We start from the raw sequence: 70,352 nt of genomic DNA, 5'->3' as shown, positions 1-70,352 counted from the left end.
GAAGCCATGCTGGGCACCGCGCACCTGCTGCTCCCCCTCGGCCGTACTCCCCGTGACCGCTCGCCCAGCACCCTCCCCTGCGAGCCGGGTCCAGGCCTCCCACAGCAGGACAGCGGAGGGTTGCAGCGCCATGTCCTTCGAGTACACCCCGTGTCCTGGTTACCAGGAGCTGCTCAATTACAGGACCACTTCAGCGATTCAGGAGACCCTTTACCCAATGAAACAGCTGCAGTGGTCAAGGAGAGCTGGAAGATTCTTCATAAATCCGTGAATAACTCCTCAATTGCTTAATACCATAAAAACTATTATTTGGATTCATAATGGTGACCACTATTGAATGATAAATGGCTCAAAGACACAAGGACAGAGGCCAAGCACTTGATTGACACTTGCCACGGCCAGACCCTCTCCAGGCCCTTCCCACCTGGGAAGTCTTGGTTCCTCACAGTGACATTATCACCCCCCACACACGAGGAGACGGAGGGACAGAAGGCGCAGGTGTGTTCTCAGGGACCCACAGCTCACGAGCTCTGCCGGGGACACGGCCTGGGCTGTCCCGTCACCCCACCTGCCATCATGGCCCACACTATGCAGCAGGGGCCGCCCACACGTTCCCACCCCAGGGGGTGCTGGCCAGTCCCTAACCCACACGCCGAGGGCTGCCTGGCCCCAGCTCACTCCACACTCGGCCAGCTGGAAGCATCAGGAAATCCACGCCTGGGAGTGGCCTGGCCCACCGTGGCCCTGGATGGAGGAGGCAAGTGGCTATCTCGGCCCATGGCCGGTGGGCTGGCACCTCACTCCCCAGGGTCCCCAGCAGGATCCTCTTCAGCAGCCACATAGCCTGTCCCCTCCCATAGTCTCCTGAGGGCACCTCCCACCCTGACTGTCCGCACTGGGGTTCTGGGGTCCCTCTGACTCTGCTTCCTGGGGACTCAAACGAGAACAGCCCCACTGTGACCTGCTGTCGCCAAGCACGGTGCTAACTGCCTGGAGGCACCACCTCGACCTCACGACACGCCTTCGGGGGAACCGAGGTGCCACGTGGGTGGAGCAGGACACTGGCCCAGGCATGCCACACCCTCAGCCCGCTCTCACCGAGAACCTGGGGAGCTAGGGCACTGGGGACGGGGACACACGGCCAGCTGTGCCCCAGGAACGATGGGCTGAGGGAGGAAAGGGAACTGACAACCCCCTGCAGGGCTCCGCCAAGGCTGCCCAGTGACCCAAGGCCTTGGCCCCAGGCACAGGTACTTCCAAGGCAGAGGCCCCACCCGGCTCTGGCCCTCAGCCCTCTGCGGAAGAGGCTGCCTCTGCAGAGGCGAGAGCCCCCGGCACACCCAAGGGTGCAGAGGAGACCTGGAGCGAGGACCGACGCAGGCTTGGAAAGGACCCGGGAGGCCAGGGAGAGGCTGGGAGCCACGGAGGAGAGGCCCCCTGGACCCTGGACAGACAGACGGCCCAGGCACCACCTGCAAGGAAGCCCGGCTCTGTCCTAGCCACGGGCCCCTCCACTCCCAGGACCCACGAGGCCCTCTGCTGCTGGGTCCTCCCCGCCAAACCCAGCAGAGCAGAGCAGAGCAGAGCAAGCCGAGGCCACGGCGTCTCCCAGCTCTGACCTGCAAAATCCAGGTTGGGTTCTTAGGCCACATGCTTGTGGGCAGTTTGTCACACAAAAAGAGGTGACTAGAGCCATCCCCACCCCTGGCAGACCTGTCCACGCTGAAAGGCAGCCCAGAGGGAACAGGAAAGATGATGCTCACATTGCCCCGGACTCCTGAGATGCCCAAGTTGGACTGGAGAAGCCTGACCCGGGGCCACACTGTCCCTGCACCCCCAGGCACAGCAGCAGACCAGGTGCATTGGAGAGTGACCTCAAGCACCGGGCCACCTGACAGTGTGCCATCCAAGAGAACCGCCGAGCTCACCTGCACCCCACAGGCAGTCAGATCTCCCACCGAGACCTGGCCTCACCCCTCAGCCCACTGAGCTGTTACAACTCCAGCCACTGAGTATGGATCATGCTTTAGGATGAACTTCTAAACACGTCTGAGCAATGTGATGGCAAAACTTTCTCTTCTGCAAAGTCTGGCTGGCTGCCTGCGCTGCCTCTCCACGCAGAGGGAGTTTCCTGTGCGAGCAGCAGGCTCCTGCCAACCCCTGCCCAAGGTCTTGCCAGGATTCCCAGGGCCTGCTGGTCCTGTGGATGGTCATCCCAGGTCTGTCGCCTTCAGCCACCTGGGCATTGCAAGGGGAAACAGAAGTTCTGCACCCAGGTGGCCCCTGCAGGGGGAACCAAGGAGCAGCCACACAGGCTGGCGACCTGTGTGCTCCCATGGGGCCCAGCAGAGGGTTCACAGCTGGAACCCCAACACCATTCCCCAGCACCCCAGTTCTTGTCAAAGCATCTTACGAAGAAGAGCATGCCCAGCCCCTCCCTCCAAGACGGCTGTGTGGAATCAAGGCATGGGGAGCGAGGACCACACCAGCCGTCCCCCCCCCTTGGCCCTGAACCCACAGGACAGGCAGCTTGCTCAGCCTGCCCCACCCCCAGCCCTGAACCCACAGGACAGTTTGCTGGGACCAAACTCCTGGGTCCCTGTGCAGGAAAGAACGTGACTCATTGAAAAGATGCCCAAGAAGGCTGGTGGTGGCCAGCTGCCATCCTCCTGGGTGTTAGTGACCCTCAGCTCAGGGGTTACAGCAAGGTCTTGCCATGGAGCCTCCCCCACTGGGCTGTCCTCCAGGACACAAGTGGTCAGGGCCAGCCAAGACCTGGGCCTCAGTTTCCTCATCTGTAAGCTGAGGACGATAGGCCCAGTCTGACGGGACCCATATGAGAGCAGAGAGAATCCATGTCCCCTGCAGCAGGACACCCCACCAGGGCCGGCCGGCACCTGGGCCCATCTCCAGGGGTGAGTTTGATGCCAGGTGGCTCAATGGGAATGACCAGAATCCATCTCCATGGTGGCCAGCCTGGGTCCTTCATGTCCCACTGTACCCCAGGGCCCAGCAGTGACCACGGTGGCCAACCCAACGAGGAGAGCCCTCTGGCAAATCATTTCCTTAAATCAAGATCTAGTATTGTTTTAAGATTCCCCCTTTAAAGAGCCCAAAAACTGGTGAAAACCATTAAATATTTGATAACAAAAGGAAAGGACACATCAGCTTTCTAAAAGAGCCTTTATTTGAACAGTTAGATCCATACAGTTTTTAAATGGATACAAAAATAAATATTCACTCGGCACGTTCAGGACAGGGGCTCCCAGTCCCTGAGCTGCAGGTCAGAGTCCCTGGTGACCTTACAACACCTAAGCAAACGGGCCCAGTGGCCTTAAGACTGCAGTGCTCCCTGTGTTGCCCAAATGAAAAGGCCACCGCCACGGGCACTTTCCAATGTCCCCATGTGTATTCACATGCCACCCACCAAAGGCCCTGTGGCCGCTGGGGCTTGCCCCTACATCCCCACTGCACCAGTGGCCATGAGAAGCACCTGGTACTCCTGGCCCCTTGGATGCCAGAGGCCTCCAGGTGGGCTGCGCCCAGCTCCCAAGGACTGACAGGTCAGGCCATCTCTGAGGTCCTGGGCACACCTGCTGGGGAGCCAGGTGGGGTGTCAGGAGAGGGACGAGGTCAGCATGCAGTCAGCCCCTGCCTGTGCTGGCTCACTCCAGCAGGACGCAGGCCCTGGCAGGGTCCCCAATCTCCTGGACTCACCTTGGCCAGCGCAGGTGTAATACAGGGGACAGATGGGCAAGAGGAACCCCGATTTAACAAAACAGCAAAATTTTAGGAAACACAGTCAAGTACTTTTTAATCAAGCAGATTTCAAAAGCAATTTCAAAGTGGTTTGGAAAGACGTCAGATCTCAAAAGATGACAAGGCCGAGCCCCAGCCTCTAAGCCAGCGCTAAGGCTCCTGCGGCTGGCTTCTGAGCGGCGTCTCGATTCTGACCAACTTGGCATAGGAAATGCATCCTATCTGCTAGTAAGTAGGGTCCATTCTCCTAGCACCAGCACAAGGCCATCTGTTGGCCACTGCCGCACAGCTCTGCTGGAGGGGGCGCTGGGGTGCAGGCTGGGGCCATCTGGAGCCCGGGCAGTGGGCAGCAGGGGTGGGGAGCGAACCCTGCCAGTCCAGCTCTGACCCTATCCCCACGCGGCCTTTAAACCATGGCTTACAGCTGCCCGCTGCAAAGAAAAAGACTTAAGAGCCGCTCACATCTTTTCATTGTCAGATTTCAATTTTTTTTAAAGGTCAAGACCATTTAGAAAGAACAAATGACAGAGGTACATGGGATGATTTAATTACAGAGACAAAAAATAAATCTAGTTGTCAGCCTCCTGGCAATAAATTCCTAAAGGACACATTTGAAACTGGCCCACCTGCGCACCTGCACTCCCAGGTGCACCCCACCCCCTCTCACGGCCACAGCGGCCCCCTCCCCAGAGGGAAGATGGCTCTAAATATCGTGAAATCTTACTAAAGAGCTCAGAAGTAAAATGCCACTGTGCGTGGAATCAGGCATCTGAAGTCACAACTCTGCATCCTCACGGGACAGAAAGAGCCTCCTCCTCGCCAGCCGACCCTCAGCTCAGGCATGTCACGCAGAACAGCGCGTGCACAGGGCTGGTGAGTCTTTGCAGACATCCATTAACCCAAAACGTAAAAGAATCGTAGCGATTACTGAGTATTAAAGAAAAATGCAGAAAATTACATTTTTTAATCAAAGGCCACGTTACAGCAGCCACACCTTCCTGGGTTCCTGTCACTTGCACCTTGGCCCAACTCTGTCCCAACGTGCACACCTCGGAGGCACCCACACAGGTCCAGGACACCGACGGCACCCGAAGGCCCACAGCCCTTGTCCCAGAGGCACCAGCGCAAGCAGTGTGAAGGCCCAGGAGGACGCTGCTTAGACGGTGATCTGCTGGTTTTCTCGGAAAAAGGGTCTCTGGTGTGAGGCACAGACATCAGGAAACATCCGGAAGGCCTGGTCGGGCGGGGGCTCCTCAGGGGCCTGCAGCAGGGAGCCCGCACCGCAGCTCTTCCCCACCTCCTCCATCAGCTGCCGCACGTACAGCTGCTCAATCTAGAGGGTCAGAGACGGGTGGGAAGAGCGGGGCCTGCACCTACCCGAGTCCCAACCCATCACTGCAGAACCCCACCTGAGGCCCACAGGCGTGGACCGAGCAGGTGGCGCTCAGCAGCCTGGTGCCCGCTGCCCACAAGGGCCCGAGCCAGTGCCCAGCACTCCACTCCAGCTCCACCCCTTTGACCAAGCCGGATGAGACCTACAAAGTCCTGACCCGCCACTCAGACCACCAGGAAACCAACAGGTGCAATCTTTCTGAACAGGCTTTGGTTTTTACAAAACCAACCAAATAGAACAGAAGGAAACACACACTCCCAGACCTGGGAAGAGGCTCAGAGGTGGCAAGACTCCCACACGGGCCTGCCTCTGCACCAGGAGGCCTGGGCACGAGGCCAGGGGTGACCCTCTTACCTGCACAAGAATGAGCTTAGAGCGCAGGGGAGCCATGTCTGGAAACTCCTCCCCGAAGCACAGCACCACCCTGCTCTCAGGGAGGCGGCTCTGGCTGCTGTAGAACTGCTGCAGCTCTGAGGGGGGAGGGGCTGGTGAGGCGGGCCATACGCTCCTCCTGCCTCCCCGCCCCCGCCCCCCCCCCCCCCCCCCCGCAAGAGGGACCCAGAGTCTGGCCACTCCCCATGCCGATGGTCTCCAACACCTGAGCTCCAATGCCCAGTGCAGAGAGAGCTCACTGCACTCCGCGCCCTCCCTCTCTAGACACCCGGAGGGTTCCCATTCCTCCCTAGCCCTGTGGGGCCTAAGTGGACAACCTCCACCTGAGGACACCCAGGGGCTATGTAGTCGCCTGGTGGCCCTCAGTCAGCCCAAAGGCCCTGAAGGCACAGGTGTCACCCAAGTGCTTAGCACACAATCCAGCACATCTATAAACAGCACACGCCTCCCCAGGGACCGCGCCAGGATGCAGGCGCTGAGCCTGGCCTGGTGGCTGCGCTGGGCTGGGGGACGGTCTGTGGGCAACCACAAAATGGAGTGTCCAAGAGGAGGGTGCTGACCCACCCCTGCTCTGCCCCGGGGACACTGGGGCACAGACAGGTCCCAGATGCTTAGGGGAAGGCACACAGATGGTGCACCACCTGCCCGGTGACCCTCCCCCCTGCAGTGGGCCCATGGGAGGGAGGCAGGTCCCCCAGGTGGGGTGGCAGAGGGACTGCGGCACAGACCTCGGAAGAACTGGCTGGTGTCGAAGACCTGGACCACGGCCTCGCGCTCCAGCTTGTTGGGCCGGCCCTTGCTCACCACGGCGTTGCCGCTGCAGAACACGCGGCCCTGGCACAGCCGCCTGGCGAACACGCCCTGCCGGCTGCTGTGCAGCAGCACGCCTCGCTCCAGGTGCCCAAACAGCTTGCGCGTCACCTGCCTCTGCCGCTCGCTGGGGATGGTGTCGGCGGGCGGGAAGCACACCAGCTGCAGGCCCTCGGGGCTGAAGGCCTTGGGGCCCGGCTGGCTCAGGGCCAGGCGGCAGCCCTCGGGGCAGGTGGTGGTGGTCTGGCCCACCAGCTTGCCGCCATAGTAGAAGCTGATCACCATCTGGGAGAAGGCTGTGGAGACGGACCATCAGGGCTGGTGTGCGAGACCTCCGACCTGGGAAGGTCCCACACCCCTCCACAAGTGACATTTTCATGAGCATAAGCGAATGCGTGGGACACCAAGGAGCAACAACCGCCACCAGCAAGACCTCCCAGCGTGGCCAGAGCGGCATGTGGGGCGGGGCATGGCATGGTGCCTGGTGCGGGGCCTGCCCGCTGGCACCTGTCAGCTCCGGGGGGCAGTGCCGTCTCTGGAGCTGCTGCCTCAGCAGACATGAAGTCAGGACTCGGGGACGTCACCCGTGTCCCACAGGTCACAGCCCCCGGAAGATCTCTGGACTCACACTGAGAGCCCCTGCAGAACCCCTCACCAGGCCTGTCCTCAGGAGGACCTGGAACCTGAGGTGGCCGACCTCAGTGGGGCTCTGGAATCCGCAGCCTGAGGCCAGGAGCTGCTCTGCTCCCACTCATCTACCTGACGTTTGGGGAACTGAGGCCCGGATGGGCTCGCCCAGCAGGTGGCGGCAGTACCAGCCCCTGTACCCCTCCAGCCTCCCCCTGGCCAGGCGTCCGGCGCCTTTGCCACCGACAGCTCAGTGCACTCCACCCCCTTCACCCTGGAACAATTTCTGAACATGGCTCCAAATGAAAGAGTGCCAAAGCAACTGTCACCACGGTGGCACTTTGCCCTGTCATCTCCGGGGCCTCATCTCAGGGTCAGAGCCTCAGCTGTGTGAATGGGCAGCTGCACTAGGATCAGCACCCAGGCGGGATGGCTCTGTCAAACAGGAGGCCCACAGGGACCCGCAGAGGAGCCAGCTAAGGCACCGCCCACCACCAAGCACCCCCAGGGCCTGGGCTCCCCTCGCCCAGTCTCTCCCTCGCCAATGTCCTTCCCAGTCCCACAGGTGGGAACCGGGCACCCCTCAGCTGAGCTGCAGAGAGGAGTCCCTTCACGCACGGCCAGCCGTGTGTCGTCCCCCTGCTGGGAGCCAGCAGCCTCGCCCCTCATTCAGAGGCTACAGCTCTGACCCTGCTGTCCAGAGGCACGGGTCGGCAGCCCCCCAGACCACGGCCCAGTGCCAGGCAGGACACAGGCTCAGCCTGGTGAGCTGGGACCTCTCGTGAGCACAGCACTGCCCAGTGCAGGAGGCCTCCAGCCAGGCCGAAGCCAGACGCTGCGTGAGCCTGAGGCCAGCGTACCTCTGTGAAGCCAGGTCAGAAGCCCCCGTGCCCACGGGCAGCACAGGCACAAGCTCGGCGCACAGCGGTGCCACTTCCTGGCAATTCCAGCTGAGCGCCCCTCTGCCACCAGAAAGGCCTGGGCACACCCCTCTTCAGTCCCCAGCCTGGTGCTCTGTGCCCCCTGAAGGCCAGGCATTGGCTTCCCACAGAGCTGTCCTCTGCTGCCCAGGAGATGTAGTCTGCTGAGCCTCAGTTCCCAGGGCCGCTGGCAGCAGCGCAGCCAGAGTCCTCCAGGTACCGGACAGAGAGGGGGCCGCCAGGGACGGGACAGCCGGGCACACCCCTGATCTACCGGGGAACGAGCCTGGGCCCTGAGCCTGGGAGATGCAAAATAACTGCGCCCACCCAGCGGCGGTGGGAGAAGGAAGGCAGGGGACCGGAGCCTCGGGCTGACCCCACTGCCTGGCAGTGGTCAGTGAACATGCCACCAGGGTCACTGCGTCACCGTGGTCACCACCGTAACCGTTTCTCCTCTAGCTATGAACGTGAGTGTGGGGAAAGCAAAAGGCGGCGGAAGTGATGGCGGCACCACCACCAGGCAGGCTCCACCAGAGTCCCAGAAACAAGAGTGGCAGGCGGCACCACAGCACCACGGGGCAGGGTCCCAGGCCCATCTCACAGACCAGCCCCAGCCCCCAGGGTCACAAAGCCTGTGTCCCAGCAGTGCCCATGCCCCGCCCCCAGAACACCCCCTACCTGAGTGGTGCGCTTCATAGGCGGCGTACCCGGGCACCAGCGGCAAGCCTGCAGGACACAGGGGCGTCAGGCGGGAGGCCACGTGCAGCAGCCCAGGGGCCCTGCCCAGGCTCCTGCGGCACGTGGTTCCCCTCCAGAGCAGGAGTCCCTGCCTCCAAAGTGCGGAACCAGACCTCGGCCAAGCCAGAGCGCGGGGACTTCCTCTGCCCACGTCAGTGCCCGGCGGGGCCACGTTGCCTTCCCACCTGGGGGGCTGGGCCCGGCGAGTCACTGGACTGCGTGACACCCCCAACGCCTCTCAAAGGCGTCCCTGCCACACAGGGGTCTTTCCCAGCCCCAGGCCTGCCAGGCCACCACCCCCTCTGGTCTACTGCTGGTCACGGCAGGGAAGAGGGAGGAAGGAGGCAAGGTGCTCAGGGCGAGAGGCCAGAGCCCAGAGCCGAGCAGCACCCGGCACTTTGCATGTCGCCAGAGCCAGCGGGGGCCAGAGGCCTCCTGACCCCGGGAGCCCAGGGCGGGTCCTGCCGTCTCACTGTACATCCAGGCTCCCACTGGGGGGCTCCCACTGGGGGCTCCCCGAGTGGCCCTCCCTGCCATCCTGGCTGTCTTCAGTTCTGCAGGGACCCTTCCTGTCCCCCGGAGCAGCACAGCCAGGAGAGCCCAGGAGGGGCCCGGTGGGCCGAGAACCTGGTCCTCCGTCCAGCGTCAGGACATTCCCAGACCCCGTCCTGCTGCCTCCTGGAAGCGTGGAGGACAGCAGCCATGGACATGGGACATGGAATGGGAAGGCTGGGAGGCTGAGAGCACGGCTGGGCTCTGCCCTGGTGGCTGGAGCCAAGCAATGCTCTCCACCTCTCAGCTCAGCCACCATGACGGGTCACAGCGGTGCCAAGCGCCCAGCTCCTTGACCAGCTGGTGTGATGCTGACCACAAGAACGCGGTCACTTGGGTGGCCAGCAGTGCCCGCTCCGTCCTCACCTGTGCTGGGCTGCTGCACCCACCAGTCCGGGAGGAGCTGGCTCCGGCAGGCCTCCGGCGGGGAGGGGCTCCGCTTGATCATCCCCAGGTAATCGTCCACGGGCGGCTGCGGTCAGGTGAGAGGGGACAGCGGCTCACTCACTGAGCCTCCCGCACGGGGCTCCACTGCTCTGAAATGAACAGCTGAAGCACCACAAAAGCCACGCTATCACCTTTACCTCGTGAGCTAGGACTTAACCTTACTTGGCAGCTGGAAGACCTGGCCTGTGACCCACCAAGCTGGCAGCTAAACCAGGGGCCAAGTCCCAGCCTCCCTGGGCAGGTGACTGTGACACCCCAGATGCACGCCAAGAAATGGTGACCCTGAGCAATCCTGCCAAGAACCCCGCTCCACGGATCTCCTGAAGGCCCTGGGGAGTCCCATCACGGGTCATCACGGAACCTGGATTCGTTGGGACTCTGGCAACCTGCCACCCCCTCCCTCCGACCAGCTGCAGAGAAGCCTGCACTGAAAACAGCACAGTGCTGAAGGACACAGCTGAGAAGTCCCTCGGTCCACTGCCACAGACCACCCAGAAAGGTAACGGTGACGGCTACCTCCCGCAGAGGAGCCGGCAGCCCCAGGCCGTCACACACTGTCATTTCATTCCCTGGGGACGCTGCGCCTGCTGGCATAAGGCTCCTCCCACACCCACACCACTGTGGCAGGACGCGTGGACCACTAGTTATTATCCAAGGTCCGCCTCGTCACAGCCACAGACAGCCAAGAGGCCAAAGGTGGGAGAGAAGGGCCCAGACAGCGCACACAGCCAGCCGCCCTCAGGAGACCCGAGCTCTTCCCCGCGGGCTTGCTACGATCCTAACGGGCTCGGCTGCTGCCTCTCCAGGACATTAAGGAGCGAAACATGCAGGTTGAGACCTCAGCTGTCCATGAGCGGAACAGAGCAGCTGGCACAGCAGCCCACTCCCGCAGGAAAGCCTGCCTACTGTCCCCGCAGCCTGCCCAAGAGGGGGACGAGAACAGACGGCTGTTAGGACGGTCCAAACACGGACAGGTCAGGGCCCCAGAAAACTCCACCCTCACAGAGTAGGCAGCCTGGGCCCAGCTCAGGAGCGAGGGGACAGGACGCGAGGGGCTGGCCAGTGTAAGAAGGCCGCCGCAGCAGGGCCAGTGAGCCTGCTTCGCCTCCACGGGTGGAGCTGCTGCTGAGGACCAGCCCGAGCCCCTGGCCTACGGGGAAGATGGACGTGTTCCCCTGCCTGCCAGGCTGCAGGCCGCCCCTGCGCCCAGGCCTCCACCTACCTCCTTGATCACCTCCTCCATCTCCAAGCGGCCACACTCCAGGTCCACAGCGTCGCTCACACAGCCGGGAGCTGCCACGCCCAGCTTGCCTGCGGGACACCAGACACCAGACCCCGTGAGGTGCCACGCGGCAGTGCCAGCCTTTCACCGTCACTTTTCCAGTGGAGCCTAAGGAAGTCAGACCCCGGTCCCCACTGGCTTCCAGGTCTGGGAAAGGTGCAGGCTCAGCATGTCCACAGGGAGAAGCTGGCAGTGGGGCCATGGACGGACATGGCCCTTTGCCCTCCTCCTTCCACTGCTGGATCCAAAATGAGCCTCCAGACACACTACATCAGGGCCGGACCTCCCGGCCGCGGGCTTCACTGACCAGCTGGGGCATGTGGAAAGACTCGATTTCCTGGCAAAACGTGCAGATGGCAGGAAATCTCCTCAGGCCTTTCCACCACACAGGCCACCGCACACACCCACCCCAAGACCCAGCGGCACCGCTGGACCAGCCTCACTCCTCAGAGCCTGCAGTGCCCAGCGTTTCCAGCGAGTGCCAGAGACCAGCCTCGGGGCCTCCATCTCAGGCCTCCTCCCCAGTCAGAATCCACAGGTGAGGGACAACCACAGCCAGCACTGCCGGCTGGCCGCACCCCCACCGTCGCTTCCTCCCGACTCAACAGACTCGAGAACTCACTCAGGAGCTGCTGGTGGGAGGGGCGGGGGGCCCAGTGCAGCCTGCAAATCCCTGAGGCGCAGCAGTGGGCCCCTCCACCTATGCCATCGCAGCGACTCTGTCCCCGGTTCTCCTCCAACATCCACACTTGCAAGCAACCCACCCCCCCACCCCGACCCTGTGCTGTGAACAGGCCAGGCACCTGCCTGCTCATGCGTGGCCTGGGGAGAGGCAAGAGAAACTTCTCTCTTGCTTCAAATCCCAGGAGATTCTACAGTGATGAAAAATTATCCAAAACAGGGAAATAAGGCAGAACCAAGACCTGGTGGCCCTTCAAGTCCCCAGCCCCAGCTAGCCCTGGGGGGTCCTCAGATGCTCCAGGGAGGCCACGGCATTGGATCTGCCACCCTCAGGGATCAGAGCTGGGCTCAGGAGACGGGTGCTCAGCTGCAGGAGATCAGGCACAGGGGACCTGAAGGAAAGATGACCCAGGCCGCAGAGTCCGACTCTCAGGCCTCCACACAGGCTCGGCTCCCCAGCCGCCTCTGAGCCAGCACCCAGAACAAACCGCAGCTCCAGCTCCAGTGACATCCCAACGCAGCGCCCTCCCTCCTTAATGAGTTAAGACCGAGTTTCTATCAAGTCACGATTTCAACTCTTTCTTAAAATCATCCCACAGTGGGATAAAACTGATGCTTTCCAGGGCTCCAGGCATTACTGGGCCGCCAAAAAACCTTGAAGGACATCGCGACTGGAGTGCTACCTGGAGTGGCCAAGAAAAACTGAGGTGGTAAAAGAAGGCTTTCGACCAGTGATGGTGACTGGATGGACCCACGGGGCACAGCGCTGCTGCGGAGGCCCTGCAGGCTGGGGAGCGGCTGGGGAGCAGCCCACAGAGCTCAGGAGGAGGCGCAGGGACTGGGGCAGTGTCCTCGCTGCGCTTTAGCCCTTAGAAAATGCTCTCGGGATTCTGTAGCTGGAAGAGACCTCAGGCATTATTCCATCCCTGAGTTCCCAAACTGCAGCCTCTTGCCAGTGAGGAAGCCAGCAGGCCACACTCTGAAACTTCCAGAACCTTCCTCCCAACCCTCACGACCCATCCCTTCCTGTCCACCAGATCTGCCCCTTTCCCTTCCTCAAGTTGCTAGAAAATAAAAGGAGCCCCCCATAGGGACCACTGCAGGGCCAGGTTCCGCCAGGGGCTCCCGGGCCATGGTCGAGGCCACAAGCCCATCTCCTCTGCCACCCTACCCCAACGCTCCTCCGCTGGAAGCTGCCACTTGACAGCAATGACGCATGACGTCAGCAGGGAGTTCAGCATCTACTTGTACAAAGGAGGGAACTACTTCATTTCACTAAAACCATGCGCCCAGCCCCCTGGGCAGGGACAGCCAAGTAGACCCAAGCCCCAGGCCACGCTGCAGACGGGCACCAGATAGGCAGGGCCAGGAGGCTTGGGACCCACAGCTGATAGTTACATTTTTGCTCTTCCTCTGGGACAATTCGGTAGACTTTGTATGGCTCAGAAATGTCCAGCTGGGAGCGGTCTGTCACTTCCTCAAAATCTGGGCTCTTGTTCAAAGCACAGCGTAACCTTGTCTTCCAAGTGGCTGGTTCAGCTTTGTCCCCTTCCTTAAACTTCCCTTTAAAAACCGCCCAGGCCTGAAGAAAGAAACAGAGACACGTTGAACACAGGGGGGTCCACCAACCGCAACCTCCCTCACCATGCTGGGGTCAGAACACCCCCAGGGAGTTCTTGCTAGATCAGTGCTCATCCAACGTCAGTACCCAGAGACTACAGCAGCCACTGGCTCACTCGCCCGGATGTGAAGAGACCCAGGCGAGGGATCCCCTGGATCACCAGGCTGAGCCAGAACTCGAACCCAGGTGCAGGCTCATCACGCACACCCGGGACAAGCCTTTGGCAAAGTCCCTTCCCTGGACTAAAGGGCCTGGCCAGTGGCTCAAAGAGGAAGTTGCACATGGTTTCATGAGAATGTTAAAAACAAAGACTTTTTTTGTATTTTCAAATGAACCCCTATCTAAAACTTAGCAGAAAAGGGAACATTTGCAAAGTCTAAATGTGGCCACCACTGCCCTGTTCCTTTTAATAGAAACTTTGTTTTGCATTTTTACATGATTCTGCGCCACCCCCCACTGTTGAAATGCAATGAAATGTTTTCCTCCTGTCGACTGGTTGCCTTTTCTCTCTCTTTCTTATTCCTGTTTTCTGACCTTTCCAAACTCAGGATCTAAACCAGGATGAGAAATTCAAAGCTGGATACTGCAAGTCAAAGCACAGAGTGGAGCGGCATTTAAAAATAAGACTCGCCCAGCGCAGTGGCGCATGCTGTGACCCTAGAGACACAGGAGGCGGAGGCCCTGTCCCAGAGTTACAAAGGAAAAGAGCCAGGCTGCAGCACAGTGGTGGAGCCTCCCGGGGTGCAATCCCCAGCTCGGCAAAAATAACAAACACAGCATGTGCATGAGCGTAGGTCCTCATTCTGAGTGAGAAGACAGGCCACTGGTCAGAGGGAGCCACTGCTGTGAAGTGACCTCGGGCTCTAACAAAGTCGGTGTGCTCTGACCTTAAGTAAGAAACATGGGAGAAGCCGTCCCTCCCATTTGGGAAAATGCAATTCCAAGAGGAAAGTCACCTCCCCAGGGTACCCCAGTCTAGGACTGGGTGACGGGTCTACTGACACGGACACAGGGCTCTCCCTGGATGTCTGGGAAATGCAGGTTCCTCGGCCCTGCCCCTCAAGAGTCACCTGCAGCACGTGCCAGTTAGGTCTGGGCTCTGCATCCTCAGCCACCACCTAGGTGGAGGGCACACTTCCAGAGTCCCAGGGAGCCCACGAGTCACAGCTCCTTCAAAAGAGCCCAGCCCTCTCGAAAGAGAAGAGGGTTTACAATCCAAGGTCAATGCTCAACTCTGTTAATGCCAAAAGAAACTGGAAGAACATTCCTGCGAGTGAGCACAAGTGGCTGCTTCCTCTCTGGCAGACACACACTCCCCTTCGAAATCGTTGCAAAAGTCAGCAGCCTCGGCTCCCGCCTTCCCTCACTGCACTGCTGACCACGCACTGACTCCCTGTGGTGGCTCCAAGACATGGAAGGGCAGACCAGGTGCTAGTTTTGCTCTTGACATTGGGGTGTGCCTGCCTGGCACCACGGGCGTTGGTCATGCTCTGGGGGCCGCCCGAGCACTGCCGGACACAGTAGCACCCCTCCCCTGTCGGCAGGCATGGCCAAATGTCCCTTGGGGACTGGCCCCCACTCTGAGAACCACCAGTCAACCCACATTCCAGCTGGCCTTGGATGAGACACGTGGACTCCCTGGTGATGGGCAGCCACCAGCAGGCACTGGAGCACAGCACCCCCAGGCAGTGTCTTGCTCAGTCCCCATCTGGGCTTGCCCTGTGACCAAGGCCAGGGTATGCCATCCATCAACACAGGCCCATGGTCAGCCCACGGTCAGGAAGTGTCCTGGGCTGCAGCCAGCCCTGGGCCTGTCCCACAGCAGGCAGCTGGCCTCTTGGGACCCCTCTGGCCAGCTCTAAAATACCAACTTTGCTGGGTACTCTCAAGACCTCCCAGAGCTAAGGCCAGGCAAAAGGCTAAGGCCAGGCCCAAACCCAGGAGCCCCTCAGCCTGCCCCCATGGTACACGGCTGTGACTCTGGCACCACTACTGCCTCCTGGTTTTAGCAACAAACTCCTGTATTTCCTTGAAGGCCTCCAGAACCTGAAGCACCTGCAGCATGGTGCATGGTGATTGATGAGGCGGTGACAACACCTACTCCTTGTCACCTGCTCGCGGGAGCCCCGTGGGCCACGCCCTCACCTGACTAGATGGCCATGAGAATGTAAACACCTTTAGAATGAACTGACTCGATGGGATCCTGGTGTACGCGGGTTGGCACAGCACCTGCTGAGTGTCTGGCGGCCACCTAGGCCCCACCTGAGGCGGGCACAGGAAGCCAGTGTCAGCTGAGCCCTCCGGGACTTCTCACAGTCCTCTCACCGAGCCAGGAGAGCAAACAAACATTTTTTCCTTAACTCCTAAGTTTTGGGAAGGTTTTCTTGAAATGAGAGAAACAGGTTCCCTACTGAACCAAAAAGCCCTGACAGCTCTGCACAGCGGGTCTCTCTGCTGACCTCTCCCATCAGTAAGCTCCCTGTGGTCACTGCTGCAGGAGACTGGCTCCCAGGGGACATTGGACAGCAAGCACCTCCACAAAGCCCAGCTCATCGAAGTACCAGATGGGGCTCTGGGCTCTGAGGGTCCCCTCCCACAGCCTCCGTGCTCCGGTGGGCACCCGAGTCCCAGCCTGCCTCATTCCTGCTGAGATTGTAGACTCATTTCAGATTGCCACATCAAGCAACTGCGTAACCAACGGAAACCCTGGGAATCTTGCACACTCTTAACGCTGTTGAAACGGCCGTGGAGAACATTGCATAAGTATAAATCTGGGCTTTATTCATCACTCGTGGGGCACAGGCGGCAGAGGGAGCAGGCTGAGGAGAAGCCTGCATCCCGTCAGCAAGCCCCAGCACCCTGCTCTGCAGCCTCTGCCTTGCCCCCCACATGCCCCTGGTCTCAGGTCTGCTTCCATCCTCTGCCACTCAGCCTTCCCAGCCCTCGCCCCCACCTCCAGCTAAATATTGATCCTGACCATGGTGGGCCGAAAACAGGGTTCTTGGTGAGCAGGGGGAGACTGCGGCCTCTGGATGTTGGGGCTGCAACAGGCACCTAGCAGGGACAGGCAGGAATGTCACAAGTGTACTGCAAGGAGCAGGGCAGCCCCCACCACAAGGTGTCAGGTCAAGTGCGCTGGGGACTGTGGCTGCCAGGCCCCTGAACTCCCAACCCGCCCACTGGCACTCGGGTCCTGTTCAGAGTGGGCACAGTCATTCCAAAGCGAACTTCACCATGATGCCAAAGGCAAAAAGCACCTACGATCAAAGGGGAGAGAAACCTCCCCGCACGGAGGGGAAAGAAATCAGGGCTGGCCCTGCAAACCCCAGGGTGTCCAGACTTCCTGACCACGTCCTAGACCGGAAGGGATCGAGGGACACGTGGGCAACAGGAGACTCCTGAGGGCAAGCAGAAAATGTTCCCAGGGGCTCGCTTCCCCTGAAGTGTCAGTAACTGGCATCCCCAAGACACCCACCACCTCTGCCGACACAGCCAGGCGACACCTGTGGGGCTGAAATGCACCTTCGGCCAGCACCGACCTCGGCACACCCCACTCTGGGTCAAGTGGAGCCTGGGTCATTTTTATTAATTAATGTGTGTCAGAAAAGAGTCACCTCTGGCTGAGAGTCCAGCAATACGATGGGTCCTGTAGGCCTTACCCCGACATGCCCCTGGTCTCGGGTCTGCTTCCGTCCTCTGCCACTCAGCCTTCCCAGCTCCCTCCCACCTCCTATGCCATCGGGAGGCCAACAGCAGTGGCCTGCAACCTGGGCTCGGAGCAGGCCCCTGTGGTACACTGTGCACAAGGCAGCAGTCGGGGCTGACCCTGGCCTCGGGCCCCAGACCTCCCGGGGTGGAACCTGGACACCTGGAGCCTTAGAGTGCCCACAGGTGACTGTGACAACCCTAAGGGAACTCCGATGACCTCGGTGGCCTGCCGGTCCCTTCCTCTGTCTGAATCGAAGTGTAATGGCAAGAAACTGCTCCTCTTCTCAGTGGGGTGAGAGGGGTCCGAGACTCCACCGTGCAGGAGCTGTGAGAATGCCAAGCCGCTCTCAGTGAAGCTGCAGAGCGAGGGTGGACAGGACAGCAGCCTCACACGTGGGCCAGGCCGGAGCAGAAGGGCTCTCCATGGACGCCGGCCGGCGTGCTACCAGTAGCAGGGCTAGAGGGCATGGGGCTGCTCATGCTCCAGGGAGAGACTGCGTCCAGACATCTGCTGCAAGTTCAGGACACCTCTCACACCCCGCCCGAAGTCAGGACGGATGGTGTCTCCCCCTTCCAGCTGGCCCTACAGCACCAAGCAGAAGACCGGCTTCGAAAAAACCAAGACTGAAACCTCCCCGTCCACCACGCCATCCTGGTGGCAGCACAGGGGAAAATATCTTGGTGGGAGAGAAGAGAGGGACAGAAAGCACCCATGCCCTCATGGGAAAAGTGTCAGCAACACACTGACCCCAGATGACTTAACAGGTGTAAAGTCACCTGACGTACATGCCCCAACCAACGTCTGTTTTTAAAGCACTGGATTAGATTTTTAGCAAACCAGAAAGGCATCCCTGGACATCTCCACACTGACAGGGAAGATGCTCCCCGCTCCCTGCGTGGGGTTTTTACCTTGAAGATGGAGGCATCCACCTCCTGGTTATAATCCTGCTTGCCGGCATGCTTCCATGGGATCCGGAACATGTTCTTCTCGTCATTTTCCCAAATCAGTCCTGGATACATGCTGCTGTCGATCTGCTCGATCAGCCACTGTCGCAGTCGCCGGCCACCATTCCTGTCACACATCCTTGGAAATGAAAAAATAAAACATCCTATATCTAATGTCACTCCATTAGTCAGAGCAACTGCAACAAAAGGCTCAGGACAAAGGTGCCACCCGCCAGGAGAAGACAATGCAGGCCCCAGGGGAATCCAGAGGAAAGCTGAAGGCCCCAAGGCAGCAGCTGCCAGATGTGGGCCCCACCTGCACCTCTCCCGACCTCAGACCAATGCCGCCACAGGGAACAGGAGCACTTCAGCCCCCAGCTGGGAAGTCCACTGGCCCAGGTGCAGCACCCTCCACGAGCCCCCATCACTCTAAGACCCAGCCACTGCCTGATGCCCAGGGGACAGGTGTTCCCCAGAGGACAGCCCAGCACTCCTGCTGCCGGGAAAAGAGGAAACCCTCCAGGCTCAGCCCTCCGGTGTCCTTGGCCTCCCCCGAGTTTGAGATAAGACAGAGCTGGGGTCCGATTCCCTCTGAGTGACCAAAGCATCACTCAACCTGGAGTCTTGGGGGTAGGGGTTCTTGGCACTGCAGTGACACATATGAAGCCCCTGGGGCAGGGCCCCCCTCAGAGAGCCTCCCAATAACAGATGGGCGACCTTCCTCGCCCAGGTGCCTCGCCTAAAGGCACTGTGACCTGGGGAGCTAATTGCAGGACACCAGAGGCATCCTTAGACACTCCTGCCAGAGGTATGAGATGGCTTCCCCAGCGGGACAGGAAAGAGAACACCATGCCCATAGCAACTCATGCAACATTTACCAGAAAGGTGCTGGAAATCCCCTAGGCAGCTGGACAGGCGCCCACCCCTCCAAAAAAAAACCCCAGCATTTCTATTCTTCCGATTAAAATGTGACCTCTGTGGGCAACAAGCTTGAAGCAATGAGCAGTGAAAAGACATGACATCCCCAGGAACACGGTCATACCCAGAACTGTGCTGGTCCATAAAGCAAAACCAAGGCCAACCACCTTTGCAAGAAGTATGCATTTTGGAAACCCCAGCACCCTGCAGGTGGCTCTGGGGCAGGAAGAGGGGGCAGGTCCCAGGGGGAGGGAGGTGAGATCTCTCAAATGCCAATTTTAGCTTTTCCATCCAATAACCCCAGCCACCCACTTGTGGGGAGAAGATATGAATCAGAAACTGGACTCTGATTTGGAAACCTGACCTAGAAAGCTCTTTTCCAATCACCTGCATCTCCAGGAGACCCCTTCACCTGAAAAGTGAGGGACTGACCCCAGGCACAGTGGCAGAATCCGAAGGCCACTGTGCTGATAAATAAGAAGGAGTACCTAGGGTACCTAGGGAGAGAAATGAAACCACCCTGAAAACCACGTAGGCTGCTCATTCTGGGAGCAGGGAAGAGGCCCCCCAGCTGGAGGAACGGACTGCGTGGAGGAACATGGGGGTCAGGACATAAGGGAGGAGTGGGCTCTGAGAATATGTCAATTAAAGGAGACATTTCCGCTTGCACCCTCTGAGTAGCCTGAAATCGGGAAGCAAATTCTGTTGGTATGGGCCTTTTTCTAGAAAGAGGGTCAATACTTTTTCATCAGGATTTCTAAGGGATGCACTCCCCACCCCCCAACAAAAAAAAAGTGTTAGAGGACAACTGTCTAGGTGATCATAGAAAACAAGAGAGAAGTGGTATGGAGAGGAAAAGTGAATCACAGGTCATGAAAGCTGGGGAATACTTCAGAAACCTTCCGATCCAGCCCCTTCTTCACTCAGGAGGAAAGACAGAGGCTGAGAGGGAAGCAGTCACCCAGCACCCAGCAGACAGACAGGCGCCCAGCACACGGCCAGCACTGGCCTCAGCCCCCAAAGCGGCTCTGCTCACTCTGCGGAGAAAAGCCAGTCAAGCTAGACACCCCCGCAGGCGGACAGTCCCTTCTAGAAAATCAGGCGATTTCCCTGCAACCGCCTGAGACTCTGGCGGCATTAAGGACCTAGGAGGCTATTGCAATTGCCACCGGAATGATTTCGTGAACACCAGCAAGTGAATTCCAGCAAACACCCAGGCAGGAAAAATAATAAGCCAGTCACATGCTTATAACTTCCTCCTCCCGGCGGCGAGGTAACAATTCCCCACGGCAGGTCCCACCGGGAGCCACCCGCATCCCTGCGCAGCGCGCTGGGCCAGGCTTCCAGGCCCACCCGCTGGACGCCGGGGCAGGACCAGGTCCCCTCTAGGGACCCCAGGCGCCACTCTGGCCGCCGAATACCCTCGTCCGGGAGAAGAAACCGCACCAGGCCACTTCTCTCTCTGGCCCCAAGCTTTCTCAAGTGACCACTCAATCACTCCCGACCTGGTCACGAAGGCACCTGCCGTGCCCCAAACGACAAAAGTGGGACCCATTTTACTAGCTCTTACCTTTGATTTAAAAAAAAAAAAAAAAGTAGGGGCCAGAGGTTCAGAGGTTTGGGGACAACTTAGAACTCGCCTGCCAAGCCCGTCCTGCGCCCTGGGCCTCATCCGCACGGAAACGTCCGTGCGACGCGGACGCGGGCGGCGGGCACGGGCGGCGGGCACCGCGCGCACGGAGCCCGCACTCAACGCAGCCCGCCCGCAGGGCCGCACGGGACCCCGCCGCCTGCCCCGGTGGCCCCGCGCGCCGACCCCGGGGAGGGCGAGGTCCGCGCCAGCGCCCGCGTCCCGGGCAGCACGCGCGCCAGCGGCCGAGGGACGGCGCCTACCTGCCGCGCCGCGCCGCGCGTTCCCACGCTCCCGCGCTCGACCTGCCGCGGCTCCGGGCGCCGCGCGGCGGCTTTAAGGGCGGGGCGGGCTCGGGGCGCGCCACGACGCCCGCGGCGGCCAATGGCGGGCGGCAGGGGCGTGGCGCCGCCCCGTCGGCGCGGCCCGCCCGGCCCGCCTTCTTCGAAGCGCTCGGCTTTCCGAGAAATCACTTCGCGGCGGGCTCGGCCTCGTCGCGCGGGGTCCCGGCCCTTTCCGCGGCCGCGCCGAGCCCCTCTCCTCGCAGGCCGGGGGCGGCGCGGGAGGGGGCTTCCCGCCGGAATCCCCGAGCGGAGGCGGCCGGCCGGCCAAGGTCACGGGGCCCAGCGCGGAGGTCCGGCCGCCCCGCGCGTCCCGGCCGTGGGCACCGCCACCCGCCAGGCTCGGCCGCACGGGGAGCCCTCCGCAGGCCGCCGGGCCCACGAGGGTCGCGCCGCCGAAGCGCCTCGGGCACCGCGGTGCAGTCGGCGGCCCGCCCGGGAGCTTCCGGGGACCGCCGCCCCCCGGAGCCACGGGCTGGGCGAAGCGCAGGCCCCGGCCTGGCCTCGGCGCCCAGCGCCCTGGGTGTGAGCTGGCATTTACTGTAAACGCGGGGTGGAGGGAGCAGCACCCAAGGACAGGGGAAAGGAGCGTTTTCCGTGTTCCCTTCTGGAACGGCTTTAAATGAGGGTCGTAATCGCCTTTTATTGCCGGTTGGCCAAACACCAGCAGCAACGTGTACAGGGTCATCTCATGCATCTGGCTTCTCAGTGACCTGAAAAAAAAAAAAAAAAAACAATGGCCCCACAGTATAAAAACTACACTGCGAATTTCAAATAAAGGTTCCCAAAACATAACATGCCAACTTCATAATTGTCACTTGTGGCTTGAATAACCTTTCATTAGATTTGAAAACTTTTCGTAAATGAGACATTGCTTGGTATGCATTTCCTAATGCCCTGATTCTCAGGAAGCCGTATAAAGTAAATGAGTTCCCTGACACCAAATAAAACTTCAAGTGAGAACTTTTCTAAGCTCAAATTCTTGAAGAGTATGCAGATGCCAGGAAACGTTTTACCACGCTTGCCACAGAAGGGAAGGAGCTTCCAGAGTCAGGCCCCAGGATCAGAAGTCCTTAAGCAGAGGACACCCAGCTCTCTTCACGGGCGTGCTCTTAGGTAAGCCTTGGTGGGGTTTCTTAGTATAAATGCTGTCCTCACACAGAGGGATGTGCTGCATTTCCATCCGCGCTGCCCGTGGCTAAAGGTGGGTGAAAGCTGAAGGAGGCAGCCGCAGGTTCAGCATCTGGCTGGCAGCAGGTGTCACTGTAGACCCTGCAGGCCTCCAGACCTGCCAGGCATTCCCTGCAGTGGCACCTGCTGCCCAGGGACAACTCCCAACCTGCTCTTGTTTAACGGGCACTGAGGTGACGACTGTGTGCTGGATATGGGGCAACAACAGATCCCAAGGGAATAGCATGTCTGAGGGCCCCCAGTAGCACCCCACCATCAGGCAGACTCCTCTGCATCTCCGCAGCCGGCGTGGCCTCCTGCTCATCACAGCCCTGCTTATTCCATTCCCCAGCCTACGTGCTTCTGTCTTGCAGGTCTTCCCAGGGGCTGTCATACAAGAGCCATCCTGACATCTAAGAATGTCCTCCCCAGTGTCACAGTCCAGCAAGAGCCCACAGCAGCCAGTCCTGCGAGCGGCAGGGTTCTAGCTGGATCCCAGCCTCCTGGCTCAGCTTGAGCTCCTCTGCATAACAGCACTGATGACAATGTTGGGTGCAGCTGTGTGGAACTGCCCATACCCAGCTGTCCAGAAAGGGCACTATGTATGACAACCAAATTGTGCCTGTGTCTTAGGACTGGGAGACCATGTCCTTCCCCTGCCGGTGAGGGCAAGAGGGAAAAGTCTCAGTCTGGCCAGTTTCGGCTGACAAGTCTGGAAAATACGGACTCGTGACTCTCACCTTCACCTTGGGCTACTAGTTGCAGATCAGTACTTACCTGCCTCGGGGGGAGATGGGAAGAGCCCTCCCACCTGGCCTGCTCCCTGCCTGCCCCAGGGCTCCCGACCTCACTCCTCCCTCTCACTCTCGGGGCCTCACCTCCTGTGGGCTCCCTCTCCCACCCTGTCCACCCTCCTGGACTCCTGTCTTCATCTCCCTCCCTCCCCCCATGTCTTGCTACTTCTGCTGGACTTTGGACCAATTGTCACTCTTTCTGTTCTGCCCAGTTTCTTCCAGTGGCAGTGGAGTCAATAGGGAGGTGACAAAGGGCTCCTTCAACAGCCGGCCTCGGGAACAGGTCCCTCCAGGACCCTCCAACTCTTGTCAGAGCCAGGTATGGGCTGATTGTGTCCCCAGAATGCATATGTTGCAGCCCTGCCCCCCACAGTGAGGGTGTTGGGGTGCCTTTGGGAGGCAGCTGGGTGTAGATGGGGGAGAATCCCTACAAGAAGCACAGGCTTGCTCTCACTCTCTTCAGCAAGGACACCTGGCGAGGGCAGCCATCTGCAAGCCAGGCAGCCCTCCAGATCCCAAGTGCTGGCACCCAGGTCTCTGATTCCCAGCCTCAGAACCTGAGAATATAAGTGTTGGGGGGCTGGGGCTGGGGCTGGGGCTCAGCGGTAGCGCACTTGCCTGACGTGTGACGCATAAATAAAATAAAGGTCCATCAACAACCAAAAAGAAAAAATAATTTTAAAAAAATATGCATTGATTCTTCAGACCACGCTGCTGAGCGCCCAGGGGGACCAGGGGAAGCAGCAAGGCTCCTGCACAGCTGCCACCTGAGGACTCCTCACGCCTTCCTCTCCCCCCCTTGCTGCTTTTCCAATCCCAGAAGCAGGGTGCCTTACTGGAGAGAGGAGGGAGGGTGGTGGGATGCCGTCCAGTCCCACCCGCAGCAGACTGCTCACATGGTGCCTGACAGGAAGTAGCAGCTCAGAGGACTCTGACTCTTCCTGCCACCCCCCTCACAGGGGCCAACTCCTCCTGGAGCCAAAGTGCATGAGATTTACACCTGCAGGACCCGTCCCTCAGCCACAGAGAGCGGGAGGGCAGGGGCCTGGTAAGGGTTGCTGGAGGGCTGTGCCCGTTGGTCCCACCTTCCTCACACCTTCCAAGCCCCTGATTAGCTTGGGGCTTCAGGAGAGATCTGAACTTACTGTGCTTACTGAGAGCATTTCAACCCACCTGCCGCTGGGCGGGCTGGCGGGCGGGCCTTGACTCCTGCCTGGACGCCTACAGGGTACCTAGTGGCAAGTACCCAAGAGGCAACCGCTAGAGCTCGCAGAGCAGGGTTGGCCACTCAAGAGCCAATATGGGGTCCCATGAGGGCCTCCTGGGGGACAAAGGGACTGGGAGAGAGGCTGAAGGGTGTGTCCCCCGTGTCTAGGCTGAGGCACAGCACCATGTGGAAGTAGATAAATCTGTTGGACTTAAGTCAAGAGAGAGGGACCCAGTAGGACCTCAGAGGAGATCACAAAATGTCACCCCCTCCCAGCCTGTCCAGGGATGGCTGCTGTACAATGTCTTCTACTCCCAGAGAGCACAAACCCAGAAGCCAGTAAGAACCGTCCCACCTCGGCACAGTAGTCACGCCTGTGAGGCTAAGGCAGGAGAATCGCAAGTTCAAAGCCAGCCTCAGCACTTTAGCGGGGTGAAGAGACCACTGTTACACTAAGCAGTGTAGCAAGACCCTCCCTGTCTCAATTTTATTTTTTAAGGGATAGGGGTGTGGTTCAGTGACAAAGCACCCCTGGATCCAATTCCCTACGAAGAAAAAGAAAAAAAAAAATGACTGTCCCACCACCTGTCCCTTCATTTCTGCAGCACAGGAGTTACGTGCGACTCAGGAAACGTTTTCAATGAGTTCTGGCCATCACTGTCCTGTCTAGGAACCCAACAGGTCCTCTTTGTGCCCCAAATAGCATTGTTCATGGATTTTATTTATTTATTTATTTTAGTTGCAGATGGACACGATACCTTTATTTTTTTACTGTGGTGCTGACAATCTAACTCCATGCTAGGCAAGCGCTCTGCCACTGAGCCACAGCCCCAGCAGCCCCACCCCGGATTTTATATATATATATAAAATGTATCCTCTAAAGTTCTTTAAAATTTAAAGACCACTGCAGAAAAATGGCCTGTAGGGACATTCCAAACATTCCAGCCACCTGCCTTGTCCTGCTGGGCGCAGGAAAGCGGAAGTGGGTGGTCCTGGATGGAAATCACAGCCAATGAGAAGGTCACACCCAGCCCGTAGCTTGGTACTTTCTGTTTAATCTGGATTTTAACCAGTCCCCTGAACACTCTTCCATACCTGGCTAGCAGGGATCTTGATCTGGGGTCCACGTCACCACCCCAGGCCAGCACCTTTAGTGGAAACTTGCTATCAGTTCCCCCTCGCCCTGCAGGAGCTCTGCCTCTTCCCACGTGAATAAATCCTGCTGGGTTCACTCTTGCCTTCTGTCACTGTCCCTGGATTTTAGTCTTCAAATCTGGGAGACAAGAACCCAGAAAGAAAGTAGTGGAGCAGAGAATCTGGTTTCATCGCACACCCTGGTTTTAGTACCAGAATCTCATTTTCTGTGGCTACTGTAACAAATTACCACGGCTTTATGATTTAAGAACACACAGTTATCATCTCCCACTTCTGGAGGTCAGAGGTCCAGCAAGGCCTCCAAGGCCAAACTGAGGTGCAGCAGGGCCTCCAGGGAGGAGCTGCCCCTGCTCTGTTACCAGCTTCTTCCCAGCTGTCCTCCTCGGCTCCCTCCCGCCTCCCCCAGCTCAGAGCCCGCCTCTGGGCCTCCACCTCTCCCCTGCCCCCCTCTGAGCACTCACCGCCCCCCTGGGCCGTCTTGAGTCCAGCTGATCAGCAACCTCAGTTCCATTGGTGACCTCAAGTCCCCTTCGGTGTCCCAGGTTAAATGGATTCCGATTAGGGACCACTGGGGACTGTCGTGCTGCCCACCATCATCCTTAAGACGTAACTCCAGCCTTCTCGGGCTCTTTGATTGTTTGATGCTGAGCACTGAACCCAGGGGTGCTTAACCACTGAACCACATCTCCAGCACACACACACCCTCCTTTTATTTGAGACAGGGTCTCTCTAAGTTGTTTGGAGCCTCATTAAGTTGCTGAGGCTGGCCTTGAACTTGTAACCCTCCTGCCTCAGCCTCCCGACTCACTCACTGGCATTACGGGTGTGACCACCACACCCAGCTCACAGGCCCCTGTTTTAAAAGCCTTGGACTCCAGCTGCACCCAGGACTCTGTAACAGAACTTGGCACTTAATAGCATTGTTCTTAAGATAAGGGGTGAAATCTTATTCTGATTCAGTGCGCTTAGTCAGTGAACTCAGAATGCCGCTCATAGACCAGAGGAAGCTCATTGTAGGAGGGGGTCCCGGGAGGCCAAAGGAGAGGGAGCAGATGGCCAAGCAGAAACCAACAGGTGTCGGTTTCCACGCTCCTCTGGACTAGAGGTTGCCGAGACACCCCCTGCCTCAGTGGTTCACTTTCCTTTCTGGAAGCAGCTCTCCAGCCCTGGTGGAAGGTCCGCGGCAGAGCCCTAAAGATGAGGTTGTCGACGCAACCCACCACACCTGCACGCTCTTTCCAGAGGGGCCTGGGCTCTTCTCCCTGCCATCAACTGCTATCTACCCACGAGGGTGGCTGCGTGTGCTGGTGCCTCAGGGTCAAGGGCTTAAGGACTGTGAAGCCACTGCCAGCCAGCATTTCAGATGATGGTTGGAGCAGAGAGGTGGCCAGGTGCAGAGTCAGCCTGGCTCTGCTCTGTGGCCTGGGAAGCCGACACCCTCCCTGTGTGAATCCTGTCCCGGACTGTAGGAGGAGTGGAAGCTCCTTTTCCTCTGTTAGGCCTGAGTTCCCAGTTCTGTCTGCTGCCTGGCCTCCTCACCCTCTGCCTGTGAGCTCCCAGCCCTACCAGGCACAGAACCAAGGTGCTCCCAGGCTTCCCTTTCCCAGAGCTTGATCCTGGCGCCCTTCACAAGCAGATCCAGCGTTGGCCCATCTGATGATGGTTTATTTACATGCTCTGGTGGAGTCAGCCTGCCCACCTGTCGCGGTGACTCTAGAAATGTATTTTCTTTTTCAGGGCCGAGATAGCGGGGATTGAACTCAGGGGCACTCAACCACTGAGCCACACCCCAGCCCTCTTTTGTATTTTACTTAGAGACAGGGACTCACTGAGTTGCTTAGCGCCTTGCTATTGCTGAGGCTGGCTTTGAACTCGGGATCCTCCTGTCTCAACCTCCTGAACCGCGGGGGTTACAGGCATGCACCACTGCACCCAGCCTGGAACCGTATTTTCTGCAGAAGACCACGTCCCTGGTCACATCAGTGCCCTCCTCCAGGCACAGCTGCACCAAACGGCACCATGCCAGCTCCATTCTGGCGCAGAGACTGCAAGTGGGTGGAGCAGAGCACACCAGGTGGACAGGCCAGAGAACTGGAGCAGGAAGAGATGTGTCCCTGGCACAGCACTGCTCCAGGTAGAAAAGAAAGGCTTGGAAGAATGCAGTTTGCTGGGGGTCAGAAACGCAGAGCAGACCAACAGCACAGTTGCCATCAAAGAATCTGAGGGTCGAGGGAATGTAGAGGGGGTGAGGCAAAGCTCCCTAACCCAGGACAGAGGAGCATTAAGCATGGAAGAAAAGACAGATAAATTGGACTTGATTAAAATGAACTGGGTTCCTCAAAAGACAGCACTGGAGGTACAAGAGAGAGGGCCTGGGAGAAGATGCGCACGACCCGTGGTCAGAAAGGACTCTGTCCAGAGCACTGAAAACCCTAGTGGATAAGAAGCAGAAGCCCCTCGGAGTGGTGACTCCACCCTGCGCTCAGCCTGCCGCAGTTGAGTGCACAGAGCTTTTCTGTGGCCAGATGCCAGAGGCCAAGCCAGAGAGAGCACTCCCCAGCGACACTGCGTAGCCGGGAGGTGACTTTGCTCAGCAGCACCTGAGCTGCCGCAGTACTGACCATGCCCTTGGTTGTGGGATGTCCTACATTAGCCGGGGGCGGTCGTACCAGGTCTGGCTGGAGTTTCCGGTGCCCGGGCTGCTGTACTCACCCAGCTTTAACATGGTCGAGCTGGGACAGGTGCTCGGGCTTTTTTTTTTTTTTTTTTTAAGAAAACTGGTTTCTTTGCCCAAAGCTGATCAGTTCCAAGAGATCATTAATTCCCAGGAAGTGTTCTTGTAGGTATAAAACAAATGAACTGGTCTAAAACTTAGGTCTGCTCAACTTACCAAAATGCCATTTGCTTGTCTCTAGTAATAAACAAAGAAAAAGAAAGAAAAGATTAAAAAGCTACTGCATTCACGTTCCCCAAGTGGCCTAACCCTAGGAAAGGTGGTCGTGGCGCATCAGGGAGCGCGAATTAAAACCAGCAGTGCGACAGCACCGCACCCACCACAGCGGCTACAACTGACAACTCCAATATTGAAAAAGACGTGGAGCAGGATCGATTCACACCCCCACTTTGGAAAACGGGTCAAACTCATCCTGCCCTGAGCCTAGCCCTCGCGGCCAGAGAAATGAGGACCCAAAAAGACAAGAGAAGCAGCAGGCGCCCTGTGCACAATGTCACTCACCACGGTGAGGTGGGGACCCCACTGTGCCACACCCACACAGCAGTAAAGGGGGGAGAACGCTGTGCGCCCAGTCACAGACAGACCCACAGGCGCCCCGGGGAAGAAGCTGCCCAGAAGAGCACCCGGCTTACTCACACGAGTTCAAGACCAGGCAAAACCAACTTCTGGGTGAGAGCTCAGAACAGAGGTTGCTTCTGTGTGGCAGGGGTGGGGTTGAGTGGGACCCGACAGGGACAAGCCACAGGAGGGCCTCCAGGTGGTCCCCGACTTGACCTGATGCTGGGAGCCATCAGCCAAGTAGGTATGACAATTTCCTTGTCAGCGTACCCCCATGTTTCTTTAGTGGAAGGACTCATGGAAATAGGACATTTTGCAGGACATTGCATGTAAGGTGACCTTGCTCAAGGACCAGGGCGGTTTAGCATAATAGGAGATTAGGGTGTTCCCCCTTTAGAATAGGGCACTTTAGCATAATAGGAGATTAGGGTGTTCCCCCTTTAGAATAGGGCGTATCCTGCTGCTGAGTTCCTCTTGAGTGCTTAGGGTCAGACAGTATTTTTGGGAGACAGAAGCCCAGGAGTAGTGGATTTGGGCAGAGAGTGATTTTGGGCAGAGAACGTGGATTCCCCCAGAACGTGTTTGTAGACGGCGGGTGTGAGTTCGGGAATAAAGAATTGCTGTTTGAATCTACAAGCTGTGTGGAGACTCGTGATTTGTGCCCAGCCAGAGACTGCGGCAACCTGAGCCATCGACAGGTGTGGAGGTGCCACCCAGCTGCGTGTCTAAGGCTGGTTTGGTTGACCAACAGCACAGCGAGGGAGGGCCGTGACAGATGTTGGCTCAGCAAGGACCCTAATGAACCCTCTCTGTCTCGGGAGCTGAGGCGCCCTCACGTGAGAGGTAGCCCAGGGCTACAGGGACAAACGGCCCATGACTCACCTGGGAAGCCAATGAGAATTTGAAAGTTGACAGCTTATCCTGGGAGATAAGAAAAAGATTTATTCATTAGTTTACTCAACACAGAACAAGAGCCCACCGTTTATTAGGCAGTTGAACACACAGGTGTGGGTGTGGGTGTGGGTGTGGGTGTGGGTGCGTGGACACTTGCACAGGTGGTAAGGTTTTCATGTAAGGGGCTGTCTTCCAGTGGAAGTGGGATTCATTCAAGGAGCTGACTTCAAGGGCTTGGGAAACCCAGCAAAACTCATCTGCCCTGCAGACATGAACTTGGCCCCCTTGCTTCGGCAGTGGGCTCTCTAAGGCTGAATCCGTTTGCTCTATTTGTTCAAGGTGGGTTTAGATGATAATTTACTCATTGCTAATATTGCCCCAATCTATTTCTTTACTCTAGGATAGCAAATAAAAATCCAAGAGGTGTCCATGTTTGCTCAGATCCTAAAATGCATTCTGTTCAAATGCACTGTTCATTGGTTTACCGGAGGTTTACGGAAAGCCCTGGACATGCCAAGTGCGTCACTCAGAACTCCCTCCAAGGAGTGTCGAGCACATGAAGAATCACTGTGAAGGGGAAAAAGTACTTGAAGCATTCAAAAATTGTCACCTATCAAATACAAACTCGATTCATATTTTATCAACGAATGGAAATGCCTGAAGCAGCCCTGAAGAAGAACTCCTGGGAGTGAAAGGGACTAGAAATCCCTCCAGCACCGGGGCCGCTGCCAGCAGATGCTCGTTTACATAAATGTGAATTCTGACATGTAGCGTTGATGAGGGTTTTTGAATTTTAACGTGTAGAAGTGGCACTGGGACCGGGAGGGACCTCAGGGGTTCTGACTCAGGGCATCTGGGGTCCGGGTATCCACACACTAAGCAAGCAACTTTAATTAATTCACGTAATTGACTCATACCTATGACCAAGTTACCTTTGTAGACATGTAACAAATATATCTCTTTTTTTGGGGGGGGGGGGGTAGGTACCAGGGATAGAACTCCAGGGCATTCAACCACTAGCCACACCCCAGCCCTATTTTGTATTTTATTTAGAGACAGGGTCTCACTGAGTTGCTTAGCACCTCACTTTTGCTGAGGCTGGCTTTGAACTCAGGATCCTCCTGCCTCAGCTGCTGGGATTACAGGGGTGGTGGCCCACGCCTGGCTTCTGTATCGCTAATAAATGGATGAACAGGTGGAAAACAACTAGTGCCACAACAGTGATTTACCTCTAGAGAGAATCACAAATTCTGAGCGTGGTACGAGACTTTCCAAATGGTCTCCCAGCGCTCCGTCTTCCCCCTGTCCAGGTCAGTGGCACTGCCACTGTCCACATTTGTGGCATCTGCATTCTGGGCTTTCACGGCATGGGGCACGGCTTGCCCCACATTCGCTCAACCCATTAATAAAATGCTGCACTTTAACACTCTTCCTGATAACGCCAGGAAGCCAGGAGAGGTGAGGCAGGGCTGTCTCCCTGAAAGCCTGAAGGTCACCGTCAGACGACAGCAGTGTCCCCATGTTCTTGGAAGAGTGCGCCACTGAGCTCAGGGGGTGGAGTCCTGCCATCTTCCGGACTCTGCGCCTCAGGTCAGCCATCACCCCGGGGGCTCAGTAAAGGTCTCCCACTGGAGCCCGCGAACCCCGCTGGGGCGTGACTTCCTGCTCCCTTTGGCGTTCCTTCCTCTGTGATGGCGAGGTTGGCTGTGGGCATCAAGTACTTGCCTACAGTGGGAGGAGGGAAGGAAGGGCTGGAGGCAGAGCAGGCTCCGGAGGCTCAGGGACAAAGGGAGCCTTTGACCCCTGTCCTGGAGCCAAGGCTGTCTGTCTCCCCGCCTCACCTGGCTCTGCTGGGCGGAGGTGCGCTGAGGAGAGGCTGGAACTCACACTCTTAGGAAAGGGAAGGGTTGAGCCAGACAGATGCCGGGTTTGTACATAACCTGCTCCTGAGCCAGCTGGGGACTCGGTGGGGAGGGGAACCCACGTGGCTGCAGATTCTTGGCAAGTCAGTCATTTCCTTCCTGACACCTTCTCCTTCTTCCGGGCACTAGTTTCACCCCATCACCCAGCCATGCAAATACCCGTGTCAGCGTCACTTGGGGTTGAGCTGGACCCGCTCTGCTCGGGCACATGTGGTGGCCAAGAGGTGCCAGGTTGGGTGGGCACACGAAACCGGGAGGCGCCCAAGTTCCTCCTTCCTCTTGCAGCACTGGTTCTTGGGTTTCTAAGTCCCCCAAGGACTTAGAACCATCCCTTTGTAAAATGGTTTCAGGTTTACGCAGCTGGAACCCCTTTTGTTTCTCCTCAAGTGTGGTGATCCTGGAGAGATGGCGCATGCTGCTTCCTGCCAGCAAGCCTCTGCGCTGGCCACAACAGGCAGGGCCACCCTCCCGGGCCACAGCTCTCACACTTCTTCCCAAAAGCTACTCTTATGCTCCTCTGTCCTCCTTTAGTGCTTGGACTAGGTGGTTTGCTGTGTCAAGGCACAACTCTCCTCTGTTGTCTAGCACTCCATGTCCACACGTCGCTGAGTGCTTCCCAGCAAGACCCTGCACTCTCCTGCAGGGCACATCGATAAGTTCAAGGTCAAGTATTCTGAGTCTGTACTCAGAAAGAAGAGTGCGCCTCTCATTCACTTGACGGGGCTTTTAGAAACTGACACCATACCTGAATGAGTGCAGATTAAAAAAGAAGAAGAAATAAAGAAGACATAGAGAAAGAAAGAAGGAAAATCACATATCGATGTCCCTCAGAAATACAGTTTCCAAGATCTGTAATATAATATTAAGAAATCAAGTTTGACATGCTAGCTTTTAGATCATGACCAAATTAGGTTTTCCCCAAGAACACATATTCTATCCTTAGAATAAACATAAACATCATGGGAGCAGGTTAAAGGAGAAAAGCTGTATGACCACCAGGAGTCCTTAACATGACCAAAGGCATGGAATAAAACCTATGGCCACAAGCTCTTGTGACGTACGCGGCAGTCGATCTCCTAAAATACACACATGCTCATAGGGAAAAGTGCAGAATGGATCGCAATTCACAAAAGAAAACCTGACTCAACAGAGTCTATCCCATGTTCATGGAGGAGAAATGCACCATCATGGAGGAGAGGCCGGACAAACCCCAAGGGTGATGCGGAGGACTGTCCTGCCAGGCGTCCAGTCCTGTTATAACCTATTATAACTCAGAATGTGACAGTGACACAGAGGCTCAGAATGACGGAAAAGCAGGATCCACCCAGAAGCTGCCCCTGTGTATGTGTGTGTATGACTCCGTGGTGACAGAGGAAGTGCTAGGAGTCGATGCAGAGGAGGCAAACTGGGTAACAAATCTTGGACTATTCACATGGAAAAATTTTAGAATTAATTCCAAATACAAAGTTTGAATATGATTAAAGGCTTATTATGAAAGGCAATATGTTTAAATCCTTAGAAGAAAATATAGGAAAACAGCTTTGGAACTTCAGAGTAGGAAATGATTTCTTAGACAAGACACACACACAAAAATATCATAAACCACAAAGGAAATAGCATATATTTAAAGTTAAACACATATTAAAAGTTCATATATTTTAAAAAAGCAAAAGTGAGCAAGACTACAGCCTAGAAGCTATTTGCAGTGTAGATAGTTATCCAGAAAATATGAAGGGTTCCTACAAAACATCAAAAACCAAACAACTAAATACAAAAATATACAGAACATACAAACAAAAACCAAGTTAGCATATGACCTAGCAAACTGACACCCATGCTGGGTATGTACTCAAGAGAAACAAAAATATACATCCACACAAAGAATAAATGGCAAATGTCCACATCAACTTTACTCATGATAACCAAAAAGGAGAAGGAACCCAAACTTCCACCCATTGAGAGTGGGTGACCATAATGTGGTGGCCCCACAATGGAGGCCACTCTGCCATAAAAAGAATTAGATACTGAAACAGGCCACGGTGTTCACAGTTCAGGGGCAAACACCCAATACCAAAATAAAAAATAAAAATAAAAGGAAGAAGGAAGAAAAGAACATTTTATTTAACCGGTTAATTCAGAGGAGAAAAAATGGAAAAGCCTATCAGCACACAGAGGCTCAGCCACCACAGTAACAAGGAATACGCAAGTCAGCACAGTGGGCACAGGAACACTGAAAACAGTGTGAGAACGGCAGGAGCAAGTCATCAAGGACCATTCAGTGCCGATCCCACTTACATGAAAAATCCCAATCTGGCAACTTTAGACAGGCAGAAAGCAGGTCATGGTGAACCAGGGCAGGGGCTGGTGGAAAAGAGAGTCATGCGGACGCATATGGAGTTTCTAATGCAGAAGAGGAGGTATCATAAACTCGTCTGTGCTGCTGTTACAGCATTTGAGGACATACTTACAGCCATTAACTTACACATTTTAGGGCGGGGGGCAGGGGGTACTGGGGATTGAACACAGGCACTTGGGTTTTTGCTGAGGCTGGCTTTGAACTCACGATCCTCCTGCCTCAGCCTCCCAAGCTGCTGGGATTACAGGTATGCAGCACCAGGCATGGCCTGAGTTGTACATTTTTTTTAATATTTATTTTTTTAGTTTTAGTTGGATGCCATGCCTTTATTTTACTTATTTATATGTGGTGCTGAGGTTTGAACCCAGGGCCTTGCACATGCTAGGTGAATGCTCTACCTCTGAGCCACAACCCCAGTCCCCTGACTGGTACATTTTTAAAGGGTGAATTGTACGGTGTGTGAATTATATCTCAATGAAGCTGTTTTTAAGTATCTGTATTTAGTTGGGCACAGTGGCACACATCTATAGTCCCCGTGATTTGGGAGGCTGAGGCAGGAAGATTGCAAGTTTGAGACCAGCCTCAGCAACTTAGTGAGGCCCTAAACAACTCAGCGAGACCCTGTCTCAAAATTAAAATAGAAAATGAGCCGGGGATATAGTTCAGGGGTAAATCACCCCTGGGTTCAATCCCAGTACCAAAAATAAAAAAATAAAAGGAAGAAGGAAGAGAAGAACATTTCATTTAACTGGCTAATTCAGAGAGGAGAAAAAATGGAAAAGCCAATCAGCACACAGAGGCTCAGCCACAGTGACAAGGGAAACGCAACTCTGGACAGTGGGTAGCCATCCAGAGTCATCGTGTGGGCAAGCCTCTCACACCCTGGCCATGCCGGCATGGTCGAGCAGAGGGAAGTAGGCACCCCACCTCGTGGGGCAGCGGAGCCAAGACAGCCGCATGGCACTCCAGCGATGTCTCCAAGGGTGGAGAGGAGTCCAGGGCTCGCTCAAGGCCAAGACCGTGGAGAAACTGGGATATGTGCAAGAAGTCAGGAAAGCACTGGCCCCAGAGCGTCTGTGGTGGTGAAGACCGTGAGCGGGTAGAAAGAGCTGCACGCCATCAGGACCAGCTAGTCCACAGCCCTGCCAGGCCCCGAGGGCTCTGCGCAGCCCGTGGGCAGCCCCCTGTCTCAGCTTAGGAAGCGCACACACGCAGAGGGCCACAGAGCCACTGGCCTGGGGGCGGGGTTCTGACAGGTGATGACTTACTGTAACTCAAAGCCAAACATCTGTGTGGTTGGGAGAACCTGACCAGGCCCCGTGCGGAACCCAGCAGAAAGAAACTTTCCCTAAGCGGCCACCTGCTGGCCAGCAGGTGGGACCCCAGCACCCCTGCATGCAGGCTGAAACCGAGAGGCCGTGGTGCAGCCACAGCCTGGAATCAGGCTGACCTGAGCTTTCTGAGTCGAGTGACTTACGTGGGGCTCACCCCCGGCACCGCCCTCACCCTGTGGGCCCTGTCAGGGGGGTGGGCATGGAACTGCCTAGGGCTCGAGAGGGCCACCTTTCATAGGCAGAGGAAGGGAAGACCCCGGCCATGGAAAAATCAGCACCAGGGACACCCAGAGGCACAAGGCCTGGCCCTGGTCCTCCTCACTCAGGGCCTCGTGCACAAAAGGGGCGGCGTGCCCTCTGACACCTGGGGCAGACCCAGTCGGCTAGCGTCTGAGTGATGTGCAGGCAGCCAGGAGCTCTCCGTGATGGAGCTGGAACCCCATACTGGCTCCTTGTAGGGCTGGACACACAAGGAGTGGTCCTTCAGGAGCATCAAGAAGGGACACCAGGCAGGTATCCTTCAGGAGAATGACAGGTGACAGAGGCCGGGGCATTCCTCAGGGACACCAGGGGCGGGGATGCTCTTTGCCCTCACCTGGGGCTGTGGACGGGACAAAGGGAAGCATCACATCATGCACAAGTTTCCCTGGACGGCCGCTCTCCCTGACCCAGAACCCGGGGGGGTTCCAAAGCAGCCTTCTTTGTCCCTGGCTCCAGGCTGCCTGGCTGCTGTGGGCGGAGCCTCAGTCGCCACCTTTCCCTCGCCTGCATCTCTCCAAAATACGACGGACATTCCTTCTTCCTGCCTTGGTTCTCTGCGGTTTCAGTGCCATGTGCCTTGGTGAATGGCACAAGTTCCACTCGGGAGCAAGAGAACCCCTCGCCTGTACAACAGTGTCAACCACGAATGTGCTGAGGGCCGTGGAAGTGCCCGCTGAGGGCTGCCTTTCATGGTGTGTGAGTCTCAAGCAAAAAAAAAAAAAAATGCAGAGAAGGAATCCCCAAATAGCAGCAAGGGGCTCCGGATGGGGACCCAGCACCACAGGCGACTTTTAACAATTATGCTAGTTCAGAAAAATTGTAATTGAATGTCAAACTGAAATCACCCAAATTTTACTCTCCATGGATCCTAAGCTACTGAACGACACGGTTTTCACCCAACATTTCCCACTTCTCCATTCTGGTTTTTACTTGAGGAAATTTAAGAATTATGTCATCCAATGACACTGAGGTTGCCTGTCCCCTCTCTGTGAAGACGCCACCCGCAAGAGACCAAGAGCGGTAAAACGGAATGTGTGAGGCCTCTCTGGGAAAAACAGGCGGCCAGGCAGGTTGAGGAGGTGGCCCTGAGGTGGAGGCCTGAAGGACAAGGGTTGGCCAGGGCTGGGGCACTGCTCCAGCTGCGTGAGTCATGTGGGTGAAAGTGGTCAGAGACTGCAGGCCCCATGGGCTCTGACCCAGCTGTGGCTTCCAGTGTCTCAGGAGAAGTGGCGAGGGCCGGGCGGGGGTGTCGGACTGGGATTAACCACAGAGCACGGAGGAGGCAGCAGGGGAGCCCGGTCCCACGCACTGCGGGGCTTTCCTCCTGCCCAGAAGGCATTATGTAAGGGTCAGACTGCGGAGGCACCTGGAAGGGACGCCAGTCACCCGGCTCGGTGGTTTGCCGACTAGACGACTTCTGAGAGTCGAAGAGGCACTGTGGGTCTTCGTCCTAACTCAGTCCTGTTGCAAAGCTCTTTAGGGGTCAAATGCGTCCTAGTTTTCAGCCTGTGAAGCGTGCACTTCACCATGACGCGAAGTCAGGAATGTCTGCGAGTCACAGCAGCAAGAATCGAAAAGAAAAAAAAAATTGTCGCAAAAAGGACAATTTTGAAAGCAAAGTCATGCTCCGTGTATCCCTGCTAACTTACCCATTTCCATGTACCACGTTCCTTATGAATAACTATGGGCCAGAGGAGTGGCCATGTCAGAGTCCCAGGGTGTGTGAGATGTAAAGGCCCAAATAGTGACTTCAGCAGGGGCCGAGGAACACACAGCACTGCGCCGCCCACCTCTGTCTTAGGTCGCTGTGACACAACCCAAGCATCCACCACCCTTGCTTCAGGGAACAGGCACGGCGATGGTCCCCAGTGCAGGGTCTGCTCAAATTCTAGAAGGCACCGTGCATGTGCATTGTGCATAGCAGGTCTCTGTCCCCTGCCCCATAGCAGGGTCCCATCCTCATCACCAGAAGGAGCATCGTGATGACCAGTCTCCCTCTCACGAACATTGTTTTTGCTTCTAAAACACGAGGATAATCTCCCCAGAAGCAGAAACTCAGAAGGGCCCATGCGCGAGCGCTCCCATTCGGAGTCCCGGGGACGCGCATTCAGTGCACATGCTAAGCACCCCTGCTCGGTAGCGGGGCAGACCCCACTGGCCTGGGCCAAACACAGGAGGCCTCGGGCTCAGAGGAAAGGGAGAGCTCCCAGGAGTAGCCGCCAGAGCCAGGGCCAGGCCAGCTGAAGCAGGGGCTCTGTCTGCCGAAGCTGGCCTCCTCAGCACCTCCCCCTCCCGAAGGAGCCAGGCAGTGGCCTTGACTGTGGCACCCGGACCAGGTGGGCAGGAGGGTCCACCAGCACCCAGGCCTCATAGCGGGGGAGGAAGGCGGAGCCCTGAAGGGGTCCCCAAGATTCCCCTCCCTCTTCCCCACCCTGAGGGGATGGGCCCAGCCAGGCTGAGGGTTGGCAGATGGAATGCAGGCAACTCCGCGGCTGTCGCTGAGGGATTCCAAAGGGCAGTTACCTGGCTGAGGTCATCCAGTCACATGGGCTGCTAAGGCAGAGTGGCAGCCAGCCGGTGGCAGGCAGAGAAGGGACCCAGGGAGCCCAAGCATGAGGACCCCACCAAGGGCCGGAGGAGGAACGCAGGTGCGTCTAAGGGCCACGGCTGGGCCCAGGTGACCGCAGCAGGGGTGGGGAACCCCAGCTAGCACCCCAGGCCTGCCTCTGCCCTCAGCCTGAGCCAGTCGGCAGGCAGATTCCCCCAGCTCCAGGGACCCACCCAGGCAGCGGCCTGGTCTTGGCCTTGTCCGACCTGATGGGGAACCCAGGGGCGGGGACCAAGAACTGTGAGGTGATGATGGCTCTTGTTTCAAAGTAATCTGGCCCCGAAGCGGCCACTCAGAAGCAGAAACTCAGAGGAGCCCCGGTCTGTGGAGACCTTTCACACAGCAACAGGAAGCTCACAGGAGTGACACTCCCAGGGGGCGTGCTGGCTGCTTGGCCCGCAAAGTGCGCAGGCCCAAGCCTCCACGACACCAGGGACCCAGCGCTGCTCCACGTGGGTGCCGTCTCCACCTGCTCCCTGTGGCGGCCACCAGCCACAGACAGGCAGCAGCTGGCACCGACCGAGAGCTGCGGTACACGTAAAGAATGCCCCATTTCAGGACAGGAGCTGTGGCTCAGTGGTAGAAGGTTTGCCTAGCAAGTGTGAGGCACTGGGTTCGATTCTCAGCACCACGTATAAATAAGTAAATAAGATAAAGGTCCACCAACAACTAACAAATATAAAAAAAAGAAATGCCCCATTTCAGATTTGGTAGAGAAAAGAGCTCATTGATCATTTTGTATTGATTACATGTTGATAAGAAGGATCTACTGGGTTAAATGATCTGTTATTAAAATTAATTTCACCTATGCTGGGCATGGTGGCCACAGCTGCAATCCCAGCAGCTAGGGAGGCTGGGGCAGGAGGATCACAAGTTCAAAGCCAGCCCCAGCAACTTAGCAAGGCCCTCAGCAACTTAGTGAGACCCTGTCTCTAAATGAAATACTTTTTAAATGGGGTGCTGGGGATGTTGCTCAGTGGTTAAGCACCCCTGGTACCAATAAAATGATAATAATAGTTTCACCTAGATTTTTCTTCCTCTTTTAACGTGGCTTCTAAGGAGTGCTAGATCATTCTGTGGCTGCCACTGCATTTGAGCTGGGTGGTGAGGTCCACGTCCTAACCCCCTGGTGCTCCCAGTGACCCTGCTGTGCTGAAGAGGAGACAGGTCACCAGTGAGAGTGGCCCCCACGGGGTCACCAGGGCCAGAGCAGTGTTTGTGGAAAGGAAGGCCGACTGTCACAGTGCCTCCTCCTGGTGACCAGCATGGGACCTGCCTGGGGTGAGGACGCACAGGCCTGTGGCAGGCCAAGTGACGACCGCCTCAAGACCAGGGGGCGCAGAGGGACACACTCACACCTGCCCAGGGAGTGGCCAGGGAAGACGGAGGAGCAGACCCTTGTGGTCACTCACTGTCCACCAATCCCAACATGCTGCCTCTCAGGAAAGAGCTCCTCCGTTCACCGTCAGGGTGTTCGCTGGGTCCTGGATGCCGGTTCCAGACTCTTCCGGAACAGAAGCTGGCGTTATCTGCCACACTGGTCCTCAAGGCCGAGAGGGTCTGCAAGGATGCTTCCCCCCAAGGACCCCTGGGGCCGTTCTCGGGGTGGGGGTGGGGGGGTCAGGAGGCAGAGCCCTGTTGGTGGGGCCCTCTGGGCCTGAGTTTTGAAATCCACTCTGTTTGTTTTTAGTAATGACATGTGACACTCTTCCTTACTTCTCAAAACCCTGGCTCCAAAGATGCTGACCTTGCAGACAGGGACCGCGGCTCCAGCAGGGAACTAGGCTCCTTCTGCTCATCCCAGGTTCAGCTGGGCATGACCCAGGAGAGTGCTCTTCCTCTGAGTCACAGGACCAGGGGTGACTGCGGGTTGGGAAAGGACAAAACGCCCGCTCGGGTTCCCAGCACTTGTCAGGCGGTGCGTGCTCCCTGCGTTGGAGCTGAAGATGATTCTTGGCTTTTCGTTGATCTCTGTCATGGAGCCTGTGGACACTCTGCTTTCATTAGTTATCTTCCCCTTGCGGTGCTTCCAGTGGTCAGCCTGAGGTGGAGAGTCCATCCTCTGCTCAAGAAGGAAGTGGGCAGCTTCATCCCTGACTGCTCTTCCCTGCTCCACCCCCACCACCTCCTCTGCCAGAACGTGGATCCGCCCGGGCATCTTCACAGCGCAGGGTTCCCAGCACCCAAGCACCCACAGGTGGGAGGGCAGATAAACTAAGGGGGCCTGTCCACACCAAGGGGTGCGCTCAGCCTTCGGAAGGGAAGAAGTCCTGACTCATGCTACCCCGAGGACTCGCTGGGAGAACATGCGTGAAATCAGCCCGACACTGGGCAGGCCCTGCTGCCCTCACAGACAGGAGGCGACAACGGTAGGCACATTCAGAGAGGAGAACCGAGGTGACCCAGACCGCGGGGAGGGGAGTTTCCACTGGAAGATAAGCGCCCTGGAGGTGTGCGGAGGGGAGGGTCACCACAGGGACCACGTGCCTGATGCGCCAGAACTGGCCTGCGAGAAGTGGTGAAGATGATGAATTTCCTGTCGGGGCTGTTTTGCCACAATGAAAAATTTAAATAAAATATTTTCGGCAACAGGAAGATTAGACTGTCCGCACTCCTTACGTGATAAATATTGATCTTAGGAGATGGAACTTCAGTTCTGAAATGATGAGTCACCGCAGCTCAAGGAACACAGGACAGAAAAGTGAAACCGCTATTTCCTGGAACTGGCACAGAAGGTGTCCGTAGGTCTGGATGGAACCCATTTCCCCTCCGTCAGGGAATTAAGGGAAAGCGGTTCCGCGAGAGGCGTGGACGCGGGGGCCCCCGGGTGGAAAGACCGACTTCCAGGCTCTGTAGACGCTCGTTTCCAGGAACTCGGGCCTTGGTTTTCCTGCTTCCCCGGGGACTAGGTCAGTGGAGCTCCCTGTTAAAATTGGGTTTCCCTTTTATGAAAAGATTATTTTAGGAAATTTCTGCAATTTCCTGGACCTGAGATTCAACCACGTGGTACAACCACCATCGACATTGGGTGGACCTTTTCCCCAGCCCCTGGCTGTTCTGAAGGAGGCAGAGAGGTAGAGTAGATAGACAGTGGGGAGCGCAGACAGGCGGGAGACCCCAGATAATAGGTTAGACAGCATGACTTGGGCAGGTGGGATAGACAGATAAAATTTACATGAATAAAATCCAAGCACATGTGCTCTGCTGGAACCCGGCAAGATGCTGTGGCGGTCATTCTGTGTCCACAGACACGGCTCTCCCTGGCTGACCTACAGTGTGAGTCAGCTCTAGTGTACTGACGGGGCTCCTGACAGCGGGCGTAGTGGCTGTGATTTTTCCCTACCAGAGACAGCGTTGGGTGACCTTCTTACCCACGTGACTTTCACAATGGTCCAGATGCCCCCTGGGATAAACTCACAGCTCCAGGATCACTGTGTCGAAGAGACGGTGTGCTCTGAACACTGCTGTCCCCACCCACAAGACTCCTGTGTTGAAACCGAACCCCAAGGTAGTGAGAGGCCGGCCTTTGGGGAGGCAATTAGGTCACGAGGCTCTGCCCTACAAAGGATCCTTATAAAAGAGGCCTGAGGGAGTTTTTCTGCTCTTCACCAGAGGAAGACGTAAAGAAGGAGCCCTCCTGCAGGAACCAGCCCTCACCAGACACTGAATCTGTGGCACCTTGATCTTGGACTCCAGCCTCCAGAACCGTCAGCGATACCTTCCTACTGTTTATAAAGCATGCGGTCTACAGTGCTGCACTGCAGGAGCAGAGCAGACGGAGGCACGTTTGCTATTGCCTTCCAGAAGGGCGTGGACACCTTACACTCCTACCCATGGTGGATGAGAGGGCTGTTACCCTGCAGCCTCTTCAAACAGCCTCATCAAACAGCCTCATCATGCTGATTTTGGATTGGCCAACCTGATAAACCCAAGCCATCTTGCTTTTGCTTAATAATCTTTTGCATTTTTCTGAGCGTGGTGAAGTGGAGCATTTTTTCATACCCTCTGATTACAGACATGCTTCTCCTTTGTATTTAAAATCCCTGTGTGTGTCCTTTGCCATTGTGAGGCTGCGTCTCCTTTTCCAAGCTGTAGTTTTAACACACCTTTATTCTTGTCCTGAAGGCGAACACTCTGTCCTTTTGGCCTTGTTAGTGGTGTTTGGTTCTGCTCACTGGACAGAACCTTGTGATGTCTTGCTTCCGTCCTCCTGGTCTTCATGCTATGTTGGTGAGACTCCTGCACCCCAGGATTATAAAACATTCACCCAGACTTTGCCCCAGCAATTTGTGGCTGTATCTTGCGTAAAAACACTAGAGATCCTTCACTTCCTCCTGGGTTCAGTCCGATGCATGAGTGGGGCGCGGGTCCCACTCTCGCCCGATTGGCCAGCCTGGTCTGGCACCTCGCGGTGGAAGGCTGCAGCGCCCTCCCCCCTCCCCCAGTGCTTCCTGCCACAGCTGTCACTGCTCATACGGGGACGGGACGGCTGCATCCTTTCTGTTTCCTTGCTCTCACCGCCAGCCCTCCTCGGGGCCAGCAGGACTTGGACTGTGCGGCTCTGGACCCTGTTCCTGAGAGTCCGACCTGATGAGGACATGGGGGGCCACGCTGCAGCCCCCTCTCCCCGACCAGACGCAGAGCCCTGGACAGACAGAAGTGAGGGCTGAGGAAGGAGCTCAGCATCTAGGAACCTCCAGGAGAGGGCTCCCTGGGACTCGTCCCTCCTGAACCCCTGGACGGGACTACAGGAAGCCTGACTCTGAAGCTGGGCAGGGTGCGGGCAGAACAAGCCCCAAGGAAACCCAGACCAGAGGACCAGGAGGGGGGCCCGGCGGCCAGAGCAGGGAGGCCGCTTCTCTCACTCTCCTGCTCCTGCCCCAGAAGACCCCAGGTGCGGCCCTGAGCCCACAGCCGCCCGTGGCAGCAGGAGGGGCAGACGGCAGACCCTGGAGCAAGCCCTTCTTTCTGAGGAGGGGGCTTTTGTGGACCAGTCTGTGCAGGAAATCCTCATCCTTTCTTCCCTTTCTTTGTCTTTCTGCGTCAGCCCAAGGCAGACCCAGGGGCAAGAATTGTGAGACCTTGTAGGAAGGCTACACCCCACCTGTCACTCAGAACTCTCCAGAAAGGGCTCTTGGGGGAGAAGGGAGCTGGGAAAGGGGGTTCCCTACAACCATGGGTGAAATCCTGGGCTCACCCCAAGGGCCACATGTGTGAAGTGCACCTAAAAGCACCCAGGAGACGAGGCCCAACGGTGCTCAACATCACCAGCCATCTGCAAACAAATCAAACCACCAAAAGACATCACCTCACACCTGTGAGGATGACCGTAAGGAAAGAACAAAATAATGAATACTGGTGAGGGTGTAAAGAAATTGACCCTCATCCACCATTAGTGGGAATGTAAATTAGCTCAGAACTGTAGAAAACAAAAGGTATTTTCTCAAAGAATTAAAAATAAAACTACCATATGACTCAGCAACCCATTTGTGGGTGTTTACCCAAAGAAGTTGAAATTAAGATCCAGAACTCCAAGGTCCACTGCAGCTTCCTTCACAACAGCCAATACGTGGAAGCAAACTAAATGTCTATAAACAGCTGAATAAAAATGGCAATGTGGTGTATGCATATGACAGAATATTATTCAGCCTTAAAAAAGAAAGAAAGCCCACCATTTGTGACAGCGTAGATGAACCTCAAGGATATTACACTAAGTAAAATAAGGCAGACACAGAAGAACAAAATCCATATGATCTCACTTATATGATAAATCCAAAATAGCCAAGTTCATAAACACAGTGGAGTGGTTGTGGCCAGGCCTGGGGGAAATGGAAGTATAACTGTCAAAGGTTGGAGATCCAGTTGTGACATGTTCTGGGTACTTGGGGCAGCATGGTGACTATCTAACAATGCCATACAGTGCACATGGAATTTGCTGAGAGGGTTGATCTTAAGTGTTCCCCATATACACAATCATGTGAGGTGAAGGACGGGGTCACATGATTGTGATGACCATTGCACAATGTATACACATTTCAAAACACCGCATTGTATACCATGAGTATGCACAACTTTTGTGTAGCGAGCATAACCCAGTAAAACTGACAGAGTGGGAAATAGAGCAACGACTTAAAATAATACAAATAAACACATAATAAAATGCCCACAAACAAATAAACATGGAAAACTGGAAGCCATATTCAACAGAGGAAGGTGTTGAAAACTGAAAAGAAGAAACAGAGGACAAAAACAGAAAGACCATACACTAATAAGAAGCCCCGTTGTTAATCGTACAGTGAAGTGCACGAGTTAGAACACAGAGATTTTCAGATTATATTCCTAAAATATCCAACTAGATTCTGTCTATAGGAAACACACTTCAAATGTAATAATATGAATATGAATAGGTTAAAAGTTAAAGGATGGAAAAAAACTAACCCCATCAATAATGAATAACTGAACAGATACGTCACAGAAGAAATACAATCGGTCAACAAATACATGAAAAAAAAGTTTAACATCACTAGCCCTTAGAGAAATACAAATTAAAACTACACTGAGATTTCATTTCACTCCAGTCATAACGGCAGTTATTAAGAATACAAGTAACAATAAATGTTTGAGAGGATATGGGAGAAAAGGTACACTATACATTGCTGGTGGAACTGCAAATTGGTGCAACACTCTGGAAAGCACTATGGAGATTCCTCAGAAAACTTGGAATGGAACCACCATTTGGCTCAGTTACACCAATCCTCGGCATATACTCAAAAGACTTTCAGGATACCAGAGTGACGTGGCCACACTGTGCTTATAGCAGCTCAATTCACAATAACTAAGCTTTGGAACCAACCTAGGTGCCTTTCAAAAGATTAATGGTTTAAGAAAACATGGTACGTATACATAATGGAATATTAGCCATAAAGAAGAATGAAATTATGGCATTTGCCAGTAAATGAATGGAACTGCAGAGTATCATACTAAGTGAAATAAGCCAATCCCCAAAAGCCAAAGGACAAATGTTCTTTCTGATATGCAGATACTGACTCACAGAGGCAGGAGGGTGGTAGAGGTTCACCGGATTGAACACAGTGGAGTGGGGGGAAGAGAGGAAGGGTGGGAATGAAAATTGCAGTAAAATGAACTGGACATAACATTCCTATGTTCATACATGAATGCATGACCAGTGTAACCCCATATCGTGTACAACCACAAAAAATGGGAAGTTATACTCCATGTATGAATGTCAAAATACATTCTACTGCCATGTATAACTAAAAAGAATTTTTTTTATTTTTTTAAATTAAGGGTGGAAAGGGTGGAAAAAGATATACCATAAAAATAAAAATTAAAAAAAAAGTTATTCATAACTTTAAACACAGAGTTACCATATGGCCCAGAAATCCCATACCCAATAATTGCATACCCAAGAGAAGTGAAAACAAACATCCACAAAATTTTTAAAGATTAATGAACCAAATGCGGTAAATTCATACAATAAAATATAACTTAGTCATACTACGCAGTGAAGTATCTATTCATGCTATAACATGATGACTCCTGAAAACCTGGTGCTCAGTGAGATAATCCAGCCACAAAGAACACAAAATGTATTACTTCAATTACATCAAATAGCAAGAATATACAAATTTACAGAGATAGGAAATGAATTTATAGTTGCTTAGTGTTTGGAGAGGGTGGGTATGGGCAGCCTGGGGACTGGTTCCTAATGGGTAGAGTTTCTTTTGGAGTACGAACTATTACATAATTGATTTGAGTAATGTTTCATGCCTATGCATATACTTTAAAAATTGAATTATACACATTAAATTAGTATGGTATGTGAATAATACCTCAATAGAAATATTTCCCTAAAAGGTATGTAGTCGCCATATTAATCTCCAACCAAAGTAGACTTCAAGACAAAGAAAATTACCAAAGATAAAGAAGAATAAAATGTGGTAATAAAAGGGTAAATTCATCAAGATTACAAAACAATCCTAAGTGTATGTACATCTAACAACAAAGCTTCAAAATGCATAAGATATGCCACAGTCTGGCTGCAGCAAAGTAAGGGAGGGTGGTGACGAGCAACTTGTGTACATTGATACAGCAGGAGTGGGAGCCGTTTATTGTAGGACAGGAGGGGTATTTATACATTCCACAAAGCTTATATTAATTAACATAAACTAGATACAGCAGTCAACCAATAAGGAATCTCCACACTTAATGGCTCGCTGACGTTACTTCACAAACCACTCCCTCTGGCAAAATGCCAGGCGCCATCTTGACTTGTTTACAGACCCTAACAAGATATAAATGATAGAAATGAAAAAGGTAGATAAATTCTAAAATCATACTTGAAGGCTTCAACACTCCTTTTCTCTATAATTGATAAAACAAGTAGACAGAAAACCATCAGGAATACTGGCCACCTCAGCAACCCTGGCCACCCATCTGACCCCACTACCCTCTGCAGCACATTCCACCCAAGAAAGCAGAATAGAGTTCGCGTCAAATTCACATGGACTTTCAGCAAAATGGACCAAATGCTCAGTTATAAAACAAATCAACAAATTCAAAATAATTGAAATAGTACAAAGTATGCTCTCTCCCCATAATGGAATTAAACTAGAACTCAATGATAGAAAAAAAATTAGAAAATCCCCTCCAAATACTTGGAAATTTTTTTTTTAAAGAAAGAGTGAGAGAGAAAAGAGAGAATTTTAATATTTATTTTTTAGTGTTTGGCAGACACAACATCTTTGTCTGTATGTGGTGCTGAGGATCGAACCCAGGCCGCACGCATGCCAGGCAAGCGCGCTACCACTCGAGCCACATCCCCAGCCCAATTCTTGGAAATTAAACAACACACTTCTAAGTAACCCTTTGGTCAAAAAGTAAGTCACAAGTGGGTTTGAAGTGGGTTTTGGTGGTCTGTCCTTGGGACAGTCACAAGCGAAATTATAAAATAGTTTTATTGGAATGAAATGAAAACACAATTTATCAAAATTTGTGGGGCACAAGCAAAGCATTGCTTACAAGGATTTAGAGTATTAAAAGCTTTCTTAGGGAGGAAAAAAAAGATCATTTCAAATAAAAAATCTAAGCTTCCACTTCAGAAACTAGTAAAAAAAAGCACAAGTTAAACCAAAGCAAACAAGGAAGGGAATAATGAAGTTGGGCACAGTGTGAATGAAATTGAAAACCAGGAGACCAATAGGTAAGATCAAAAATCAAAATAATATAGATGATAATAATATCAAAAGCTGTCTTCTTAAAAAATATCAAGAAAATTGAAAAAACCCCAGCCAAACTGATCAAGAAAAAAGAAAGGGCAGAAATCACCAAAATAAGGGCTACCTCACAGATCCCCGAGACAGTCAAAGCAACCTAAGTAACATTCCTACGATAGATTTGAACAAGGTGAAATGGACCAGTTTCTCTCAAGGACAGGCCACCAAAACCCACTTCAAACAAAATAGATGGCCTAAATCATTCTGTATGTATTAAAGAAGTTGAGTGTGAATTTCAAATCTTCCAAAAGAGAAACTCCAGGTCCAGATGGTTCTCCTGGCAATTCTACCAAACATTTAATAAGTGAATAATATAAATTTGATCCAGAATATATATCTGATCCAAACTCTTCCAGAGAATAAGACAGGAAGAAACACTTCCTAGAACCCTCTGTGCAGCTACCCAGCGCCAGTGCCCGTGTAAGACCACACCAAAAAGGAAAACTGTAGACCGGCGTCTCTCATGAACATGGACACAAGAGTCCTCCCCAGACGTTAAGAGCTCAGATCCAGCAATTGGGAACACACCACCAAGCAGAGTCACCCTGGATGGGAAGGCTGGATCAACGTCAGAAAGAAATCAATGGATCCACTGTGTTAACAGACTAGAGAATTGAAAACCACGTTTTATCTCTATAACTGCAGAAAGTGCATTATACTAAATCTAATACTTTGTGATTTTTAAAAAACTTTTTCAGCAAACTGGAAATATAAGACAACTTCTCTAACGTAATAAAAGACGTCTACAAAAAAAACCTATAGCTGACCTCCCACTTAATGTGGAAAAACTAAATTCTCCACCTGTGTGAGAATGAGGCAAGGATGTCCACCCTCACCCTAAAGAATTGAAAACTTCTGTCCACACAAAATCTGAACACACAGCTTACAGTAGCCTAGTTCACGATCATTAAAAATCAGAAACATCCATTTCTTTGGGTAACTGCACAGAGAAACAAAAAGTGATGTGGTGCACACCTGTAGTCCCAGCGGCTTGGGAGGCTGAGGCAGGAGGATCAAAACCAGTCTCAGCAACTCAGCAAGACACTATCTAGGAATAAAATATCAAAAAGGACTGAGGATGTGACTCAGTGGTCAAGCGCCCCTGGGGTCAATCCAAAAAAAAGGAGTCTACCCATACAAATGAAATGCCACTCAGAAATAAATAGGAACCAATGGTTAATACGCACAACATGTTTGAATCTGAAATTCACTGAGCTAAGTGACAGCAGCAAGCACAAAAGACGGCATTCTGCAGGATTCCTTTTAAAACAGCTGGGAGGGAGGACAGATCTGTGGTGGCCACGTGTTGGGGTTCAGGGAATCCTGACTGCAAAAAGAACAGAACTGTCCTGTGACCTGACGTGCCACCCGGGCTGCACAACTCTATGCACTGTCAGAACACAGAGGACTATACTCCAAACGCAAGTAAATGTCACTGCTTTTAAACATAAATTTACAAAACAAAACACACACACAACACACACACACACTACCTGGCATTCTCTTATATATATTCTTATGTAGTTACATTCAGGATTTTTTTTTTATTTTGGGGGAATTGAACTCAGAGGCACTCAATCACTGAGCCACATCCCAGCCTGAGTTGTTTAGTGCCTCCCTATTGCTGGGGCTGGCTTTGAACTCACCATCCTCCTGCCTTAGCCTCCCAAGCTGCTGGGATTACAGGCATGTGCCACCATGCCCAGATCAGGATATTTTTTAATACCTTCTTTTTCACAATGTCTTTATTTTGTTCATTCATTTTTATGTGGTGCTGAGGATTGAACGCAGTGCCTCATATGTGCGAGGCAAGCGCGCTGCCACTGAGCCACAGCCCCAGCCCTCAGGATGTTTTTCAAAGGAAAACAAAAAAAAAAAAAGTTCACTGGTAATTTGTTTGAAACTGCTTTGAATTGATACATAATTTATGGAATTTTCATTTTCAACAGTCGGTTATTCTGGCCCCAAACATGTCCTCTTTTATGCTCCTGAATAAACATGGGACATTTTGTTCACTTTTGGTCCTACATATTTTTTGTGAAGTTTTCCTAATTGTTATGTTATTTGCATTTTGTTGCAACCGTGAATGAAATCCTTCCATCACAGCACTGAGATTCTCTTTATTGGCTTAAGGGAATCCGACTTCTGAGTACGTGTTTTATAACCGGCCTGGGGACCTCCCTTATCTCTATTGGTATTGGTTATTAACACGGTGATACCGACACTTACATCATGCACAACGGTGACTGTGCTCCACAGTCAGTGTGTCAGACTTCCCTTTTCCAAGATGACGAGCACTCGAAACCAGGGTAGGCAGTCTCGCTTTCATTTTCTAGGTTTCACCCACATGTAAGAGAGGAAATACCTGTTCAGCTTTCTGTTCTCTGACCTCATTTTTCCTAACCTAAGAGATAGAGACTGGGCCTGTATAACGTGGTGACTGCATTTCTCACAACAATTTTCCATTAAGTAACAGAGTGGCTTAGAAATAACAAACAATTTAAAAGACAAGAAAACAAATCATCCCCTGGTCCTACCTGAGCAAGTCGGCAGGGTGTGCTGAGTTCGCCTGCACAACCCTCGCTTGGGCTGTAAGCGGAATGGCAGAAAGTCCCTTCAACAGCTGAAAGCACTTCCTGGATTTTACAGTCATGCCCGCCTATGCCCATGTCACCTTCAAGGATGATCAGGAGGGTGGGACACAGGAAGGAACTTCTGTGTCCAGAAAGGTTGCCTGGGGATGAAAGGAAGGGAAGGAACAGGCATGGGAGCTGACCCCACCTTCCCTTAACTCCTCAAGGACCACCAAGGAGAAGGATGACACAGTGTGTCAGCATGGCAGGGTCCACTGGGACAGCAAATCAGCTGTGCTGTTGGGAGTGCTGTCCCTGGTTCTGTCCCACCACCGCCACCTGTACAACCCTGGACAGACCAACTTCTTTTAGAAAAGTGGCTGAAAATGCAGAACACTTCCAGTTCTAACTTTGCCTATCTATTTCTTTGGTAAAATGGGGCAACTGGACTGGGGGTTCAGCCACTAGAGCAAGAACACCAAGAAGAATTCCAAGAGATTCAAGATCATGAAATGGGCTGGCCGTGTGGCTCCGTGGTGGAGCGCCTGCCTGGCATGCACAAGGCCCTGGGTTTGCTCCCCCGCACTGAAAACAAAATCAATGAAATCACAAGTTCTCAGTGTGGGAAGAACCCAGGGGTGACCTAACGTAACTTCACATAACTTCCCATCCGTGTAGGAATCCCCACGGTGACATTTTGACAATTATTTTGAATTGTTCTGGCAACAACAAATTTGCTTTCTCGGAAAGCAGTCTGGCTTTTTTAACAGTTTAAGAGGTTTAGGAAACTCTCTCTTCAATTGAGATGAATTCAGTTCCAATTCAACATTCAAAATTTGAAGTGAGACAAGCCAGCTACTCAGGAGGCTGAAGCAGGATGATTGCTGGAATCCAGGAATTCAAGGCCAGCCTAAGAAGTTAGAGTGAAACTCTACCTCAAAAAATAAAAAAATAAAAAAAAATTTAAATAAAGATTTGGGGGCTGGGGTTTAGCTCAGCGATAGAGTGCTGCTTTGCATGTGTGAGGTCCTGGGTTTGATCACCAGCACTGAAGATAATAATAATAATATATTGGGGTTCTCATCTCTAATAATGCAAAATGCAGCTCTTCTGTCTAGAATATAACTATATTTCTCTGACAAGTTCGGGAAGTTAACGGGAACAGCAAACCCGTACTCATTTTCCATTGCTGCTGTAACAAACAGAAACTCAGGGGCTGCAACCCAGACCCATTCATCCCCTCCCAGCTCTGAAGGTCAGAAGCACAACCTGGGTCTCACTGGGGTAACATCAAGGTGTCAGTGGGACTGAGTTCCCTGGGGAGGCTGCTGGGCAGCCTTGTTTCCTTCCTTTTCCAGCTTCCAGACACTCAGGTTTGGCGAGCGTTTGAGTGTGTCCCCCAAAGCTCACTGCCTGACGCTCCTTCTCCAGCGGGCCATGTGGAGAGGGGCTGGACCTTTAAGAGGCGGGGCCTAGTGGGAGGCTGTTAGGCTTTAAAAGGGCGGGCCTCTTCCTGGGAAAGTCTCGCGAGATCGGACTTCTCGCCCCGCCCCCACACTTCGCTTCCGCTTCCGGTTGTTGCTTAGGTTTCCTCTTCCGGTGTCCTCCATGTGCCACAGCTTTGGCTCCCTCCGTGCAAGGTGCGACGTGGCCCCTGCCACGGAAGCGAGCCAAGTGACCTTTGTACTTGTGAGGTCCCCAGCTTGTTTTCTAGAGCCTCAGGAGCAAGCCAACAGCGAGGCCGCCACGCCCGTAGTTCACGGCCTTTCCGCCCGCAGGGCTCCTCCCCACCCGTCGGGGCTTCCTGACCTCTGGGCCCTCGGGGACGGGGACGCGGGATGGGCCTCTGCACCGGGCCTCCTCTGCGCCGGCGCCCTGCCTCGGGCGAGCTAGTGTTCCTGAGCCGGGTGAAAACAGGCTGAAAGTGCGAGTGCGGAAAGAAGAGGGCAGCCCTGGGCGGGCGGGCCGCGGAGCCTGCGCGGCAGGTCACCGGAGCCGAGGCAGCCCGTGCACAACCCCCGCACACGCACACAGCGGTTGCTTTTCCTACCTGCTTGGAAACACTCTCCTGATGTGGGGACATCCTAGAGGTCATAAATGAAAGCAAGTCACAGCAGGAGAGCACGCGTAGTTTTCTTGTGTGTATCACACGATGGAAGTGTGTTAATAGTGTTTTTAAGCTGAAGAGAGTCTACGTGCTTTTTTTTTTTAACCTTTCTTGTTTTAATTGCATCTATTGTTTTAGCTACATTTGGTGCTGCTGTTTTACAAAACGTTTATCTTTTTTTTAAGTAAAATCAGAATAGAGTCTAGAAATAAACCCCCACACACAGCCAATGAACTTTGCCAAGGTGATAGGGCAACTCTAGGAGGAAAGAATCTTTTGAACTAATAATATTGGGCATCCATGTAGGAAATAAACCACGTGTCACACAGGAAAATTAACTCAAAATAGGCCTAAGATGTAAATTTAAGAGGTAGAACTATAAAATTCGTAGGAAAAAAAAAAAAAACGTCACCTTGGATTAAGCAATGACTGCTTAAATAGGACACACACAAAAAAACCACAAAGAATTAAAGAAATAATAAGTTGATGGAAGACAAATGCCTGACAAGGACTAGTACAAAGAACAAATGAGAGGAAAAAAACTTTCACAACTTAATGAAACAACCCAATTTTTTCAATGGTCAAATAATTTTAATAGACATTTCACTGAAGAAGATATACCCATAGAAACAAGCACATGAAGACATCATTGTTGATTAGACAAATACAAATTAAAACCAAAAAGAGACACTCATTTGTGGTCACTAGGGAAGTTATAAGACTGGTGATACCAAGAGCTGGCAAGGCTCCGGAACAACTGAGCTGCTCACGTTGCTGGTGGGAGTGCAAAATGAAGGCAGCTATTCGGAAACCAGTTTAACGGCTCCTTGAAAAGTCAAACATACCATGTGGCCAGCAGTTTCACCTAGAAGTATTTACGCAAACAAAGGGAAAAACCCTAGGAGACAGAAAACATATCCACATCAATATCTGTAAATTAATGTTTACAGCACCTTTATTCATAGTTTCCAAAGGAATGAAACAAATGTCCGTCAACTGGTATATGAATAAGTAGATTGTGATTCAATATAAGGAGCCAACTACTTACACAAGCAACAATATGGATGACTCTTAAAACCATCATATTAAGTTTTTTTAAATATTTTTCTACTTGTCAGTGGACTTTATTTATATGTGGTGTTGAGATTTGAACCCAGTGCCTCATGCTAGGCAAGTGCTTGACCACGAAGCCACAATTCCAGCCCCATATTAAGTTTTAAGAGTGGAACCTAGAAGGCTACACACTGAGATTCCACTTACCTTCGGTTACCTAAAAAGCCCAGTCTCAGAAATGGGAAGCAGGTGAGAGGCAGCCAGGCTGGAGGCTGGAGGGAGAGGTGAACTACTGAGGGCTGCGGGGGAACTTTGAGGATGATGGAAATGTTCTGTCATGATCCTGTGGTTATACAACTTCACATTTATCAAGACTTATCCAGTGGTGCACTTAAAATGGTGAAGTTTATTGTACATAAATTATACGTTGACAAAGCCAGCCCCCAAAGAAGCTTGCAGTGAAAGCTGCTGACAAGTCTACAGTCAAGGGCAAATTTACACCCTGTGGTCATCAGGAGACTCAGCGGGAAAGCAAGCTTTCAGTTTCATATTGCCAGTGGATTCCTCTAAATCTAAGTGAGCAAAAGCAAAACATACTGAAGAATTTTCAGAGTTTTCCTAAAGCCTCTCCCTCCCCCCACCCCCCAAGCAGACCGTGGTGATTTTCCCTGGACGTCGCCTAAAATTCTCAGTTTCTTTTCTTATTAGAGGATTTGCCCATGGTTCAAAAAGGGTCTTGATTCTAGGTCATCCTGCCCCCATGCACTTTCTACGCTGCCTTCTCTAGTGGACATCTCAAACCTGTCGGCCCATTTGATGTCCATTCTTGGGAATGCTGGCCTTCATCCTTTCTTTCGGAAGGCACCTGACTGAAACTTTTCTTGGTACTGAGGATTGAACCCAGGGGTGCCCTACCATTGAGCCTTGAACTTGTGCTCCTCCTGCCTCAGCCTCCCCAGTCGCTGGGATTACAGGCTCGCATCACCTCACTCCACTCGAGCTGAATCTTTCGTCTAAGACAGGCTTGGAGAGAGAAGGGTCCTCCGTGGTGGTCAGCATCCTCAGGGGAAACGTCACCACAGCCAGGCAGCAACTCCGGCAGTTTCCCAGGACCCATAACTCACCTGGGAAGTAGTTTGGGGGACCCAGGAGGGGTCTGCTGTCTTCTCCTGAATGTTCATCCCAAGGGAGAGAGCTGCCCCGTTAACCAATCATTAACCGATGGACAGGAGGGAGTTGTCGCTGTCCCTGAAGATTACTCAGGAGTTTTTTGTTGTTGTTGTTTTTGTTTTTCCGCGAGCCCAGTGCCGCGTGAATGCTGGGCCAGTGTCTACCGATAAGCCCCAGCTCAGCCCAATCCTTCCTGCTCTTCCCACAAATGCCTACCCGGCAAGGTCACCCAGTGAGTCCTCACCTCTGAGCTTTGGTGAACCACTGGTTTCAACTAAAGAAACTGAAAAATGGAGCTTTTCTTCTAAAATTCCAACTCAAATAAGGATTTTCCCAACACAGCTCAGCCGGAAGTTCCTTAGCTGAATCTGGTATCCAGCCGTGACACCATCAGCATGAGGGGTGGCCCGATCCTTGATCCTTGCGGAGGGAGACATCCTGTGCATTGTAGGATGTCCTTGACCCACTAGTCACCAGCAGCAGCCCCAGTTCTGACGACCAAAGTGTCTCAGGCTTTGGAAACTGTGGTATGGAGCAAAAGCCACCTCCCTCTGAGACCCACTGGTCATGCTTCTTCCTTCCACTTCAGTGTCCTTTGGGTCCATTCCTCTCTGCTCTCCCCTCTCCACACCTCAGCCTTCAAGCCTGTCCCTAAACTGCTCTTGCCCCTTTCTGGAACCCAGAGATCCTCTGTCAGTGGCCCAGAGAGAAGGTGTCTCTCAGTGGTGGCAGAGGCAAGAGCTGTCTCATGTGAGCCAAGGCTCAACATGGAGTCCTGAGGAGGGGCTGAGGCAGCATAGTCCGGGGACCCTTCAGCTCACGGACACCAGTCCCCGGGCACTCCAGCCTGAGCAGCAGACGTTTCTAGGAGGGCTTTTCTGACTCACCGAAGCTGCGGGATGCAAGAGAAACTGGTGTGAAAGGAACCCGGGATCAGGTACCACTTCCCATCAGAGGGCCCTGCCTAGCGGGCAGCTGGGGGAGTCCCTGGGCTTCCTGAGCCACACGCACAGCCCATAAAAGCACCAAGGACACACCTGTCAGGATCAGCCCTCAGCGCAGACAGAAACACGACTTACAAGCTCCTTGGTCCCTTGTTCTCCCTTCTGCCTGACAGGGGAAAGGCCTAAGGAGAACTGGCCAATCCTAGGTCTCAATGGGAAGCGACTTCTGAGTTTATGAAGTGTCACTTACTTCTGGGTTCCTGGCTCAATGGGGCTCTCACACCAGACTAGTCTCTTAAGGACCTACTCTCCCAGGAGTCCCCACCTGTCGGGCACATGGTGGCTGTTCATGCCAAGGCCTAAACATGTCACAGGAGTTTGCCTTCAAGGGGAAGCGTGTGGGGGGGGGACTGCCTGTTCCCACAGTAGGCACCAGTGGGGAATCAGGTCTCAGACAAACAGCCTCCGGGCAAAAAGCCTCTAGGTTCAGCACACTCCCTCAGGCCACCGCTGGGTGAGGTCCTCACCTCCCAGTCGAGAGCAGCCTTGAGAGAAAGTTCGCTGGGCTTCACTTGGGCTCCGCTGAGAAAGTTCAGGGTATTCTGTGCCCCCCACCTCCGAAGCAGCCACCCTCAGTCCACGTGAGCTCTGCAGAAAAGGAGGCGCACCTCCTTCCACAGTCTTGCACCTAAGGAAAAGCTGCCCTCCGCCTCCTCCACGCGGCCCCCAGCCAAACGTGGTGAGGGCCTTTCATCCTGACCGGTCCCCCCAGGAACCTCCCCGCAGCCAGCCAGGCCCACGAGTGCCCCTCTCTCACGCTTCCACGTCCCCTCGATTACATCACTATTTTGCTGAGAAAAATAGAATCAAACCAAAGGGAAGGAGCTGGGCCTGCTTGAGACCAGAGTCACTCAGCCGTCCTCGAGGCGCCCGACACCAGCTCACCAGGCCTGGCCCTGCCTACATCACAGCTCCTCAAAAAGAAGCCACATGCTCACACAGTGCGTTGCCCGAGCAGGACTGGAAAACCCCTGGCTAGAGTGTGGGGTCAGTTTTCTTCCTCTCTCACTGACAGTTGCATGCAATTGCCATCAAGTAGGAGAGATAAAAAGAGAAATTCTCAGTTTGAGGAAAATTTGACCAATATTCCCTCTAAACACTGTAGACACCACAGTGAGCAAGACATGAGACTTCTAAACTGAGGAGCCGGCTGTGAAACACACTCGTACCTGATGACAGATCATGTATTTTTCTCAGAAGGAAAGGGGGAGGGGGGCCGGGGCAGAGGGGGATGAGGGAGAAGAAAGGTGAGGGGGATCTGAGGGGGCTTGCCCAAGAACAGCCAGGCAGCCCAGAGTCATCGCAGCATCCTGGAGGGTGGCAGCAAGGTCCACTTCAGAGGAGACGTGACAATGAAGACAGATTCAGAGAGGCATGGAGCTCTTGTGCTGCTGACTGTACGGTAGAGGACAGAACCAGGAGCCAGGAATGTGGGGGCCCCTAGAAGCTGGAAAAGACAAAGAAACAGACTCAACTCCGGAGCTCCCTGAAAGAGCCAGCCCTGCCAGCACCCGCATAGCCCGGGAGAGCGTGTGGGAACCCTGGCCTCCAGAACCGTGAGATAAACATGTGCTGTTCGTGGTGATTGTTACAGCAGACACAGGAAACTCATATGGGACCTCAAACACCTTCTGCTCCAATCAACCATGAATGACAGAACCAAAAAAGGAAAACCAGGTACTAGAACAAGCCAGCAAGGCAACGTGGGCTAACTCGGCACCAGATCAAATGTACAGAACTAAGTACTTTACCACTGAGAAGATGAACCTAATTTCTAGTGGGAGTTCAGCATCAAACCTCTTAGGCTGTGAGAAAGAGAAATCTGGAGCCTTAAGAAGCACAATCACCCAGGCCTCAAAACAAATTGGTTATCTGAGGTACCACCTTATCTGAGTTACGACCAACAGCTCCACAAGAAAAGAGGAAGGCTGGGGATGAAGTCTGTGTCCTGTTTAATTGTTTTAGGTTTAGAGGACTCAGGCTCCGTACCTCTTAGGATGTGTCATAATAGAATCTGTGTCATGAGGAGTTAGACAATAAAGAACAGCAAATAACTAGGAAATGTCTCAAGTCCAACCTAAGATTCTGAGTCCCTGTGCCCTAAGAGCCAGGCCCAGGCAGGCTCTAAGCTGGACAAGTCAGCGAGTGCTTTCAAGTTGCTTTAAGTCCAGGTTGAACCTAATAAAATGCTACAGTATAGCATACAGCAGCAAGTGCCCAAGAAATCTGGGCTTCTCTGTGACAGAGGACAAATTGAAATGGACTTCAAAGGTTGAGCAAAACTTGAACAGGCAAAGAAAGTGGGGAGGCTGTCCCACAGTGCTCCTGGTTCCCTGGCACAGATGGAAGCATGTTGCTCGCTCTGTGACAGTAAGAGAAGGAGCAGGGGCCTGCAGGAGGAGCCTCACAGCTGGCTGAGCCTTGGCCACAGCAGGCAACGCCTAGCACCATGCAGATGAGGCGTGGCTCCATGCAGCTCTGTTCCTAGGAAATCGCTACCTAGCATTTATACTAGTGGAGAGAATTCCTTTTACAGGTGACAGAAACATGGTGATTCAAACTAGCCTAACAAGGAGAATGCATGGACTTGGGTACCTAGAAGAGTGAGGACTTGAGAGGTTTCAGACATGACTGGATCCAGGATCTCAAGTGACGGTGCTAGGGCTCAGTGACTTCCTCTGTCTCTTAGGTAAATTCCTTTGCCTTCAGGAGAGCTGGCTTCCAGCATCTCCAGACAGATCAGCCTCTCGAGCTTCGGGGAGAATGAGGACATCTTTGCCAAGGGCTCTAGCAGGAGCTCTGAAGAGACTCAGCTTGAGTCCCAAGGCATCTAGACGCCTCCTCCCAGGGCAGCTCATGCTGACATTTGTGTAGTTGCACATAAATAGTCCCAGCAGACCTGGCTTCCTTCTGGGGAGAAGCTATATTATGATTCCCAAAAACCAGAAACCCCCAGCAATAGGGAAGAGGGCATAGACAGGAAGGTCCCTGGACACTGCCATGTGCCAGCCCCATTCCCCACCAAAAACCATCAAGTTTCCAGAGCAGACAGCCCAGCGGAGACTACCAGAGTAAGGCCCTGGGAGAGAGTGGCAGATAAAGACCCCAGCTTTCTCCATCACAGAGCTGAAACCCACGGGACCCTGCTCCACTGAGGCTGCCGGGGCGGGAGAACCTTCCCTTCTCACTGGAGGTGACACTCCCACCACACAAAAACACCCACGAGCACAAGAACCAGCCACACCCAGCAATGTGTCCATCTGGAATCCTGGCTTCCATGACCTAGGGCTGCTAACAAGCACCACAAACTGGGAGGCGAACACAACAGGAGTTTCACCTCTCACAGTTCCAAAGACCAGAAGTCCAAGGTCAATGGGTGAGTTCCCTCCTAAGGCTCCAGAGAAGGCTCCTTCCTGCCTCCTCGGCTTCTGGTGGGTGGCTGCTGCTCTCGCCCAGCCTGGGACTCCCTTGCCCCAGTCTTTGCCTCCTCCTCACACGGCCACTCTCTGTGTCTCTGTGTCTCCTCTCCAAGGTCTTATAAAGAACCTGTGGTTGCCTTCAGGAGGGCTCACCTGCAGTCCTTTATCTTAACTATTTACGTGCATTCATTTTCCACAATCACAGCAGGGTGCCCCTCAGTGCCTTTGGTGAACACAGGCCTGGTGGTGAGTCCAGCCTCCTCAGCACCTGAGAAGCCCCACATCTTCCCTCCCAAGAACAAACTTTCCAGACCCTGAAGCGTCCCACTGTGGGAGGGGACCCAAGGAAGTTCTGGCCTGGAAGTCTGAAGACAGGTGCTCCATTGGTGCCCTGCCAGTCCCAAGCCCTTTCTCCCTGCATCAGGACAGCCTGTCAGAGACAATGACAGAGAGTGGAGGGTGAAGTCACAGGCAAGAGGAACAGTCAGGGGACGCAGCTGGCCAGCATGTGTGAGCTGACTTCCTGAAGGCGGGGTGGCGGGGCCTTCCATGGCTGCTGCATGACAACATCCAAGATGGCTGTGGTCATGTCCAGCTGAGGTCCCACAGGTGGGAGCAGGGAGCAAGGCGTCAGGTGGTTCCATCCACTGCACCTGACCAGCTGGCACTGGGAGAGCAGAAGCCCTCCCACAAACTCCGTGCATCCTGACCGAGGCAAGGCTGACGGCGGGCTGGGTGCCTAGACCTGTCAGATGCGTGCAGACGTGATGGTAAGTCACTCTGCTGCCAGCTGTACATTCTTTGGGGCCATAAACCTGTTATTCTTTGTTGCCTATCTTAAGAAAAAGGGCACTCTTCAGAGCAGCAGTCCTGGGTCACTGTACCTCCCAGTGGCTGGGCCCTTCTATTTTTTCCAGCCCTTCTCTAAACATGTAACTTCCTCATTGCAGAGTCTCATGGAGTTGCCCTCCCTGCAGGATGTATTCCCAGTTCTGCAAGTCTTGCTTTAAAGTGATGTTAAGTCATCTCTGCCTCTTCCTGGTGCTCTGCTAGGGGATCATGCAGAAGCTTCCTGAAAGCAATTGACTTCCAAATTATAGCTGTCCCTGAGGGTGTGAAGTCCTGGTCTTCCACCTAAAAGTATGCACGTTGTGCAACCTTGGGTATAAAAGGATGTTCAGAAAATAGCTTCTCCAACAGGGTTTCCTTCCTGTGGCCAATTTCATGTAGACATGTCACAATTGCTGCAGGAGGAAGGAAAGTTTTAAAAAATACCCTGGACTTGCTGAAAAGGTTATTTCTTATAAAAGTTCTTCCCTTCTACTTAGGGAAAAAAGAGCCGAGAAGATTCCCTCAGTTTCTTAAATTTGTGAAGGTAAAGAAAACCTCGCTGCAACTAGAGTTCTGTCCTGAGCCGCACCCGGCTGCCCAGCCCAGGGGTACCAGACCAGCCAGGCGCGCCCCTCTGGCTGCTGTCATGCCTGAGCCCACTGTCCTCCAGAACTGTGCCACAGACTCAAGACGTCGTGGTGGAGGGGTCCCTGCTGGACCACGCTGGGGCTCTGGGGATGGTGCAGTCTGTCCTCAGGTTTTCATTTCCATTGGGCTGCGGGAGGAGGGTCTCCTGGAACCAGTTCTCCACAGAGGTCCACTGTATCACCATCTCTTCTCCTCTGTGCAGCTGTCCTCTCCTTTCTTCAAGGACCTTCCCAGGAATCAGAGTTTTGTTTTTGTTTTTGTTTTTGCTTTCTTTCTGCAGTCCTGGAGAGCAAGCCCAAGGCCTTGTGTACTAGGCAACTGCTGCACCTCAAGCTCCATCCCGGCCCCATCACCATTTTTCCTTTTCTTTTGATACAGGGTTTTGCTATGTTGCTATGTTAGGGGACAAACGTAGAGCTCAGGTCCTTTCAATGGTAGAGAGATCACCCCCCAGTTTGGGTGAGTGATGAGAGACTGAATCCTCAATGTAAAAGTGAATAAAAAGTAAGACAACTGTGTTCATAAGAACTACGATGCACTCTTGGGACTGGGGCTAGGGCTTAGTGGTGGAGCGCTTGCCTAGCATGTGTAAGGCACTGGATTCAATTCTCAGCACTGCTTATAAATAAGTAAATAAAATAAAGGTCCATTGACAACTAATAAAACATTAAAAAAAAAAAGAACTAAGATACTCTCAAAGAAAAGAAACTCTTTCATCACCAGCTATCAAGACCTATTATAAAAGCCAGAGTAACTAAGGTGAGGGGGATTGGTGTCAAGATTGGACAGTGACCCAGGGCACAGACCAGAGATCCCAGACCCATTCATGAGTGGACACTTGACTTAAGACACAGGTTGTATAGCTCCGAATGGGGGAAAGAATCATCATTTCAACAAATGTGCAGCAGAATTGAACAGCCACACCATGCAAAAACCCAGTCCTGCGTATTTATAGAGCTACGTGTGAAGGCAACACTAAAGTCCTAACAGTTAACGCAGGCATGGCTCCTCGTTGACTTGAGGTAGGGAACACTTCCTTAAGACAAAAACAAGTCATTAGCCATAAAGTAATGACATATAACTCAACTCTATGAAAATTAAAACTTCTACTTATCAAAAGGTGCCATGAAAGTGACAATGTAATCCTCAGAGCAAGAGAAGATATTTATAGCATATATACCAAGTGGCTGGTTCTTACCCAAAATATAAAAGATCTAGGAATCAGTTAGAAATACAAATTGAAGATTCAATGAGTGTCAAGTACATAGCCCCATGACCTTCAATTCCCATCTACTGTATGCTGATAGAGATGCAAACACAGAAACACACAAGCTAAAACGCTTATGGAAGAGCTGCTTATAATTCCCAAAGCCTAGAGAAAAACAGGCAAATGTCCATCAACATTAGACTGGATAAATAATTTGGGACATATTGCATATCACTTAGCCAAAATGCTCAGGACAAGAAATGGTTCAGATCACAAGTATTTTGGGGATTTTGGAATATTTGCATAGGAACCAAAGCCTAATTACAAAATCCATTTATGTTTTATACACACCTATATACATAGTCTAAAAGCAATTGTATACAGTATTTCTATTAATTTTGTACACAAAACAAAGTTCAGTGGTAAGGAATTTTCCACTGTGGCATCATCTCGGCTCTTAGAGTTTCAGATTTTCAGATTAGGGATGCTCAACCCGTCTATTTCTGCAAAGAAATAATACATAGCAATGAAGATGGATGGCCCAGACACATAAGGGGAGTGAATCTTTAAAAGAAAATTGGGGTAAGAGAAGCCAGTTCCACCCTCAGAATTAAAAATGCTTATCGTAGGGTTCCCCTGCTGTGGATTTGGAAACAAATTGTTACTAAATGGCAACATTAAGGAACCACAAAGTGAAGGCAAATGAGGACTGAATGACCAGGAAGGTGGGGTGCAGGGTTCTCCAGGCGGGGAGGGCGAGGTGCCAAGCACGCCGTCCCTCCTCCTCCTCCGGGGGGCTTCCCCAGGGTGCATCAGCTACACATTCATATTTTGGGCAATATTCTATAAAAGATAACAATAAAAAAGAGGTCAGAGGTAACTGCTGAAATCATAGAAACTCAACCTTGTCTCTAGCAGATTAAAAAAGAAACAAAGCTGGGGAGGCCCTGGGGGTGCTGCGGAGCTGACAGCCCTCTTGGCCTCGTCCTTCCACGGCTTCCACCTGTCGCTGCGCCTCACCCAGGCCTGAAGCGAGGGGCCGGCCACCACGCACAGAACCCTCTGGAGGTCTGTGAGCCAAAACCATCGCTCCTCTCCTTTCCCGGGTATTTCAACTGACGCGGGCACTCCAGTAAGCCGCGCTGGCAGACACGCTCCCATACTGTGAGGCCGAGGAGTCCCAGAGGACAGGAGGAGAAAGGGGGTGACAGGTGTGGCCCTCATCTTCTGCAGAGGTGGCACCCAATAGAAAGGCCAAAGGGCAAGGGGCAGAGCAGGTGGCCTCACGGAAGGCCCTGCCCAGGCGGTGATGAGGACTCACACAGCATTCCTGGCACTCGGCTTCCCTTCTGCAGCAAAGCCTGGTGCCCAGGTCAGCCAGCTTTCCTCCTTGTTTAATTGAGTGCCAGCTGGCACACGACGCCCAGTCCAGTGGAGGCCAGCAGTCAAGGCCTGGGGCTGGGGGACAGGAGGAGCTCGCTAAGTGTGAATAGACAGACAGCAGGCATTACTGCAGGGGACCAGAGGCCTGCTGCCCCAGTACCTTGTCACGGACATTCCAGACTCCAGCAAAGCCTAGAGAGTCTGTGGTGAGGGTCCCATCCACTGCCCAGAGGCCCTGCCCCTGTCCTCCTCCCCTGTTGGGTCAGGTAGCTGTCAGTCAGTTCTCTCCTATCCTTCCACCCGTCCACCCACCTTGACATTTCAACCCAGAACAAAGCAAATCGCAGGCATCAGTACCCTTCCTGACACCTACCATGCTTAGTGTTAGCTCGCGGTCAACGTTTGTTTACAGGGTTTTTCCTTCCAATATAAAATTGACGGAGCTGCAGTCGTGGCTCAGTGGTAGAGCACTTGCCTTGCACATGTGAGGCACTGGGTTTGATCCTCAGCACCACATAAAAATAAAATAGAGGTATTGTGTCCATATACAACTAAAAAATATATATTTTTTAAAAATTACAATTGACTGGTGAAGAAATGCACAGATTTTACACATTCACTGAGTCTTGGCAAGTGCATATGCCTATGTGACCCAAACCCCCATCAAGACACATCCTGCCGCCTATCTCTCCCTCTCTACCCACCAGCGGGGTGACCAAGGTTGTAGGACCCCATGGGAATGGTGAGCTCCAGGGCAGGGCGGGGCGCCTTCCAGTCACCCGAGCTGCAAACCACCCCTCTCTGTTTCCAAGTGGCACTCACTGCTCACCCAGCTCTCCCTGGTGGATACTGGGCAGTCAGTCCCCTTTGACTATTAATCTCAGGCCACCACCAGCAAGTCAGCTGGGCCTGCCTCGTCCAGCACATGAGGCCCGTGCACAGGCCCTTGAGGGCCGAGCCTCCACCTCTCCAAGCCAGACCTGCCGGTTCCCGCTCAGGACACTGCCAGGGCCTCCCCTTCCTACCTCTCTGCCACCCAGCCTCCCTCCAAACCCTGGCACCAGCTGCTGGTTCACCTGTATGGAGTCCGGAACCCAACAGGGAGTAGCTGAGGGTGCTCTGTTTTGCTTCTTCCTTCGGGCTGGTTTTGTGGAACGGCAGATTTCCAGGCCCCTCTGGCTGGCTGTAAGAGGGCCCGCTCTTGCACTGGAAGTCGAATCGCGGTGCTTCAGAGCTCAGGGTGCCCTAGAGATCCTCTCCAGCCCGAGCCATCTCTGAGGACCACAGTGTTCTCCCCACGGCTGCCCATTGGCCAGGCTTGGGCTACACTTAGACGTTCTGTGGCCACCCAATCCAAAGGCACCCAGTCCACCCAGCTCTGCACCCCGTCCCCACAAGCCATCTCAAGGAACCAGGGCCAGGCACGTAGGACGTCTCAGGCCAGCTTTGGGCTCTTGGCGAAGCTGTCCTCGAACACGGAGCCAGCCTGCACCTCCTGCCCTGAGCCAGCAGCTTGAGCCATTCCCTGGGCCGGAAGTTCCTACGTCAAGAGACGAGTGGTGCCCTGTCCCCTGTGAACTGCTGCTCGTTCAAGTGACCTTGGAGGTCTTCCCTCCTCTGACACGTCCAGAGCTCCCTGAGGTGGATTATATCTGACCCCTCCCTGACCCTGGCCATGAGGGGCCCAGCATGTCCTCGCCACAGCAGGACTGGGATGGACACTGGAAGGAAGGCTGGGGGGGTGGGGCCGGGGACCGCGTCTCCCTGCGCAGGCGACTGGTCCTGCCGCCATGTGAGCATGTGAGTCCAAGAGGAGGCGGATCCTTCTTCCTGAGGGAAGTCTGAGGAGAGGCCTTAGAGAAGCCAGCTGGGCCTGGGCCGAGCAGAGCTGGACTCACCCGGGAGCTGGTTCCTGCTGACCACCCTCCCCGGCCTCCCTCCCGCGGGCTGGCATGCTGGACCCGGCTGGCTGGCTCCCAGGACGTGCAAGGAAACCCCTGTTCCCCGAATCAGCCACGCAACCAGCCAGGCCCCCCACTCCTCACGCTGACAGCGTGTGGGAGGCCCCACCACTGCTTTCAAGGATGACCATTTCCCAACAGAAGGAAGCCCCCAAAACTCCTGTCAGTGCTCTATGGTTCAAAGTGGGAGCCTTTTGAAAAGCACACCAAATGGTGGATGTTAAACCTATCGGGAGGCCAGTCGCTCCAGGCCGGAGCCCAGCGCCCATCAATCTCTCCCGCACACACAGGAGTTAAACTGCATTTGACCTTGGAAAACCCACAGATGCATAAACAGTGGGAGAGAAGACACGGTCCCCACATCCGCCCCAGGAGAGGGCCCTGGCTCTGCTGGGCAGGGAGCAGTCCCCACTGCTCCCAGCAGGGTCCTCCAGCGGCCGCTTTTGCAGATATGAGAGCAAAGTGTTTCTGGCCCGGAGACATGTGGGAGAGATGCCACCAAGGGTCAAAGCCACATGCAGGAGCAGAGCAGCAAGGCCCAGAGCAGCCACGAGGAGAAGCCCGCTGGAAGCAGACACCGGCACGTCTGCGTCTCCTCTGGCAGGAGCCTGAGTCACCAGAGACGTTTCCAGGACTTAAAAACCTAAAGAGCACGAAGCACAACACGGAGACCAGCTGACCTGAGAGGGCCTGGACGTGCGGATTTCACCCTGGGACTGGGGCGTAGCTCGCAGCTCCCAGCCCTGGTCCCCAGCAGCACAAGAAAAAGAGGCCAGAGTTGAAGGGTGGACTCCACAGCCAGGACTGACCAGGGAGCTGGGAGCCCCAGGGCACAGGGAAGGTGTGACTGCTGCTTGCAATAAAAGAGCATTAGAAATTCAAAATGAGTGTGGGGATGGGGAACCCGCCTTAGGAGCCCGAATAAGTGACACTGTTACAGGGGCGTCCCTGTCACAGGACATTGGAAGGCCAAGAGCAGAATGTGGGAAGGGGACCCAGGGGTGGTGGGCCCTGGGGAGGGGTCCAGGAGGTACAAGCAGCCAAGGCCCAGGAGCAACATGGCCAAGAAGAGGTCACCAAGAGCGCGACAGAGGGACGTCCCTGCAGTGGCCCCAGGACACTGTCCCCAGAGGGGCAGCCTCCATCTGGCCCTGGCCTGATATCTGCAGGGAGGGCTCCCACGTCCCCAGGAGGAGCAGTCCAGCACGGGTTGTCCCAGGATGGTGACACCCAATGCTCAAACCAGCCCTGCGTGTGCTCCCTTGGGACTTCCAAGACGTGCCTCTGAGCAGAGCTGTAGTGACGGCCACAGTCAGGGCCAGGCCTCCGTGTACCCTCTGTTTCAGTTGAATCATGTCTCCCTGGAAGGTGCACTGAAGCCCTGACCCAGCCCCTTGAGAGTGAGCTTGTTGGCTCAGTCTGTGGCTGTGGTCAGGCTAGGAGGAGGTCCTGCAGGCCAGCCTTGGGGCCAGTCTCCAGCCGCTGGTGTCCCAGGATGAGGGAAGGCAGGACACCGACACAGGGAGAAGCACGTGAGAGTGGGCAGGGGCCACAGTGATGCATACGGGATCGCAAGGCCGGTCAGCAGCCACCAGAAGGAAAAGACGGACAAGGGAGAGGCTCTAGGGCCTCCAGGAGCATCAGCCCTGCCCGCACCCCCTGCCCCTGTGAGCAGGAATCGTCACTGTTTAGAGCCCCAGTTTGGGGTGCTTGTTGCAACAGCCCAGGAAGCTGGTGCTCCTGCCTCACTTTGGGGACCCCAAGTGTCCAGTGTCCCCTGCATGACCACTGTGAGATCCAGAGCTTTCTCCATGCTTGGAGCAGGTCAAGGGAGCTCACTGCACCTGTCCCACTCTGTGTAGAAGAGAATCGGCTTCGGCAAACCAGTGGCACTAGTGAGAGCTCCAAGTGGGCAGCAGAGCTGGCGCCCGACCCGCCCTCATCCCTGTGCCCTGCCCGCACCGTGGAGCCTCAGGCCAGCCGAACCGTCAGAGTCGGGCTGACCACAGTCAACCCGGCTCGAGGGAAGGGACTCCTTCCTTGACAGGAGGCAGCGTTGTGGTCCTGAAGGCAGGGGCACAGGGAAGTCCTCTGTGCACAGGGAGGTGCTGACCAGCCATGCTGGGAGCTGTGGGTGGCTGTTCACGTGGGAAGATAGCTCCATGTGCTGGAATCAAGCCAAGAAAGACCGTGGCCGAAGCACTTGTTCAGGGGGATCTAATGTCACAGGGGCACAGGCAGGAATCGCCGTGCCACGGGGCAGACTTTAACGACAACCTTTCCCAAGTACCAGGGAGCACGCGGCAAGGTCTGTCTGGAGCAAGCTGCAGGCGCAGACAGGAGATGGGGGCGAGGGGTGGGGGCTGACTGCTCACCCAAGGTCAAGGCCAGCCGAGTCCTGGGGTAAGAAGCGCCTGGCCAGGTCAGCTCTCCAAGGACACGTCCCCAGCCCCCAGGGCCACCAGCTCCTGTACATGAAGGGCCAGGGAATCCAGTGCTCGGGAAAGAGAAGTCACTCCGGTGTCTGCCGAAGGAGCGAGGCTGGAATGTTCTGGGGCTGGAGAAAGCAGGTCCAGCTGGGCAAGGAAGCCACAGAGCCAGGTCAGGGAGGAGCCCGGAGCAGGTCCAGAGAGAGGGTGGAAGCAGGCAGAATCCTGGCCACCGTGCGTCCCCGGGACCCTCCCAACACCGCTGCTGTCACTCTTCCAGCCCCAACGTGCAGAGGCTCGGAGGGCTGCTGTCACCCAGGACGCGCGGCCTCACACTCAGGCCTGCGCAGCACATGGGCACCCCGCCTGGCCCTGCCCCAACGCCCACCTGGAAGCCAGCGCTCACATGGGGCACCCATGCCCGGACCCTCCCCAGCTGGGTCACAGCCAGGCGCTGGCACACAGACCCGCTCCCCGCTGCGGGCTGGTCACAGGCCCTCAGCAGGCCTCCAGCGGGGTTGTGCCACCACCCACAGCACCACCCGCAGCCCTGGGACCACGCCCCACGGTGAACTGAAAACAGGGCCTTGACCCAGTGGGAGAGGGGAGCCCAGATCACAGGGCTTGGGACTAGGGACGTCCCTACTGGGACGAGTGGACCCCTGCAGGTGTGCCGAGTGCTGGGCCCGCAGGACACGGGGCCAGCAGGGCCCAGGCCCCACCAGCACACCAAGACTCGCCAGCTGGCACTGAGGTCACTTTGAGCATCCGCCCTTCTTTTCTCCTTGCCTGTCCCCTTGTCACAGCCGGAGACCCTGTGGCACTGAGTCCCCTGACACACTCGATGCCACACCAGCTGCTGCCTAGTGTGGCATTTCTTGTCACCAAGGGCGGGAGGGGAGTGTGTGACTCCAGACAGCCAGTGTCCCCTGCTGGCCCCCGCCTGGCGCAGGTGTCACTCATCACCCTCTGTCCTGCAGGGACCCAGCCCAGCTTCCTGCCCACCACGCCCCGGGATGCTGCCTGTGAGCACCACTGAGCAGCTTCTGTGTGCCAAGGGCCCGGCCATGCTGCACCCTGGACACCTGGGCCACTCAGCTGTGTCACCTGGCTGGACCTCGTGTGGCTCCCAGGGCTGAGCTGTGACACTGCGGCCAGGGCCTCATGGCCAGGTGGGAAAGGAGCAACCACAGGTCCCCGAGGCTACGGAGCTCCTAGGTGTGTGGCTGTGCTCCTGACCCCAGGGCCACCCTCCAGGAGGGCGTTAAACATGGGCAGCTCCCAGGCCATGCTGGATGTCCCCTGGGACCTGAGTCCCACTGGCCTGCCCAGCGCCGCATGCCGATGTGCCTTCTCACGACCCCTCCCTTTCCCCTGGGACACAGTCTGCCTGATTTCCGCGTCTGCAGGCCCCTTCGCTATGCATTCTCACGGCTGTTTTCCCCAGGAGCAGTTTGGTCAGATCCGCCTTGCCCACGCACTCCTGGGGGCAGGAGCCCTGCCCACCCCGCCGCCTGTTTTGAGGAGCCCCTCCTCTTGCTCCTGGCAGGAGCCCTCCGCTGTTCTGCTGGGGCCTCCGGAGTTGCGAGATGAGACTGCACCTGGAGGGCCTCCATCTTCCCTTTGACCCTCCCAGCAGTTCCCAGGGTTCTCCTGGTCCCACCCACAGAAGAGCCAACTGAGGCTCCGGTGTAGGTGACAGGTCCCCAACCAGGACTATGTGTGCGGTATCCTCCGTCCTGAGCCACCTCCTGGCAGGTGGGCAGTCTGGGCTGATACCCGTCCAGGCCATGGTGCCCTCCAAGTCCTCCCAGCTGGGTGTGGATCAGGGCCTGAGGGATGGTCCCCTGTGAAGCCCCTTGACCTGCCGCACAGCCACCCTGCTGCCCCTGAGCCCAGGCTTCCGACCGCAAGCACCCGCCTGGTGGAGTCCAACCTCTATACAGAGCAGGGCTCCCTCCCCGTGGCCACCCACCCCTGGAAGAGGCAAAAGATACAAACCTGCCCCAGCCAGGGCCAGGGGGGCCGTCATCTGCCCCAGCAGGTCTGGGGCCTTCCTGGCTCACCCACACGCCCCGTAGGCCATCTGTGCCGTGACTGTGGTCTCTTGTGTAATTGTGACACAAAGTTCACACACCGGCGGCGGATGCCCTGACCGCCCTGCGTCCTCTGGCAGGATTGGCTAGCACGCACTGGCTAACCACTGCTCGGCTCTGGCTTTCCCTACGGAGCCTTTGGTGGCAGCTCCCCAGGGGTCCTGGCACTGCCCCCAGCACACGCAGGCACACACACATACACACACGTGCACACACATGCACACACACACGCACACACATACACACACGTACACACATATGCACACACACATACACATACACACACACGCACACACTCACACACATGTACACACACATGCACACACACACATACACACACGCGCACACACATACACATACACACATGCACACACTCACACACATGTACACACACATGCACACACACATACATATACACACACATGCACACACATACACAAACACACACGCGCACACACACGCACACACACATGCACACACATGTACACACACACGCACAACACACAGGTACACACACACACACACATGCACACACACGGCACAATGAGGGTAAGTGGCTCACAGTCCAGCTGATGGCATTTCTAGACTCAGTGACCGTGAGGGTCACACCAGCGCCCCAGAGGTGGCATGCAGTGGGAGACTCGACACCATGGTAGTGGGCAAATCTTGGGCAACCAGACTCTCCCCAGGAGAGTGGCTGGCAAAGCTGCCCGGCCACAGCAGCGGCAGGAGGCAGAGCGAGCCCTGGCAGGGTCCACCCAGCTGTCCAGGAGAGGCTGTCGAGGTGGCTCTAACCCGGGTCCTCACCGCACAGCCCCCGGCTCAGAGGAAGAGTTGGGAGCTGAGGGTGCCACCCCAGGCCTCCCCAGGATCCCCCCTCCTCACAAATCGCACCTGCACCCTGGGAAGCGGTTACAGCTGCTGGTGTCTGTGCAGCCCCCGACAGGACACTGCTAGAGCCCTGAGCCTCCCTCAATGCTCAGGAGGGTCCAGCAGCTGCGCACGTCCCTGGCCAAGCATTTATTTTCTGTTTGTTTTATGAGGGGACCCCCCTTCCAGGGGGATCCAGGTGAGGGGTTTCCACGTCTAAAACCGCAGCCCTGTCCAGGTAACCACCAAGGATCTGCAACGTGGCCCCAGGGTCATCTGGGGAGGCCAGGTGGCCTCGCAGGGTGGCGTTTGTCCCTTGCCCACTAATCCTGCTCCAGGACCTGTGGCCTCAAAGATGCAGAGCAAGTGACTACAAGGCACCAGACGAGAACAGGAGCCAGAATGTGGACGGGTTGATGGGCGCGGGGCGGACGGGCCTGTGAGTCTCCTGCAGAATCTCCCCTTCAGATGCACCTGTGCAGAGCCAGCCCTTGGCACCCGGAGCGAGGCTGCAGCTGCCGCCCAGGGCACATGTGCAGAGCAGCCT

The 70,352-nt window shown here is 54.5% G+C and overlaps 1 protein-coding gene and 1 long non-coding RNA gene across 6 annotated transcripts; both read right to left on the bottom strand.

Moving 5' to 3' along the window:
- Window positions 1–3,164: 3,164 nt before the first annotated feature.
- Irf8 (interferon regulatory factor 8) lies at window positions 3,165–20,746 on the bottom strand. Its single transcript, XM_076838516.2, has 9 exons — window positions 20,688–20,746; window positions 17,841–18,015; window positions 13,001–13,184; window positions 10,862–10,950; window positions 9,559–9,664; window positions 8,581–8,628; window positions 6,274–6,651; window positions 5,507–5,622; window positions 3,165–5,092 (listed from the first exon to the last, which is right to left on the bottom strand). Exons 2-9 carry the CDS (start codon window positions 18,012–18,014, stop codon window positions 4,916–4,918), a joined length of 1,272 nt encoding a protein of 423 aa, XP_076694631.2. The 5' UTR covers window position 18,015; window positions 20,688–20,746; the 3' UTR covers window positions 3,165–4,915.
- Window positions 20,747–52,343: 31,597 nt separating this feature from the next.
- On the bottom strand, window positions 52,344–68,988 carry LOC143383921 (uncharacterized). 5 transcript variants are annotated; one of them, XR_013089215.2, is made up of 5 exons: window positions 68,841–68,988; window positions 66,786–66,986; window positions 53,703–56,408; window positions 52,995–53,359; window positions 52,344–52,632 (listed from the first exon to the last, which is right to left on the bottom strand). It is a non-coding gene; the product is annotated as an uncharacterized LOC143383921 (long non-coding RNA). The 5 variants fall into 5 exon arrangements; XR_013089217.2 differs by having other exon boundaries at window positions 52,344–53,359; window positions 53,703–53,810; window positions 53,912–56,408; XR_013089216.2 differs by having other exon boundaries at window positions 52,344–53,359; window positions 53,703–54,849; window positions 55,429–56,408.
- Between the last annotated feature and the right edge of the window lie 1,364 nt (window positions 68,989–70,352).

This window comes from Callospermophilus lateralis, chromosome 18 (genome assembly GCF_048772815.1).
Source record: "Callospermophilus lateralis isolate mCalLat2 chromosome 18, mCalLat2.hap1, whole genome shotgun sequence".
NCBI classification, from domain to species: Eukaryota; Metazoa; Chordata; class Mammalia; order Rodentia; family Sciuridae; genus Callospermophilus; species Callospermophilus lateralis.
This window is presented reverse-complemented; position numbering and strand designations above follow the sequence as displayed.

What these genes read in the sequence shown, in the direction of transcription:
- Irf8 (XM_076838516.2), bottom strand. Translation starts at nt 18,014, where the DNA reads ATGTGTGACAGGAATGGTGGCCGGCGACTGCGACAGTGGCTGATCGAG. An exon ending in GGTGCAGCAGCCCAGCACAG is followed by an intron (nt 8,629 to 9,558) that starts GTGAGGACGGAG and finishes TGTGTCCTGCAG; the next exon opens with GCTTGCCGCTGGTGCCCGGG. An exon ending in CTATGAAGCGCACCACTCAG is followed by an intron (nt 6,652 to 8,580) that starts GTAGGGGGTGTT and finishes CCGTCTCCACAG; the next exon opens with CCTTCTCCCAGATGGTGATC.